We start from the raw sequence: 68,103 nt of genomic DNA, 5'->3' as shown, positions 1-68,103 counted from the left end.
GGCCGCCGCGGTGGCGACCGGCCGGGCGGAAGTGGCAGGCAGCAGCTAAGCCGAAGTCGACTTAGTTTCCCTCCTCCCTTCCTTTTCCCCCAAACTCGCGAATCTTGACCCTCAGCACCATCGCTGGTCGCCGGCTGCCTGCCGCGCAGGTCCGGATCCGGCTCCTCCCTTGCCGGTCGGGGCTTCCCTTGGCCGGATCTGGCCTCCCTCGGTGGTTTTGGCCAGGGCCGGCCCTTCTCTCGCTGGGGCTCCTCATCGGCCGGCGCTCTCTTGCCGAGGCCTGCCCCCCTGGTGGGGCGTGCGCGGCGATGGTGCGCGCGCCGACGGTGGTGGTGGCGGCTCGACTCATCGCGACTCCTGCTGGACCTGCGCTAGCGCCGCACGATGGCTGCTGCCACTGTGGCGGCGGCGGCGGCACGGGTCTCCGCCCCCCACCCCTAGCGGCGCTGGCGCATTGGCCCGCCCCAGGACAGGCAGCCGTATCGCTTGGGCCTTCCTGTCTGCTGCTCCTGGTGGCCACGAGTGGGCTCTCCTGTGTTGCGGTGGCATTGTTCAGCCCTCGGCTTTGGAGAGGAATTGAGGTGGAGGCGAAAGCCTTAGGTCTCCTCGCGGACCAGTGACGACGACGCCTGCGGGCGCCGTTCAGCTTCTTGAAGGCGTCATCCTTTCCACCTCTTCCCTCTCCTCCGTTGAGCTTTTCGGGCGAAAGTCTTGACCTTTTTGGTCGGATGACGACAACGTCTTTGGCGTCACTCCCTCCCTGGAGGCGTCGTTTTGGAAACTCGGCTTGCTGTGGTCGTCTGCTGGTGGTGGTCGCTGGCTCTCTCTAGAGAGTCTCTGCATGTGCGCCAATCTTTGCTTGCATCGTCAACATTGTCTAGGTTGCATTGGTCATTATCTGGCGGATGCTTTGCCGCCTTGTTCTGGTGGATGCTTGGCCACTACCGTCGTCTTGGTGATCGTTTCTGCCAGATGCTTTGCCTCTTTGGTGGGTCGGTGGATGCTTTGCCGCCCTTTGTCGTGTTGCTGATCCTTGCACCCTTGGTGTTGTAATATCATGTTGCAGGTTCCAATTGCAGTTGTGTCTAGGTTTGCGGGATTGACTATGTCTTCTCTGTTTTTTCTTGCTGTATTTGTTTTCGCTTTAATAGCCTCTGTCTATTAAAATTTGTACTAGTTATATTGTTTTACTTTTAATGAAATCACGTCGGCGAAAAAAAGGTGATGTCTAGCATCGCTCTCTGCGACTGCGAGACCCCGATGGCGAGGCCGAGAGGGATGTAGGTTGATGGAGATAGTGTGTGCTTGTTGAGACACGAGAAAACCGGTCGATTCAGAAATTACCGTGGAAGACCAAGACGCACCGAGGATCTGGAGACTCAGTCAGGGAGCCTCCTCTGAACGACGGATGGTCAGCGACTGCATCTTCAACATTCAGCTCTCAAATGACCCAGACACTCGTGTGCTTGCCAGCATGAAGGCTGAACCTTTCAGCACAGGCCGCGTTTGGTAAACTGTCCCATCAAATTTACACAAAAAGTCGAACGTCCGCATGGAGTACTAAATGAAGTTTATTTGCAAAACTTTTTCAGGGACGGATGTAATTTTTTGAGATGAATCTAATGACGGTAATTAATTGATGATTTGCTACAGTGATGCTACAGTAACCACCCTCTAATCACGCGGTCAAAGACCTCATTAGATTCGTCTCGCGATTTACACGAAGGGTTGTGGAGGTGGTTTTGTAATTAGATTTCATTTGATACTCTAAATTAGTGGTCTAAGGTGCTACAGTAATTTCATGGAATTTAACCAAACACGACCACAAGTGGAGCTTACCGGCCTGTCCAGCAGGACACCGAGCAGCAAACTGACATTATGCTCCTCTGGTCCACTCGTCTGCCAACTAAAGTCAAATTCTTTGCTTGGCTCCTCAGTCACGGTCTCACGGAAGGTTGAACACCAGGGAATACTTGTACCGCAGGTCAATTTGGAAATTGGAAGAAGCGTACTGCGAATGTTGCCCCACTGTCATGGAAACAGACGAGCATATCTTCATTTCTTGCCCTGTAGCTCGACAAGTTTGGCGTCGCCTGGGCCTCGACGCGGACACCCTTGACCTACGGCGCCCCTGGCAATTTCCTTTGAACTCCATGCTGCCAGACACGGTTTGCATTGATGTTGTCCCGCTACTTCTCTGGCATATGTGGGAAGCGCGCAACGCAAAAATCTTCGATCATGTGAACTCTTCTCCTCTTGACATCATCCGTCGCGTGCTGAAAGATATGGACTTGTGGAGCTGCAGGTTTCGGCGTCTTCACCAGGATCTTCAGTCCTGGCGCTCCTGGTTAGCGTCCGTTACCAACTAATTGTTCCATCTCACGTTAGTTTTTCCCTCTCACTCCTCCTGGAGTGACCCATGTAATCTCCCCTCGGTATGCCGAGACTGACCATGTACACTACGCTGTGTGTTCCGATCAATGAAAGTAGGTGGGGATCCCCCCAGAAGTTGTTCGAAAAAAAAATATCTATCTATCTATCCATATTGAGACTCCCTGCTTTATAGAGGAGGAAGGACGGACGGACGGCCCGCCCCGATCAAACTGTGCCGACGGCGGCGGACGGTGGACGCCGGCAGCCGAGCCCCTAGCCACACCGCGTCCCCGCACGCTCCAATATGGGCATGGGCTTCGCGCTTGCCGGGATTCCTGCGAGAGCGAGGGGAGGGAACACGACTCCACGAGGCTGGTTGGTAGTTGGTTGTACACACCAAGCTCGGTTGGCAGTTGTGACTCTCCACTGGCGCTTTCGCCGAGCCCGCCCCGCCCCGGCGCTGGCTCGGTCACGCGCGACGGCCGACATGGCCGCCGGGGCCCGGGGGTGGGTCGATCGGGTCGCGTTCCCTTATGATGATGACGAGGAAGTCCAAACCACATGCGACGTACGTATCTGGCCTAACCATCCTCATCAGCCAAAGCCCAGAGGACACCGACGAACGATCGGGTGCGCTGCTAGCGTCGACGGCGAGGGAGCTGCCACCGTAGACCGTACCCACCACCGGACGTCCGGACCCCACCCCGCCAGGTCGCAAAACTCGCAAGCAAACACTCCCTCCGGTCTCCGGAGGCGCTCGTAGTAGTCGATCGGTGTACTGTAGTAGAGAGTACTGGTGACCTTCTACCACTGGTGGACTCGGTCTCAGTCCGCGTGTGACCAGCAGGTCCAAGGGCACGTTCTACCATACGAAGAAGAGATGGGAGAAGACAAAGAAAATGAACAATCTCCAGTGATCCGACGGGACATGTGCATGAGCCGTGCAGTTTTGATTCAATGACCAGAATTTTTCACTTGACAAAACCCCGTCAGGCGTCCGTGCTGTAACATCTCTTTTCCCCCAGTTCTCCTGTCGGATAATCAGATATCCACGAGAAAATGCCTCGTCAGCTAACCAGATCTATTACGCACACTCACAGAGGTCCCCCGATCCCAGACACGGCAGGTCGGCAGCCACTTTTTATTCGACGCCGAAACAAAAAGATTCTTCGATGAAGCGCTACGTGCTGCACGGAAGCAAATCCTCTGCAGTACTGCAGAGGGACTCACCCTCACTGATGTGTGGGCCCCACATCACTCGAGCCCACATGTCAGGGGGTGAGTCCCTCTGCAGTACTGCAGAGGAGACTCATCCGTGCTGCACACCATCCCTTCCTTTTTCTGATGATCGTTCCATGAAAAAGGACCGATACTCCAATAGCTGCTGTCCGCATCTCGTTTGTGATGATGGGACAAAAGCCGTAAGAACGCCACCGAAAAGCATGGCGCCGCTACGGCGAAGCCACCAAATCACAATACCAACAGTGAAGTGATGGCACTCACGACAAGGCTTCGTTTTCACCGGTGCTTCTTTTTCTCCGACGGATCAACGTTTTCACCAGGATAAAATCTAGTAGAACCTTACCATTTTAATTACTTCATCAACTGCTCGCGTAATACTAGTAGTATTTCAAAGGCTACATCAAGTCATTGCCATTTTGAAAAATGTATCGTGGATTGGATTGCAGGAGAAAACTACTCCTGGTAGTATATACCACGCCAAAGAAAATTCAACGTAGACAAGTCGTAGACTGCCGATCTGATAGCCCATCCAGCCAGCGTTCCAGGTTGGCAGGTATATAAATAAATATAAATAAATAATAAACAAACAAAAACTACAGTGCTAACCGCGAAGCAAACAAAAGAGAAGAGAAAAGAAGTCGTCGGCAAGCGTCCTCACGAAGCGACAACACGAACACCGCCCAACCCCACCCTCCTCACTCACCCTCACTGACAACGTGCCCACTCCGGTCCCACTTTTCAGTGACAGCGGGTGTCGCAGCCTCCCAGCAGGTTACACGAGGCCGCGTTTTAAAATTCCTTCCCACCTCACCTCACCTCACCTCACCGCGCTTTTGCTCCGGCACGCGAGCGGTTACTCGCCACTCGCCCCTCGTCTTTATTCCCCACGCCGCGCCGCGCTGCTCGAAACAATTCCAAATCTCCATCCCATCCTGTTGCTCCTTGTGCTTGAGCTCAACTGCTACTACCAGTAGAAATAGAAGTATACGACCAGAACCCAGCGATCCACAAATAAATTTGTATTGCTGCCCTCGATCGAGTCGTCGGCCAATTGGTTATTGGTGGGGGCAGAGCATCGCCCACGCCCAATCATCCGCCCCCAATCCCCAAAAGCACCCACCCCTCTCGCGGACGCGCGAGATCCCACGCGCACCACCATCCCCCGGCGGATTCCCTCCTTCCGCGGTGGTGGTGGCCTCCGGTGGAGGCTGGCGCGGGCGAGCGAGCGAGCGATGGACGCGGCGGCGAAGAAGATGACGCGGGGCATCTCGCGGCAGCTCTCGTCGGGGGCGGCGCGGCTATGGCGCCAGCTGTCGCTGGACCAGCACACCCCGCGGCGCGGCGGGCCGGGCGCGGGGGCCGGGCCGACGCGGTTCGCGATCGCGAGGCAGTCGTCGCTCGACCCGACGCCGCGGGGCGGGCCGGACCGGTCGTCGGCGCACCAGCAGCTCGCGGTGCCGGAGAACCTGGACGCCACGATGCGCCTGCTCTTCGCGGCGTGCCAGGGGGACGCCGCCGGGGTGGAGGAGCTGCTCAGGGGCGGGGTGGACGTCGACAGCATCGACCTCGACGGCCGCACGGCGCTGCACATCGCCGCCTGCGAGGGCCAGGGGGAGGTCGTGCGGCTGTTGCTCGACTGGAAGGCCAACATCAACGCCCGCGACCGATGGGGAAGCACGGTGCGTCAACTGTACCGGCACGGCGGCACTTCATTAATGAACTGCTAGCTCTCTCTGCTCCTCTTACGCGAACGCGATCGTTCTAGTTGTGGTGTATTGTTCACTTCTCTGAACCGGAGCCTATGCATACATAGACCTTTCGCTGCACTACTTCAGTTCATACTGGAAGTACGGCTACAGAGCAATGCTAGATCAATGCAACGCGAACTGAACGAACTTTATGGTTTAACCTGTGGAGACGGGTATTGGCAGAGAATAGTCAACGAGTTTGATTGGACCTGCATGATAAGAGGAAGTACTTCTCTAACTGAACTTGATTAAACCTGACTGCATTTTTATGCACGTTTTTCAGCCAGCAGCAGATGCGAAACATTATGGCCACTTTGAAGTATATAACCTTCTGAGAGCAAGAGGAGCAAAAGTTCCGGTACTATATTTCAATTGCGCAAATGGAGGTTTGATTTCACATATACGTGTAAATTTAACATGTGCTTGTTTTTTACTCCCTACTAGAAAACCAAAAAGACTCCAATGGCCGTGTCAAATCCTAAAGAGGTTCCAGAGTATGAACTGAACCCACTTGAACTTGAGTTCCGAAGAGGGGAGGAGGTCACAAAGGCATGTGTTTTTATTAACTTTCTCCATTTAGTCTTCATTTTGCTCTATTCTTCATGTTCTCACGAACTTTGGGTTTTGATCATTCATTGAATTCTGATAGGTTTTACTTCCACATAGCTACTCAAGGGATAATTCCATAATTTCACATATATTCATTCTCAATATATGTGTTACATTTATTAAATTATAAATTATGGTTTATGCCTTCTCTATACATTCATGCAAATGCAAAATGCTTTGAATTAATCTTTGGAGAGAATGTTGATAGTGCTACTTGCCATACTATTTTTACAGGGTACCTATCTGGCGAAATGGTATGGCTCAAAAGTGTTTGTTAAGATACTTGACAAAGACAGCTTCTCGGATGCAGATAGCATGTAATAGATGCCTCCACGAACTCTTTAGTAACCTTCAATATTAATTACAGTGTTCATTCTTTCTTACATTGTTTTGTGTCAAATGGCGCTGAATAATCACTACCATCCTTTATTCTTTCTCGTTCACTCTGAATCTGTCTTTCATGTGCACCACAATTTCAGCAGATTTAAGTTTTTATTATGGAGGCATCTCCAAATTTGAGATTATAGGCTGTCATGGTCATGTAGAGAGCATAATGTGTATTCAGGCTTTTTATCCATTGTGTTTAATAAATGATACTACAAGGGAGTTTACCATATAATTAAACTGTAACTAATCTAAAATAAATCTGAAGTGTTGGTATTTTTATTCTTTTCCACAGTGATTAACCTATTAATTAACTTTTGAGCTTCCTGTTTCTTTTTCCATGCAATATTTCTAAGTTCTGTCATTATATCAATTCAGAAATGCATTCAAACACGAGCTTACCTTACTTGAAAAAGCACGACACCCAAATTTGGTCCAATTTGTGGGAGCTGTCACACAAAATGTACCAATGATGATTGTTTCCGAGTATCATCAAAAGGTAAGTAACTATGACTGATTTAACAAGACAAATGCATGCATTCAGTTTGATTATTTGTAAAGCCATTCTCTTTCAAGTAGCACTCTTTCCCACATAAAGCATATGACTCTTTTGTCATTGATGACTATATCTATTTTTCCTGATTAATGATTAGGGTGATTTAGCAAGTTATCTTGAGATCAAAGGTCGCCTGAAGTCTCACAAAGCTATAAGATTTGCTCTTGACATTGCGAGGTATGTGAGTATTCATGACATCTATCTTTTTCTGTATATATTTGTCCTTATATTGAAGTTCTATTTACCATGCAAACTGTTGATTGAAGCGTAGCAGATACTCATCATTCACCTAATAAGATACCCATTTCCAGCTTATTGATCAGAATGGCAGGATAGTTAGTATTTTTTGTTGTGGCAGCATAGATGGATGTTCTCAGATTTTAATTTCGTGTTGTTTCAGTTGAATACAGTTAAAATAGCACTAGAAAAAAAAATCTTCAAGATTTCTTTCTTCTTGTTCAGGGGACTGAATTATCTCCACGAGTGCAAACCTGAGCCAATCATTCATGGAAATTTGTCACCAAAGTAAGCTGATTAAGCATTATTTCATCATTGAATTTGTTCAAGACTTTAAATATATAAGTGGCTACATGTACACTGTACGCTATGATACTTTGGTAAGGTTGCAGAAACATTGTGCGGGACGATGAAGGACAACTTAAGGTGGCCGGTTATGGATCACTGAATTTGATTAAAGTCTCCGAAGATAAACTACAAATGGCTCAGCCAGTGACACAATTAGACAGTACGTTGCACTCATTCACAATGATACTTGCTTTTGCATTTTTTTTATGGATCTAGCTGTCACCATCTCGGAAAAATTAGTCCAATCAATATGATATGCTACTAATGTTAGTCCTTAATCAGTCCTCTTTATTTACTATGCCTTTGTTGTTGAAATGGAAGTCCATGAGTTTCGTTTTCATTAGTGCCTTCTTTTTGGATGCAGTATTAGTTTGTTCCTATAATCAATCTCATGCCAAATTTCTTTTATGCTTATGATTAGAGATACTTGATAGGTGTTTTGGACAATTGGCTGTGATCTACCATCTTGTGGTAGCTGAGGCTGGTTTCCCCTTGTCTAAAAAAAAGGTGTTTCGGGCAAGGTCTGAATGTCTGATCAAACTCTTGGAACTTTTTTCTCAATGTGCGTAGATATCTACACTGCTCCAGAGATCTACAGGCACGAACCATTTGACAGAAGTGTAGATGTATTTGCATTCGGTCTCATTCTTTATGAGGTACACAAATCTATCCAATCTACATGCAAGGAATCCAGGTTAATCATTTGTTGCATCTAGGGCAATACGTCATTCAGCTGAAATGATATTCTCCGTTGGCTTGGCAATATCCACGTTTACATTGCTTGCTCGTTTTATCGGTTGTTCAGATGATCGAAGGAAATCATGCTTTCCACCCGAAGTCACAAGAGGAAGCAGCTAAGATGATTTGTTTGGAGGGACTGAGACCACCATTCAAGAATAAACCCAAAAACTATCCCAGTGATGTGAAAGAGTAAGTCGATCACAGGCTCTAGCTTTGCTTTCACTTTGATCAAACAAGTTTTCCTGTCGCCAACTCAATCTCGGCCACACTAGCAGAATGAAACCACTAGGCTCAGGGTCACTCAGAGGATATTTGCATAGGTGAAAGGCTTTGTCTAGAGGCGTGCCATTTGGCTGCTCATGATGTTTCCTTGGCACTCTGCAGGCTGATTCAAGAATGCTGGGATCCGGTGCCTTCCGTGAGGCCAACCTTCGCGGAGATAATTGTGCGGCTGAATAAGATACACGCGAGCTGCGCTAAGCAGGCTCGTTGGAGAGACACCTTCAAACTTCCATGGTACGTCTCTGGCTGATACCAATTCATCTATCAACCCCAAACTCAATTCCCGTCTGAAGTAATGTTAGCCATTTCCTGCAAGCTGCAAGATTGATAGTTGTTAACTTATGACTGTCCATTCTGATGGCTAATTGATATGGCATCAGAATCTGTCTTGCCGTGGGTCTTATACTCTCACGTTTTACCTGACACAGGAAACATGCTGGAGATAGATAGCTGTAAAGACATAAAGTTCTGCGAGGCCGTCCGCCGTCGTCAAAGATTTCCTCCCTCCCGTTTAGCAAAAGCAAATGTGAGTAAACTCGAGTGAGAAATCGCACCGAGTTACGAAGTAGAAGTAGCTCCTTCTCAGGTTCTTTACGCTCCCAAAAGGAGAATACAGTTTGTGTAGCCTGTATGACTGTCTAGGCTTATGCCTCCGGCCCAATTTCTCTTGAGCTGTCTTCATCCAAACTGGAACACCCCGAAAAGTGTATTATTTTTCTGAACGTTCAATACGTATACCACTTTCTTTTATGAACTCCTATACGACATGTGACCGTCGAAAATTCTATACGGGTTCCTCCCCTTTATTTGGAGGACGGTTGGCATGTCCGAATTCGCGTCTTGATAAGGAAAAAAGCACACAGATGCGAGCAGACCAGCTGGTAATTTTCTTTCTTAAATAAGGGGCTGGACCGCTGGAGGATGAGCTGATAACTTATTGTTTAATGGTCTTATTTGGTTTTGCAACAAAACTAACGTCCAAGTTTCCCTAGAAGAAAATCTCGCATGCATGAATTACTAAATGAAGTTTATTTGCAAAATCTTTTTAGGGATGGGTGTAACTTTTCGCGACGAATCTAATGATGGTAATTAATTGATAATTAGCTACAGTGATGCTACAGTAATCATCCTCTAATCGCGCGGTCAAAGGTCTCATTAGATTCTTCAGGGTCACTAGCACGGGGGTTCTGAAGTTGGTTTTATAAATTGATTTTGTTTAACACCGTAATTAGTGGTCAAAGTTGTTACTATTCCTAGCGCGCTACAATATTGTAGCGCGAACCAAAACAATGCCAATACCACTTGATGAGTTGATAGCTTGATACGGAAAGGCAAGGCACGGGTGGCCGCATCGGCGGATCCAAAGGGGGGGCTGGGGGGCTCCAGCCCCCCTAAGAGCCTCTAATTACATGTAAATCACTATAGCAAAAGTTTCAAATTACCATTAAATCTTCACACAAATCAACATATCTATTGTTTCAGCCCCTTTCTCTCATCCTGCATCCGCCACCGGGTGTCCGGGTGGGGTGGAAGATGCTTGGACTGTGTGTGCGCTGAAAGAGGAGACGAAGCATATGCCTGAGAAATATGCTGCACATTCATCGAGCGAGCGGGGGAGCAAGTGAAGCGAAGAGACACGTTCGCAGCTGACAGTGCCATCTGGGCAGGGCACCCAATGGGAAGTCGGTATGCGCCGCCACGAATCACGACTGATAACAATTCCTGGGGATTTTTCAAAGTCAGTTCGCGTGCTTTTTTTAAACGGGCTGCCAAGAAGATTAGGACTGCTTACTCGACAAATAAGAGACGTCCAGTGGGAATCAGGAAACAACAGGCTAGTTGAGGTTGTTTAGCAGCTGGTGGTACTGGTTGATAACTTCCGGGTTGAAAACGGCAAAACGCAGCCACGGTCAGTTCGATCGCCCGGCCACCAGCAGCAGCAGCAGGAGCAGCAGCAGCAGAGGACTCCAGTGGCCCTGTTTAGATCACAACCTATAAACCTCGTAAATACAAAAAAAAACATCACATTGAATATTTGAACATATATATGGAATACTAAATAAAGTTTATTTACATAACTTTTTGCATGGATGTGCTATAAATCGCGAGACGAATCTAATGAACCTACTTAATCCATAATTTGTAACAGTAATGCTGCAGTAACCATCCGCTAATTATGAATTAATTATAAATTAATTAATATTATTAGATTCGTCTCGCGATTTACAACTTATTTGTGCAAAAAGTTTTAAATAGACTTTATTTAATACTTTAAATTAGTAAGATTCCATCGAATTTTTTTTTGCCTTTCATGTAAACACGCCCACAGTTTCGAGTCCTTGCTTTTCTTTCTTCCTCCGCTCGGCTGCTTCATCTGACTCTCCCTCCAAGGCTCCAACTGTCTTTCCCCTACGTTTCAAAAAAAAAAAAAACTGTCCTTCCCCTCCCTCCGCCTCTTCCCTTCCCCTCCTTCCCCTCTCTCTTCCCCACTCATCCAAAGCCCTAAACTCTACCCCGCGCCGCTGCCCGGCCCAGCCCATCCACCCGCCTCCGCTCGGCGCCGCGTCCCTCGCGCCCGGTGAGCGCCCCGTCGTCTCGCTCGAGGCGATCCTTTCCCTCCCTGATTACTTTTTGGTCGGCATTATGGTTCTGTTTGGTGCGAGTAGCGGAGTGGATTTGCTCTCCGATTCCTTCGGTGTTTGGTGATGACCCTGGGATGATTTGATCAGCGCGATCGCCAACTAGTGGCTCCGCGCGCGGCTCATTATATATATATTTTAAATTTTGCGATTTTTAGGGGGGCTTTTTTTCAGTGCTGGCGATCGGTGAGTTTTGGGCATTTCGGGGTCAGCGAAAGGGACCGAATTTCAACTGCGCTTAACTCGTTATTGAGCCCAATGAGTCGATTATTTACCCTTTTTTTTACAAAAATATAAAAATATAAAATGTTGCAGTGACGTACTAGTGATACGCGTCGTTTGGCTCCTTGTTGCCCATCTGTTGTCGTAATTATTGTTGTTTTGTGCCTCCATCCATCCATCCTTTCATCCACATGAACTTCAATTATGATGGATGATGGTCTATGATACGCGGATACTTCGCAAAACTCACGTACCGGTATCGGATACCGTATCGGATACCCGTACTCCACGGATACTCCCGGATACGTATCCCGTAAGTATCGGACTATTTAGGTATTTTCAAATAATAAAAATAAATCCGATACCTTCAAACCCTAACAACACCACTCAATCGCTTCGTATAAAGGTCCTCCGTTCCGCTGTGCCACCCTCTCATCCCCACTCGCGCAGCCGCAGGCCCGCAGCAGCCTCGCACGGCTCCCTTGCTGTCACCGCCGCTCGGCCACCCGCCCACGCCTCCTCCTGCTCCTTCCCCGCTGCTCATCGCTCCCTTGCCGTCACCGCCGCCCGGCCACCCGCCCGTGCCTCCTCCTGCTCCTTCCCCATCGCTCGTTGCTCCCTTGCCGTCACCTCCGCCCGCCCACCCGTCCGTGCCTCCTACTGCTCCAGCGGCTACGCGGCCTGTCCAGACAGAGGCCCGCACATCTGTTAAAGCACTATTTAGAGTGGTGCTGCGCTGCTGGAGCTCGCCGCTGGCGGGCCGCCACGGCCGCCGGAGCGCGCCTCTGGACGGCCCGCGCGGCCGCTAGAGAGGGAGATGATGAGTCGCGGCCTCCGAAGAGGGAGAGGAGGAGCCGCGGCCGCCGGAGTTGGCCGCTACACAGAGAAAGAGAGAGAGAGAGTGCCGGAGGTTGGGGAAGAAGATGACCCCATTCGTGGAACAGACGAACAGGTAAAATAAGGTTGGTTCTTTTTTCCTTTGCCCCTTCCCTTTTCTAATAATTATAGAACATATGAATATATGAGTTTATGACGCATTATAGTCCCTGAAACTTCTATTTTCTCACATTCTAGTTCCTGAAACTTTTATTTATTTTTATTTTTTATATATATATTGGCGTATCCCTGTATCCTTATTTTTGGAAAAATGGCGTATCGGAGTATCCCCGTATCGCGTACCGGTATCCGTATCCGCGTATCCGGGCAACATAGATGATGGTAAAGAGGGGGTATTGACATTCTACTTGACCATGCACTTCAATTAGGATGAATGGATTCCACAAACAAATTCTGTTAAGAAGGCCCACCCATCTGTTCATATGCTGTTGAGTCGCTTAGGATGGGTGCATTGATGTGGATTGCGATTGTAGCATGGAGCTTAGTAAACTCTAAACTGAAAGATCTGAATTGAACTGTTCCTGATTGTAGAAATGTGGGTATAGAATTATAGATTGATTACATCCTAACAGATATGTGTAGTTTTTCTGTTGATATGTGGATAATCTTCAGATCCCTGGTTGAAAACTTGAAATCATAAACACACATCAAACTTTGGTAAAAATATAAGGAATTTGTAAAAGGGTAGTAGGAATTGCTTGGAATGATTGTGTACTGATTGTAGTCCATCTGTTACTGATATTCCAAACTGTTGGAGGAGGTGCTTGGTGTCAAAATTGGTCTACTATTGACTTGTGATGATTCATTCAGAAACCTCTATCAAAGTTTCATCACCGTCTATGATACTCCCTCCGTTCCAAATTGTTGATCATTTTGGCTTTTCTAGATACATAACATTTGTTATGCATCTAGATATACGTAATATCTAGATACATAGGAAAAATGACCTACAATTTGAAACACAGGGGGTAGTTAGTAGTGATAAAACTGAACAATTAAGACATGGAATAAGTATGATTCTTATTTAACTTCTTACGAGCATCTGCCAGAAGACTCTAGATATTTGTCCAGCAGAGGTCACGCACTAAATGCTGAGGTCACATGCCCCCCAAAAGAAAACAACATTGTAAAGTTGCTTGTTGTAATGCCTATTCGATTGGACAGAATATGCAAGCTTGGTCTAATGACAATATATCAGAACTAAGACTCCGGGACTCGTGGTTCTTACGGCTTGAACAGTTGACCTTGTGTATAAAAATTAGTTGCTAGTTGCTTTATAGGTGGAAATCTGTGCAGTATTGTTTTGAATTTCTTTTAATGATTATGTTTTCAGAAAATTTAGGAGAGTTCTATTGGCACAACAATCCTAAGATTCCTTGAAAATAATTGACTTTCGCCTGTTTTGGAACTATCAAATTGTTTTTATGGTTGTTAAGTCTTATTTTCACTGTGCATCTTTGTTCTTTGCCACTATCTTCTTCCTTTTTGTCAATAGTCAAAGCTTACTTCTGTTTCAACAATGGGATTACTTCAGGATTATACCCTAAGGCATGAGCCTGGCCTTCCCACCTGGAAAGTGAGAAGATGGCTTCACGAGCAATAGCTAGGAGAAGGAAATATCTTTTGGAACATGTTAACACACCTATCCTCTCATCTTCCTCTACCTTCCAACATGGAAGAATTGGTTTGGAGGCTGAGCCAAGAACAGCACAGCGATTTCTGGAGCAAAGCTCTGGGGACTCAAAATCTGAGAAGGGGCAATATAGTGTGAATTTGACTAAGAGGAACTTGGCAGGTGTTGCTAATGGGTTTCTGCGGCGCCCAGCTCATGGGATATATCTTTCTTATTGTGGAATTGGAAAGAATGACTTCGGGTTGCCGTTGGGAGCTAGATCTATGCTGCAGTCATTCCACTCATCATCAACGGCAACTGCAGGGCAACCTAAGTTGGATATTGATGATGAACATAGTGGGGATCAAAAGCAAAATACAAAGAAAAAAGAGGCATCCCCAGAAGAATGTGATCAAGCTGTGGAAGGTCTTAGCACTGCAAAAGCTAAAGCCAAAGCTAAGCAGGCACCAGAATCTCTGAAGGCTAGCCAATCAGTCGTACAGAAATTCTGGGCAAGGCTTCTGGGTATTGGCCCTGCTCTGCGAGCTATTGCTTCCATGAGCAGGTCTCAGTTATTTTCATTAGTACCTAAATGCATAGATATAAGAAGAATGATTGGTATTTTTCTTTCTTAACTTATGAAACTTTACTTATTTGTTTGTCAATTGCTGATTGGGCTGCAAAGCTTAAGCATTGGAAGGATGAATTTGTTTCTACACTGCAGCATTATTGGTTAGGGACAAAACTACTCTGGGCAGATGTTAGGATCTCGTCAAGATTGCTGGTGAAACTTGCTGGTGGAAAAAGCCTTTCTAGAAGAGAGAGGCGGCAGCTGACACGCACAACAGCTGATATCTTCAGGCTGGTACCGTTTGGTGTGTTCATAATTGTTCCTTTCATGGAATTATTACTGCCAGTGTTCCTCAAGTTATTTCCAAACATGCTGCCATCAACTTTCCAGGACAAAATGAAAGAAGAGGTATGTTTTTGACTGGTTTTAACAACCTGAGATTATATTGGTTCGGTGTTATGTGAATGCTACCAACAATGAATGAAACTCACTGTCACACATGTGGTATCAGTACATTAGTTCCATGGAGCAGCATACCCTACTGTTGCTCTCGTTTTTGTAGATTAATCATTTTTTTTGCATCTCATGTTCGAATCACTCCTCTGCCATTTGTATCGTAATTATAGACAGTACCTAGTGTGAACTGATTACATCAAACCATGGTTCATTTTCCTGTGCAGGAAGCATTGAAAAGGAAACTAAAAGCAAGAATGGAATATGCAATTTTTTTGCAAGATACAGCAAAAGAAATGGCAAAGGAAGTTCAAACATCACGTAGTGGAGACATAAAACAGACAGCTGAAGATCTAGATGAGTTTTTGGACAAGGTATGGATTCTTTCTGTGATCCAATCATTACTCGTTATGCATTGTAAACTGCCTCTGCTATTTTCGATTGGATAATATAGTTAAATTGAATTAAGTTAGGAGAGGTGAACGTGTCTCGAATGATGAAATCTTGAGCTTCGCGAAGCTTTTCAATGATGAACTTACTTTGGATAATATGAGCAGGTTAGACATTCTTTATATCTGTGTAAATTGATCATCAAAAATACGTTAGGAATAAACAGTTGACTCATGTTTATTCTGCAGACCACGCCTGGTAAATATGTGCAAATATATGGGTATCCGACCTTTTGGTACAGACAACTACTTGAGGTTCATGCTTCGCAAAAAACTGCAAGAGTAAGTATTTAAATTGAAAATGTAACTTAATGCTGATTTAGTTTACATCTGGAGCATCTATATATTCTTATGGTCTTGTCTACCTAATGGCAATATAACAGATATGATCAATTTTGGAGATCAAATAGTGTCTATGGTCTGTTCAGAAAGCTTATTTGTCAATTATCAAGTTGAAATCTTATTTCGTTCACCAAGAGAATGTGCAGTACTTTTAATAGACGTGCAACCTTAGCAGGCTTTCTAAATCATGTTGACTCTTTGCTTTCTGGTGGATTAAAATTGTGTTTGGGTCGAATAATAGTCTAGGTTCAGCACTAGATTTGTGTGCAATATATATGAGACAGTGTCATCATTCCTTTTTCTTGTTTACACAATTTGCTAGTTCTTTATCCCTTTGTCCAGTTTCTGTTATAATACACTGCCGTTCCAACTGTCTTCTTAAAATGCTTTCTTTTGGTAATGTTACTCACGATTGCAGCATTAAGAATGACGATAAGATGATTCAAGCTGAGGGTGTTGAGTCTCTTTCTGAAGAGGAACTTCGTCAAGCCTGCCGGGAACGTGGTCTCCTAGGTTTGCTGTCAACCGAAGAGATGCGACAACAGGTTATCTCACTGATGCTGATGATATGCCCTTAATTTTGTACTGCATGGCCTCAAGTAATTCAATTATTTTCTTGTTTTTTGCTATTTATTATGCTGTCCATTCTTGTTTAACTCCACAACTCCTGTCTTTCGGAGACAGATTTGCAGAACTTTTTATTGAATGTTAGTTAACGATTCCAAATCTGCCAAGTGCCAAGACACCTTAAGCAAAGCTAACATTGCTCATTTTGAGACAGACATAACACTTGTGCCTATAATTGGAACTACTATGAAATGTAGTCATCCTGGATTCCAATAATAGACTTGGGCCATACTCCATCCATTTCCATGTAGGTCCTGATTTCTGTTCTTCCGAATAATGTGATGCCATGTTTACTTGTCCTAGTAGCTATTATATTTTTCTTTAGTCTTTGTTAGTTCACATTTTTTATGGCCTTATTGCATGCCTGTTCAAGTCTGTGTACTGTCAAAGGAATGTTACTACAGCACTTAGCTTGCACTTTGAATTAAACACAGCTGAAGTTGGGTTACAGGACCTTCTGGGTTTATCCACAAGTTCAAGACAGCTATTTAGGGAGGGAGGGACCATGTAAATGCATATAAAACTATGCTAGTAACATTTGTTGCATCTTTGTTTTGCCCAGCTCCGAGACTGGTTGGATCTCTCACTAAATCATTCTGTGCCATCTTCACTTCTCATACTTTCAAGGTAAGTTTAGTAGGCATTTTCCCAGTTCTCATGCTATTTCTGTTTGTGCTTGCATTCTTATGTTTGAAAATGCTGTCAGAGCTTTTACTGTAGCTGGTAAAGTGAAACCTGAGGAGGCTGTTGTAGCAACGCTATCTTCACTACCAGATGAAGTTGTGGATACAGTTGGGACAGTACTGCCATTTGAAGATTCTGTTTCAGAGAGGAGGAGAACGATAGTGTATATGGCCATGTCATCTGGTGCAAGTAGAATAAGCCTGAGTATAAATTATCTCAGCTGTGAATCATGTTCTTCAAAAGAATTGCTTCGGTCCATTTAGTAGAATAATCTATAGCTACTACCACGAAGCAATGTCTTTTTGAAGATAGAGGACTAATTTTAACAATAAAAGATATAATACTTGGGAATATAAAACCACCGCATTAATAAGTTGATAGAGAGCCTCCCTCCACTGAATTGGTGGGACTGGGCTTGTGTTGTCTCATAGTTTTATAACTTATGTTTTATTATTGGTCCAAAACACATTTTCTTAAAGACTGAAGCCACACATTTTAGTTTTATCTGACTGCCCAATGCACTGTCTCAGATTTTGAAATGACTACTTTTGTGCACCAATATTGCATACCCTGCTGCACCCTAGCTATTTCTCTTGCTTGAACCCCTAGTCAGATTTATGCTTAAACCTCATAGGAGTTAGGAGTTCATATCTTTCCATGCGATAGATGTTCAGATGAACACAATTTCTTAGCCTTTGTTTGGATTTCTTAGCCTTTGTTTGGATGATAGGGATTGAGAACAGTAGGGAAATCGAACCAGAACCCCTTACTATTTAAAGGGAATATGCAATTCCATGATAAGCCAGAAGATATTCAATTGAGAGAACCTTAATGGAAATGTTATTTTAAATGAAACTTAGCTCGTTTGCACGTTGTGTAAACGCTACACAGTGGCTTGCCGTGTCCATTTAATCATCTGTTTATCCCTTTTAATGACTGTTTAGCCTGTTTAAATGGCCGTTCAGCCAAAATAAACGCCTAAATCACATTTAGGCCAACCCTCCACCCCCCCTATCTGTATTTCTATCTGAGGCATGCTCCCAATTTGTGTAGTCTCTAATCCAAATGATGTTATCTTGTCTAACTTACTTCAAGATTCATACTGTAATTATTATCGATTATTTTCTCTTTCACAAATCTGATAACGCAGTTTACTTGATAATTATCCAATCTTCGCAGTATTATTTTATTTTTTAAACTCTTTTATTGATGCTTTTGAATCCCAAACATGTTCAGGAGGAAGAGAAAAAGAAGGAGAAAGAAGAAAAAGCAAAACAAGAGAAAGAAGAGAAGGCAAAGCTCAAAGAACCAGATGGTGCCTCTGAAGATTTAGCCTTGGAGGAAATGACTGAAGCTACTGCTAGGGAAGAAGAAGAACTGCAAAAGGCAAAACAGCATGACAAGGAAAAACTCTGTAATATTAGCCGAGCATTGGCGGTGCTCGCATCTGCATCTGTATGCTCCTAGTCGACCTTTAATTTTTTCTTTTAGTAACTATACACGCTGACAGTAATAGCAATGTAATTCTGTAATACTACTATCTCTCCCTTCCTCTCTATCTGACCTTTTTCTAACTTCTATTTCAGTCTGTAAGTAAGGAGCGCCAAGAGTTCCTGGGCCTTGTCAACAAGGAGGTATAATGTGAAGCGGATCTGACTAACAAATACTTATGCAGCCATCTTCCATTGTACTGCATGTATAAGATGTACCCTTGAGCTTTAGTAGGACTTTTGTGCTATTGCAGATAGAACTATATAACTCCATGCTCGAAAAGGAGGGCACAGAGGGTGAAGAAGAAGTTAAGAGAGCATACATAGCTGCCAGAGAGGAGTCAGACCACCAGGCTGAGGAGGCTGCTGAAGAAAAAGTCTCATCAGCACTGATTGAGAAGGTAAGAAATCCTTCCGTGCATTCTATAGCCATTGGTTGAGCGCTCTCTTGCTAAAATATGTTTATATTTCCCATATCTTTATGCTACTACTCTTGGAACTCTGCTGCCTAAATATCCTTGAATATTGACAGTGAAAACAATAACAAATATCTGAAAAGTTGATAAAGAGTGCAAACTGTTCTTTGCAGACTTGTCAACTAAATGACCTCTGAATTCTAAGTCTACCTGAATTAAACATTTTTTTTTGAAATTTTAAAAAGGCTGCGAAAAAAACAAACATCTGCTTGCATTTGTACCTTCAGTATTTGTTGGCATCTGCATGCTTTTATATTCTCTTTATTAATATATATTATATATTTATGATTTGAGGGGTTCCTTATTCACATGAATCACATATAGCTTTGGCCTTTGCTGCATTCAGGTTGATGCCATGCTTCAAGAATTAGAAAAGGAGATCGATGATGTGGACGCACAAATAGGAAACCGTTGGCAACTTCTTGATAGGTAAATTCACTTCTATGTATAGAGTTGTTTTATGTTGTATGCTTGTCAGCAGTGCATTTTTCTGTTGGTAAATTTGTACTCACAAGGAAACTTATTTTGTTTTAAGTTACGGTCAGTGGTAACTCGATTGCCTTGCACTGCACAGTTCTATACCATCTTTTCTGTGATTTACCTGACAATGATTCCGAAGATTGTTTGTTTCATGAAATACACTCCTGTGGTAACTCATAGCTTCCTTGCCGAAGTAACTGTAAAAACATGGTATTTCTGATCCCAGTAGCAAATATATGTGGCCATCTGGGATAGATTACTTTATCAAGTAAACTGCGTTATCAGATATGTTTCACTACGATTTGCAGGGACCATGATGGCAAGGTGACCCCTGAAGAGGTAGCAGCAGCGGCAGCTTATCTCAAGGACACAATAGGAAAGGAAGGAGTCCAAGAGCTCATCAGAAACCTTTCTAAAGACAAAGGTTCGTTCCCCCATGACAACTTGCAGCATCTGGTCAATTTTCTTATCTTTCTGACAATTTTCTTCGTGTACACCTACAGAAGGAAAGATCCTTGTCGAAGACATTGTGAAGCTAGCATCGCAAACAGAGAACAATGAAGAGGAAGAGGAAGCACGGCAGTAGCTGGTAGAGGCATCGAGCATTTGGAAACATCAATCTTATTTAGATAGGTGGCGCATATATACTATCTCATCAGGCAGAAAGTTCAAGAGCAGGGGCGGATCCAGCGTGGGGGCAAGGGGGGCTCAAGCCCCCCCTACCCCCATGAACTCCATGGAAATTAGAGGAGAGGAGGGAGAAGAAGAGGAAAGAAGGGAGAGAAGAAGAAGAAAGGGGGGGGGGGGGGGGGAGAAGAGGAGGAAGCAGCCCCCCTGCCGGTGATTCCAGCCTCCGCCACTGTTCAAGAGATCTCAGCTTCTAATTGCAGTGTGCCATGTGCGAATTGAAAAGCATTACATCCATTTTTTGCACGTCTGTGCTGACTTAGAGTAACTTCAATTAGTAAGATAGACTTGCTGTAAAGATGTTGACATGCGTATGTATGGTTGCAGTGCTGTGGTTCGGCAGGTAAATCACAAGCAAAATCTCAACTGGTTGCTATGGAAGTGGAAATACAGATCCGCTTATGGTATGATTCAGTATCGACATATTGGATCTACTTTAAATTCTTAAGTAACAGTTTGTGGATGTACGGGTAATGCATGATCCGTTTATGGACTATGGTTTTAGCTGCTTTATTGTGGCCGATTCTGACTCGCCTACAGGTGGACGTGGCCTGCGTTGTTCTACTTCAAATAATTTTGCACACGTTTAAATGTAAAACTGCAAATCTACACCTAAATGTTCCTAGTTCGGGCTTGTTTGGTTAATCCGCTCTTATAGAGGACTGGACGGGATTAAAAAGGATTTAAACTTGTTGGAAATTTAATCCCTCTCGATCCACTCCAATCCTCTCTGAACCGAACAAGACCTTCAGGTTTTATCTGGCGATGGGATCAGGAGCTGTTTTGGAAGTCTGCATGCGAATGCACTTGCAAAAAGGGGAGAGCGCTCACTACCAGGCTGGGCTTTTCCTAACGGCTAACCGTTAGGATTCACCCGAAAACCATCAGATGACACTCCCGTCGGCTTGCCGACAAGAATTTACAGACGGTGGTCACGAAAGGATCATCTTCCCTGTCGGCACAAACCCTGTCGGCTGTTCCTGAAAGTTCAAGGTTGGCCAGTCGATGACCCCTTTCCCGTCAGGATTCGAACCCGACAAGAATGGCTCCATTTTCCCTATGCAGACACACCGTTGACACCGACAGGGAATGATTTCACATTACAGGAGCTCACCATATACATTCCAGAATTACATTTGATACGACCCATACATTTGTTGCCAGCAAATTTAACCACAAAATATTTTAGACAGCATGGAGCCATCACAAATAATTCATCAAGCACAGATATTTCAGTAATTCAGCATTAACGCGCAGCTGATTGCAGCCTACCAGTACATATATATTGTTCGGAGGAACATATGCAAGGCATGCAGTCCAATATCAGCTCCTACTATAATTGTTCAGAGGTGCATATGCATGTGCACTTTACAAAAGGAGAGGCCTGTTCACTCTCAACATACATCATGCTAAATTACTAACACTAGGTGTCAAATGTACCACCAGCAGCAAGTCTAACTTCACCAAAGGAGAGGCTTGTTCACTCTCAACATCATGCTAAATTACTAACAGTAGGGGTTAAGTGGTTAACAGTACCACCACCACCAGTAGGAAGTCCAACTTGACAAAAGGAAAGCCTTCACAAAAGTTGGAGCACAACCAAAGAGCCTTCACAGCAAGTTCCTGTCCTTGCATACTCAACACAGAATCCAACTTCACAAAAGAAGATCCTTTACAAAAGGTGGTCATCACTGCTGTTGCCCGAAGCCACATTTTCAGCATGGGATGACTCGGTAACCTACAAGGAGATAGAACTCAAAAGAGTGAATGGTTAAAAGAATTGCAGTATACATTTGCCTGTCTATGAGAAAATCTGAACAGGTGTTGTGAAGAAATCACATGTGCTAAAATGATTACTAAGGAAATTCAGATCCACAAGACCAAAAAGCAACAAAACCTGATGTAGTTCTAGGATTCTGCATAACTGAAACATTATGTAGTATTGTTAATTTTAAATCTTCAAACTGTGTTGAGAAATTACATTTTCTTCTGTAACCCTTCTGTACAAAGGGCCAGCTATTTTCCTAAAAGGAAAAAAGACCAGAGCAACTAGACCAAAAAAACTAAGCAACTAGTGGCACTAGAGTGAGGAAGTGGGAGTGGAAAATCCTAGAGCCCCAGCAAAAGACCATTGCTGCAAGTCCTTTTTAATGGCAGCGATAGCACTAGGCAGATTAGGAAGGATACCATCAGAAACACAATGGTTGCGATGTTTCCAAATGGACCAGGTTCCTAGAATGATGATGGAATTTAACCCCTTTCGGATCTGTCCATCCACTCTCCCACTTGCTTTAGCCCACCATTCATCAAAGGACAGATCCTCCATTTGTGGAGTTAGAATCTGCAGGCCAACCTTCTGTAAAATGTTGAACCAGATCTGTCTTGAGAAGACATATGAAACCAGACCAAAAACTTAGGAGTCTGAATGTTCAAATGACTGGTGTTTTTCTAGGAACCGCCCATCAAAATTATTCTACTATCAAGCAACACGTTGAACCTTCATTATGCACCTTTTACTTCAAAAAACTGCATGCCACTGCTGATTGTTTCTTTTCAACTTCAGAACTCCTAAACCTAGGAACACATGTTGCAAGATCCTAGAAGAGTAAACTGCAAGTGAAATTCAGCATACAACCTAGTACATTGCAACATTGATGAGATAAACTGAGTGCCCCAAAATAAGTAGCTTACTTCTACATGAACAACTAGACAACAAAGTACTGCTAACGTATGCAAAAATAAATACTATAAAAGAACCACGCATTGATAAGCATTATGAACTCAAACTTACCACTTCAAACACATTTTTTTGCCGATGGTGGTGAAAAGCGGAAGTATGGGCAAACACTATAGTAACACTTGTCCATGTCCATCGCGCAGACCATCTCAAATTCAGCAGTCTTGACATTCAGCGAATAATAATCTACTTCTTCAAATTCCATGTAAAGATCCTGTGATAAAGAGTCTTCAAATTCCACATCTTCTGGAATGCCTCGAAGGAAAATAAATCCCTCAGCTGCACCTAAAGTGAAGTACTCATTATGGTAGCTGGGCAAACGTATAATACTCTCCGACAGGCGTTCATTGGGAGATTCATGTTCATGGCCACTTTGTTTCGCGATGCGAGAGAAGCGAAACTGCCGATTCCCCAAGTATTCACCAACAGTGAGCATCCCAGGGGTTCCTTCTCTATCAACTGCAATGCAAGCCCGAAAGCTGTCCTCCACACGATGAGCATAGTTGATAACAGATAACTCCATATTGAGGGCATGAAGCACGAGAATTTTGTCCGGCGAAGGCACTGTCCAGTAGAAGCAGCCATCAACATAGTCGAAGCAATCCAGGCCATAGCAGTTAGGAGGCTCTTCTGTGCCCAAAGAACTCCAGTCTGAAGATGTAGCGATTCCCCATTGCCTAGTCACAGAAGAGAAGACGAACATGACCAGCTTAGTTTTGTACCGCACCACGCATATCACCCTGAATGATGTATCCGCCTCATCCTCTTGGGAGGGAGCAAGGCAGAGCCCAAAATCAAGAAGGCTCCCCTCATTGACGGTTAGGTCGTCAGGTATTGGTGGGAGCAGCACGTATCGCTTGAACAGGGGATCGCACACGGCGTAGTTCATGAAGCGAGGGCGGGGGGAGTCGCCGCCGTCGAGGTCATCGGGGAAGTACTTGGATTGGATGAGGACACGGCCGTCGCGGGCGTCCAGGGGGAACCAGCCCCAGGCTTCCTCCTCCGGCACACACGGCACGAAAAAGTACTCGAAATCGGCCTTGCGAGCGAGGGCGAGGGCGCGCTTGGCGGATGGGTGGGGCTCCGTGGCGGGGTAGAAGCCGTCGTAGCAGGCCAACCCGAGGAAGGGAGGCGGACGCAAGGACCGGCGCCTTTTTCGAGGTGGGAATGCAGGCGAGGATCCCACCGAGGAGGCCGTCGGTGAGGGCGGTCGGGATCCGCGCCGACGGCTGGCGCTCGACGGCGCTGGCGCCGGCGCCGGCGAGGCCATGGCAGGCAAGCCGACCGCCGGAGCTCGGTGATGGGGCAGGACGAAAGGGGATCGATGGGTTTTGGGGCTTTTGGGTTTTGGGCGGTGTGGTGTGGTGTGGAAGAGAAGGAACCGAGCCGGTGGGCGGCGGGAATGGTAGGGTTTAGGCCCGTTTCCAAAATTTTTTGCTGCACTAACTTCAAACATTTGATCACTAATTAAGAGTACTAGAAAAAAAGTACGTGCCACACAGGCACGTATTAATTAAACAATAATATTATTTATTTTTTTCAAAAAATAATACACATCTTTTTTTCTTTTTATAAAATAATGATGTCAATTAATATCCTTCCAAACCATCAAGCAATGATATCATTTATTTTTCTTCTAAAAATAATACACATATTTTTTTCTTCCATAAATAATGAGTCAATTATTATCCTTCCAAAAGAAAAAATGATGTGACTTATGGATTGACGTATATGCAAAGAAAAGTATGTATATACTAAAAAAAGTAATATGTTAATACACGTTTTTTTTCCTTCCATAAACAATGTGTCAATTATTATCCTTTCAAAAGAAAAAATGACGCGAATTATGGGTAAATATATCTGCAAAGGAAAGTATAAACAATGATTTCAATTATTATCCTTATAAAAGAAAAAATGATGTGAATTATGGGTCAATGTATGTGCAAAGAAAAGTATTTGTATGCTAAAGGAAAGTAATATGTGGATACAAGAGGTGGGTATAGGAAATTGATGGTGTAAAAAGTAATAGGATTTTGGTGGAAAACATAGACGAAACCAATCTCCCCTGTTGGGGACGCCACCTTCGCTGCACAGCGAAGGCCATCGGCGAAGGCGTTCGGCGGCGAGCGAGGGGGACAAATTGCGAAGTAAGCCAAGCGAAGGCCGGAGTTGCTCGAAGCCGCCCGAAGAGAAGCGAAGAGGCAGCAAGCGAGGCGAAGGGACGGCGCACGGGCCGAAGAGACAAACGGCGAGGCGATTCCGACGGCTCCTTCGCCGGAGCAACGAAGACCCTCGGTTGCGAAGAGGCACGAAGCAAGGCGGCCCCACTGTCGGAACTCTGTACGGAGTATACAGCTGTAATTCCACTAAGTTGTGTCGAGTATTGTATTATTACGTTTATGCTCAGGGAATATTCCGAGATGCTGGCGGTTGGGAGGCAGAAACATAATTTTGTCCAGGGAGTAGTTGAGTTTCTAGGCTATAATTACCCCCTGTAACTGTAGAATGGATTATGAAACAGAGAGCAAATGCTGTCGCTTTGATTTTCGTGCTCCTATTACGACCTTTGCTATTTCTTTGAGGACTTCACCTTCCGTCACCCGAGCTGTTGTGACCTCTTCGCCCCGAAGAGTGTCATACACTAACAGTTTTGGCGCCCACCCGCGGTTCGTCCTCGACACGACCACATGACAGCAAAGAAGAAACCAAACCCCAGCGCTTCGGAGGCCAACGCTTCGACCGAAGCCCAGCCTTCGAACAACATCATCGTCCCAATCAACGCCGACAACAACCGCGACCACAGCGAAGACCTCGAGGTCGAAGTCCTCGTTGACGGAGGCCTTGAGGTCGACCTCCATGACCTCGGCATCTCCGTCGAAGACATCCAAGCCATGAAGAGAATCGACCTCGATGTTGAAGTCCTCGCTGACGGAGGCCTTGAGGTCGACCTCCATGACCTCGGCATGAAGAGAATCCGAAGAGAGCTCACCGCTGCCTTCAGAGCGCCGAAGCCTGAAGAAGTCAATTCCTGTGCCTTCCACAACCTAAAGCAAGGAGGCTCTTCGCTACAAGAATATCTACACAATCTCGTCATGCTTCGCGCAAGAGCTCCAAATGTAGACGAGAAGACCATCATCGATGCCGCAATCGCCGGCTTGAGTCTCGGCCCATGCGGAGAGTACCTCGAACGCCGTAGGCCGAAGACCTTGAACAAGCTCTTTGAGATTATGCAAGAGTACTGTGTATCTGACAAAGGAAAGCGTCGAAGAATCGAAGAAATGAATGCGAACAGGGGACGTAATCGCGACCGTCCGAACCAACATCAGACCGAGCAAGCGAAAACACCGAAGGCCGTGAACACGGTCTCCGGTGACGAAGCCCGCGACTCCCGGCCTCAGAACAACAGAGGAGGGAGGAGCGACCGAAGCAACTCCAATAGGGGTTGGAGGGAAAACTCTGACCGAAAACAAAAAGTACCCTACTGCTGCATTCATGGCATAGACAAAGGTCATTGAACCAATGAATGCCCCCTCATCAAGGACAAAAAAGAAGAGTTGGAGCGAGCCACAAACACCGAGCAGCCGCCGAAGCCCGTCAACTGCACCCACACAAACCAGTCACAAGGCCCGCCATCGCAAATTCAGTGGCAACCTTCGCATCAACCACATTGGACTTCGGCATATCCCACCCTTTCGTCATCCTTTCCAACCTTCCACTACAACCCCACATACACCCCTCCAGCCCTACCAGCGCCTTCGGCTCTACCAGCGCCTTCGGCCCTCCAATTCCCGCAAATCCAAAACCCTTCGGCTCCACATCAAGGGTGGCGCCCACAACACCAGCCACAAACTTCCAGTTACCTCATTCCACCGCCGAAGCTAGAACCCGGCACAATCCCAGAGAGAGCCAACAATCCTGTCGGAGGCACGGTGAATGTCATCAACGCCATCTCTGGCGGATCAAACGAGCCAGTGCATGAGACGAAGCATCAGAGGAAAGAATACCTCCGCACCGTCTCGCACGTCTGCGAAGGCAAACACTTCCGCACCCCCTGGTCCCACATCCCAGTTACCTTCTCCGAAGCCGACCTCAGGCTCCAGCATTACCCACACAATGATCCCCTCATCATTCGAGCAAACATTGGGAAAAATTTTGTACACTTCGCGGGAAATGATGTTGGTTGGATCCTCGTCGACAATGGCAGCTCCGCGGATGTCTTGACCTGGCAATGCTTCGTGAAGATGGGCTTCACAGAAAAAAAAACTTCTACAAATCTCAGTACCCACTTATCGGCTTCGGAGGCAAAAAAAATCGAAGCCCTCGGCAAAATAGAGTTGAATGTGACCTTCGGTGAAGGCAACACACAGAGAACAGAAATAATAACCTTCGATGTGGTAGATATCGTCTACCCATACAATGCCATCTTCGGCTGCAACAGCATCATCAAGTTTGCGGCAGTTATCAATCAAGCCTTCCTGTGCATGAAAATCCCAACAACCGGAGGAGTCATCACGATCCTCGGCAACCAAGAAGAAGCAAGGAAGTGTGAGGACAATGCACCGTGTGCAAAGAAAAATGTGCACGCAATCGAAGCCGACAACAATGACGGCGAAGATGAGGAAGCGAAGCCACTCAGTCCCGGGCAACACAACAAAGACGGAGTCATGCCGGCGGAGCACACCAAAAAAGTTCTGCTCAGCGAAGATGTCCCAGATCGAACAGTAACAGTAGGCAGAGGCCTAGAGGAAGCCGAAGAGTCCAGATTGATACAGTTCTTGAGAAACAACCAAGATGTCTTCGCATGGTCATCTTCGGACCTACGTGGTGTCAGTCGGGAAGTCATGGAACACGAGCTGAGAGTCGATCCGAAGGTCAAGCCGCGCAAACAGCGTCTTCGCACAATGTCCGAAGACCGAAAGAAAGCTGCACAAAGCGGGGTTCAAAAATTACTTGATGCAGGAGTAATCCGCGAAGTGCAGTACCCAGAGTGGCTGACAAACGTAGTCATGGTACCCAAAAAGAATGGAAATTGGAGAATGTGCATTGATTTCACTACTCTCAACAAGTTTTGCCCAAAGGATGAGTTTCCGTTGCCTCGCATCGATACATTGGTAGATGCGGCGGCAGGATCGGAGATGCTAAGCATGTTAGATTGTTTCTCCGGTTATCACCAAATTTTCATGAAGAAGTTAGACGAGGAGAAGACCAGTTTCACCACTCCCTTCGGCACATACTGCTATGTAAGAATGCCTGAGGGGCTTCGCAACATAGGGTGCACGTTCAACAGAACTGTCGCAGCTGTACTTGATACACAGCTGGATAGGAATATCTCCGCGCACGTCGACCATCGTCGTGCGAAGCAAAAAACACGAGGAACATATCGCGGACCTTCGAGAAACTTTCGCCAACCTTCGCAAGCATGGGCTCAAGCTGAATCCAGAAAAGTGTGTCTTCGGGGCCAGAAGGGGAAAGCTTCTGGGATGCATGATCACCGAGAGGGGCATAGAGGCAAATACGGTAAAGATCGAAGCCATAAGAAGAATGCGACCACCTTCGACCAAGAAGGACGTGCAGAAGTTGACAGGCCGCCTAGCTTCGCTCAACAGATTCATTTCGCGGTCTGCGGAGAAATCTCTTCCTTTCTTCAAGGTGTTGAAGGGCACGAAAATTTTTCACTGGGGTCCTGAGCAGGACAAAGCCTTCGAAGATTTGAAAAAGTACCTAGAAAACTTGGCGGTAATGACAAGCCCAACGCTCGGAGCAGAGCTCTTGTTATACATCGCAACTTCAAGCTTCGCGGTGAGCGCGACATTAGTCGAAGAGAGAACAATCGAAGGCACCCTGAAGCAGTTACCAATATACTTCATATCCGAAGCTCTAAACGGATCGAAGCTCCTTTACTCTGAAATGGAGAAGATGGCCTATGCAGTGGTAATGGCAGCTAGGAAGCTTCGCCATTATTTTCAGAGTTTCAAGATCAAAGTCCCAACATCTTTTCCTCTTTGCGACATGTCTGAAAATAGAGAGGCCTTGGACAAAATTGGAAAATGGGCAACATTGTTGGCTTCGCACACCATTGATTTTATCCCGCGAAGCGCAATCAAGTCTCAAGTCTTGGCAGATTTTGTTGCCGATTGGACACCATCAACACCTTCGCAAAACCCTCCGATCATCGAAGCCATTTGGCAGTTGGAATGTGATGGAGCCTATTGCAAAAATGGCTCAGGCGCTTCGGCAATCCTCACAGCGCTTTTGGGAATTCAACTCAAGTACGCAGCTAGGTTGGATTTCCCAGGATGTACAAATAATGTCGCAGAATATGAAGGTTTGCTCCTAGGCCTTCGCAAGGCAAGGGCACTTGGTGCGAGGAGACTGTCGATCAAGTCTGACTCCGAACTAATCACAAACCACATCGGCAAAACATACAGAGCACTCAAATCATAATTAGTGAAGTACCTGGCAGCTGTCCGCAGCATGGAAAAATATTTGTTGGGTTTTAGCGTGCGAAGCTTCCCCAGAACACAGAACAAGCAGGCAGACATCCTGGCGAAGGCAACAACAGAGAATGACCCGTTGCCTACGGATGTATTCTTCGAAACAATCAAAAGCGGTTCGGTAAATTGTGCTGAAGAGCCAGCAAAATTTGTCAATGCTATATCAAGCGAAGACTGGAGAACTAAGATTATGGCTTACCTTCGGGGCCATTTTGTTCCAGAAGATGAAAAAGAGGAGAAACAACTTGCCCTTCGGGCGCGAAGCTACTCAATAATCAATGACGCATTGTATCGTGGGGGTGTTTGTGCTCCGTTGTTGAAATGCATCTCACAACCCGAAGGCAGACAACTATTGCAAGAAATACACACTGGAATGTGCTCTTCGCACATCGGAACAAGAGCCCTGGTGGGAAAAGCTTTCCGCGAAAGTTTTTATTGGCCTTCGGCCGTGGCTGACGCCCATGAAATCGTGCGCACCTGCCCAAACAGCCAGAAGCACGCACACTACAGCAAATTTCCACCCGAAGAAGTCCACCTCATACCCCCAGTCTGGCCCCTCGGGCGATGGGGCATCGACATTGTAGGACCCTTGCCAACAGCTCCAGGCAACTTCAAGTATGCAGCAGTCGCCGTGGAGTACTTTTCGAAGTGGATCGAAGCCAAAGCTCTTCGCGACATCACGGCCACCACTTTGCAAAAATTCTTCTGGCAGAACATTGTATGCCATTTCGGCGTACCCAAAGAAGTCACTGTAGACAATGGCAAACAATTTGACTACACAACATTTAGAGAGTTCTGTCAGCATTTGGGCACCAAGCTGTGCTTCGCCTCAGTATACCACCCGCAGTCGAACGGGGCAATCGAAAGAGCGAACGGGATCATCTTCACAGGGATAAAAAATAACATCACAGAGCAGCCGAAGGGCAAGTGGGTAGATGAGCCGCCGAAAGTAATCTGGTCTCACAACACAACGGAGTCAAGGGCCACAAAGTTCACACCCTTCAAGCTCCTCTATGGCGAAGAGGCCATGACTCCAGAAGAACTTCGCCACGGGTCTTATAGGACAGAAGCACCTGACGAAGACATCAAGCCAACAATTGACACAATCGAAGCTATCAAAACCCAAGCGGCAATTAACCTCGGCAAATACCAGGAGGAAACCCGAAGGTGGCGCAACAAAAAAGTGAGACCTCGAGAAATCAAGGAGGGCGATCTCGTCCTTCGACGCATCCCGAAGAGCAAGCAACAAGGGAAAATGCATAGCAAATGGGAAGGACCATTCTTGGTCGCTTCGATAGCGAGACCAGAAGCCAGCAGGCTTCGCACACTCGAAGGAGTCGAAGAGCCATACTCCTGAAACAAGGATATGCTCCAGCGCTACTTTGTCTAGTTCCACGATGTCTTCTTTTTTATAATAATTTGTAATACTATTTCAGTTTATTTGAACAATGTATTCAAGGGCCCGTACTCTTTTCCTCACAGGGGAAGCCTTCGCGCAATCGCTTTGGTTGCCGAAGGTGTGTTGTTTTTAATGAGGTGGCAACCCAATGTAACCCCTTGCGAAATATAAACAAGTTTCCCATAAAAATCTAGCCTATGAAAAGGCACTGAAGCATCTTTCCCCCTCCGTCGCAACGAAGGGGTGAGTCATCGGTGCGGTGTGCGTGGTTAACACTTCTAGAAATGAGCCCAGGGCTCGCGGAGCTGAGCGGCCCGCAGCACCCTTGAGCCTCAGTTCTTATTTTTTCTCAATTGAAAAAGACCTTCCGCGCAGAAGCGCCAAAGGCATCGGAAAGTCCCTCCGCGCCGAAGAGCCGAGGGCATGGAAAAGACCTTCCGCGCAGAAGCGCCGAAGGCATCGGAAAGTCCCTCCGCGCCGAAGAGCCGAGGGCATGGAAAGTCCTATCGCGCAGAAGCCAAAGGCTAGGGCCACCTAATCGAGCAAAAGTGCTGAAGGTTCCACTAAGAAAGCCCTTCGGAACATAGTTCAAAAGGCACCCACAAGTATAACGTGCCCCACTCCCCCAAGAACGCAAAAATGGGGGTGGCGCTTCGCAAGAAAACATGTTGCGATCTTGTAGTCGTGTGTCACCCCAAGAAACAAAAAGATCGGGGTGGCGCTTCAAAAATAAAATACGTCCTCGAAGGGACAACAGCCATGATAGTTTTCACATTACGAAACAAACAATTAGGTCTTCGCATATACGAAGACTTTTACACAAATCGAAATGTGTCACCCTCCAAGAACAACAAAGGAGGGTGGCGCTTCGCTTACAAAGTAAAAATTGTCCTTGAAGGGATCCACCTTTCAATCAAACAACGAGTATATTTACAAAAAGGCCTAAGCCCATAAATTCAATTACATTGTGACACTCGATGTTTCCTCTTCGAAAACAGCACGGTCCACATCTTCGATGACAATGTGGACCGCACGATCAATTATTTCTTCGGCAGTCTTTCGCAAGTATGCTTCGAAGTCCAAGCCTGAAAATGAGCGAAGCCCGCCATGAGTCTCATTCGGACATAATGTCCCCTTGCAGACGATATGTGAAGCATCCAACATCAGAGGCTTCGTCGACGGGTTCGGGTTTAGGCTCAAGCAGGCCCCTCGCGGGCATATAAGGACGTTCCGTGTCTAAAATACGCCTCGTCTCGCGATGAAGCGACCTATCAGCAAGAATCTTCGCTTGTGTCTCCGGATCACGCGAAAACTCAGCCCAAAATAGTTTGGCCTTCGCATTATCCCTATCATATTTTTGCTCCAAGCGCTCCAACCACTCCGCAAATGAACCCCACGAATGTTCAAAATGATATTTAGCCCAGGCCTGACCAGCAACATGAAAAGAACCAAAACGCATCCACAAAGGCAAAGTACCTTCGGTGACCCACGCAGGTTCCAACGCAGGGTCCTGCGCAATCACCGAAGGCATTAGTTTCTTACAAAAACTCCAAAATAGTTACATCCACAAATCATTTGTCCGCATCATTTACTTTGTTGGTAGGGTGAGCGCCATGTCCACCTTCGCCCCCGGCAGCCGCTGCAGCACCGCTTGCCGTAGCACCGCGAAGGTTCCCGGCGTCGGCAGGTCCAAGGAAGGTACGTGTGGAGGCTTCTGCGTTGTCTTGAAGCTGAGGGAGAATACAAACTCAGAAACAAACCAAAATAACACGACACTTCACGAAAAGGCTGCAAACAAACTTGCTGCCGAAGTCGTTCTGCTTCGCCCCGGACAAGATCCCTCCCATGCGTCTTGAAAAAGCTCAAAGTAAAGTTCTTTGCAATATTTTTGGGACGGGTGTGCAGAGCTTCGGGTCGAACCTCGTCTGGCGAAGGCCACACAAAGGTTGGATTGCGCATCGCACGCAGTTGGGCCTTCGTCAGAGAAGACTTGGCGCCACCACCTTCAGGGAGCATTTTGCAGACGGCAGCGCTGAGGGACCGCACAGCCACTGTGGTGCTCAAGTCACCCATCGCACGATTGCCGCAGGTAGCCATGGACACACAGGCGCGAAGCCACCGGAACAGCTCAGAAATTGAGATAGAATTGGCCGTCGGAGAAAGATCGGGAGGTGAAAGGCTCAACGTCTCAAGGTAGGCGGCAATATCGCACTGCAGGGGCTCGGCACCAGCACAAACAGCTTTGCGGTATGCACTAACCGCCTGCTTCGTAGCTAGCTCACTACACTCCGCATCCTTCAGCTCCTTCATTTTCGTTTCCAGCGACCGCCGAAGCTCAGCCGCCTCAGCTTTGGCCTTTTCCGCTTCAAGGCGAGCGGCCTGCAGCTCCGTTTCAGCACTGGCGCGAGCAGCAGTTAGCTCAGCTTCCAGCGAAGCCTTCTCCTCTTCTAGGCCGCGAGCTTTTTGCTCCAGACTGGCGATGCGGAGGGGCTGATCACGCTCCGCATCCAGCACACGGCTAGCGCACCTTGCCGCAACAAATGACTTTAGAGCCAGGTCCTCGGCACACTGCAGAGCATTCCTTGCACCGGTAAGCATAAGCCTTCGCTCCATGAGAGGGAAGCAAAATGAGCCACCAGCTTCGGCAAGATAATCCCGCTCGTGTCGGCCACTCTCGAAGCGGATTTTCCCGACCACTTGGCCACCAATCAGCTTCGCATGACTCATCCCAAGGCCTCCGCAATCTCAGAAGGCACAGACTGGCTGATCAAGTCCGCACTACTGTCCAAAGAGTCCGAGTCATCCGTGTTACCCTCGGCCGCAACTTGCTTCCCTTTCGCAGGCACATCAGAATCCACAACATTGACATTAACGTCATCCTCCTCCTCTCCGCCCGAAGAAGACGAAGCCGTCTTCTTGGCATGTTTCTCAGTCTCCGTGGCCGAACCAGCGGCAGCATGGGTCTTCGGGATGGTTTCATCATCGCTTTCTATTTCCGGTTCGCTGAATTGCACTGAAAAGGCGGGCATCACACGCTCCAAAACAGCTTTGGCCGGGGCAGCGGGGCTTCGCGCCGCCGCAGCGCTGTCACCACTCGACTCCACCTTGTCCTCGGAGTCCCCCTTACTCTGAAGAGGTGACGGCGCAGGCGCAAGAACAACATCAATAAGACGGGAACGTTTCTTAGCAAGCACCCCCGCACCTCCAGTCTTGTGTTTTTTTCCTCTCCAGGGCACCGGTGCTGCCGATGCCCTTGGACGTCGTCTTGCGCTTGCCTCCGGCAGCACCCGAAGGCTCCACCTTCGCCTTTTTCTTCTCCTCAGCTTCAGCGAGCCAAGCGTCGGCCGCGCGCCGGGGGGCCTCGGTCTCAAAGAAAGCAAAAACCCGGTTGTTTCGGGTGCCTCCCAACCGAGACTGAAGAAGAGTCCGCTCCTTCGCGGCCTCCGCCCCAATGGCTTCGTCAGCAAGCATCTCTATGGCCACGGGATCAACACCTGCGCACAAAATGCGAAGTACGTTAAAAAAAAGAGAGATGGCCAGGGGCTAACCTTCCTTCGTGATCCCGAAAGACGTAGAGAAGTTGGGCATCGGAAGGCCACCCAAATGCTTCTCCCTTCCCGCCCACGAGGTTATAGACCAACCTTCGCGAACGGGAAAACATTTGCAAGCGACATATTCCTCAACAATATCTCGTGTCAAAAACAACTTTGACACCTCACGTAGCATCGCGATGTGAGCCTTCGCCTCCTCCGTCCCTTCGTCAACCTCCACGGACGGAGGCTGCTCCGGAAGAAAACCAATCTCCTTCACCACCAAAGGATGAGTCCCGGACGGTCCTTCGAGGGGAACCTTGTGGTAGAACCACATCGTCTGCCACGCGCCCCACCTGTTGCGGTAAGCGATGACCGGGCTTGGCAGTTGGGTGTGGAAAGCGAATGTGTAAACGCCAAATTGAGGATCCGCCTCCGTAGCTTTAGCATCCTCGTTGGGCTTCACGAACACTGTCTTCGGCTGATAGTGGCACCTGAAGAGGCGGGCGAAGCCTGTGGCGGAAGGCTTCTGTTTGTAGGTCTTCGATAGCCACATGTACAGGTTCAGCCGAACGAAGCTTGTCGGCATCATCTGGTGGGTGTACACGTCGAAGAGCTTGAATATCTCCACCACCACCGGGTCCAGCGGGAAACGAAGACCAGCAATGAAGAAGTCGCGAAAGACAACGACCTCGTCATGGTTAGGCTTCGCTTCAATATCACCTTCTGGAGGAGGCCGCGCCATTCCAACTCCAAGAACACCTCGCCTCTCCAGGTCTTCGATCATGCCCCGGGTCATGTAGCTCTTGCCAATAACCTTCGTCGGAGGAAAACGAGTTCTGTCGCGGGACGCCATTTCATCGGAAGAATCCGACGTGCTCGAGGAATGTGAACGAAGAAAAACAGCCAGCCTGAGCCTTGCGAAGGCCCAGTAGAGCAAGAGCAGAGAAATGACAATGGGTTGGGGGGCTGACTGGCGGGGGAGCGGGGGAGGTGAGCTCTCGCCCCCCTAGGGGTCGGCTTATATAGTGTCAGGCCCCCGGTTGTGGTGCATGGGAGAGCGCGCCGCGAGCAGGAAATGTCAAAATTGCCCACGCGCAAAACAGGCAGAATCCGAAGAGCCGCGGGACAACAGCGTCTTTTCCACGAAAACTTATCCATACCTTTTGTCCAACGAAAATAATCTGATAAAAAACTAAAAAAATACATAACCGACACCTAACTTCGACGACAAGTTTTCTTTTTGTCCTCCCTTTTGACTCCGCAGATACAGGACGTCCTCGCACGCTTGCACGCCCGAAGGGTGGCACTTGAGGCCACGTTCCAAGCGACGGATGATCGTGCCTTTGATAGCCCCAAGGGGCGACCGAAGCCTCGAGGGGCTACTGTTGGGGACGCCACCTTCGCAGCACAGCGAAGGCCATCGGCGAAGGCGTTCGGCGGCGAGCGAGGGGGACAAATTGCGAAGTAAGCCGAGCGAAGGCCGGAGTTGCTCGAAGCCGCCCGAAGAGAAGCGAAGAGGCAGGAAGCGAGGCGAAGGGACGGCGCACGGGCCGAAGAGACAAACGGCGAGGCGATTCCGACGGCTCCTTCGCCGGAGCAACGAAGACCCTCGGTTGCGAAGAGGCACGAAGCAAGGCGGCCCCACTGTCAGAACTCTGTACGGAGTATACAGCTGTAATTCCACTAAGTTGTGTCGAGTATTGTATTATTACATTTATGCCTAGGGAATATTCCGAGATGCTGGCGATTGGGGGCAGAAACGGAATTTTGTCCTGGGAGTAGTTGAGTTTCAGGGCTATAAATACCCCCTGTAACTATAGAATGGATTATGAAACAGAGAGCAAATGCTGCCGCTTTGATTTTCGTGCTCCTATTACGACCTTTGCTATTTCTTTGAGGACTTCACCTTCCGTTACCCGAGCTGTTGTGTTCGCCCCGAAGAGTGTCATACACCAACATCCCCCTCTCTTTCGTCAAACTTTTTGGCCTGACAAGTGGGACCTTTGTGAGGGGTACAGTGGGCATAATCTTGGTGAGAAAGAGTTTCAATTGTTTCAACTTTATAGTATAGATTAAATATAGATAATTGATATATCTCATTCCATATCTTCAGGTAAAATCATGAGACGAATATAACAAATCTAATTATGCAATCATTAGATAATATTGTGATATAGTAAACAACTTCTAATGACGAATTAATTAGACTCAATAGGTTTGCCTCGCAATTTTTCATAATTAGTTTTATAATTAGTCTATATTTAATACTCGTAATTAGTGTTGAATAGGGTGCAAAAAAAATTCATAAAATTTTGGTAACTAAACACCCCCTTAGTAATTTCACAAACGGGTTTTGGATTTCTGGGTTAAAATTTAAATATATGTTACTAGCACATACATCTCTCATAATAAGTTTATTTTGGCTACTTTCATTTGTCTCAAAATAAGTATACTTTTAGGAGTTTGTTGATGCTAAAGTTTTGCGAGTATGACTCTGGCCGTGTTTGGATCCAAGGGCTAGAACTATTTGGGCTAGAGCTAATTAGCTCAAGCAAATAGCCCTCCAATAAAATAGCTCTTGACATGTTTGTATTCAAGAGCTATTTAGTCTTTAAAGCACCTTTTCCCAATCATTGAAGACTTATTACATCTCTTGCTATGGTGGGCTCCACTTGAAATAGCTCAAATAATCATTCTTTGGGTGAGATAGTTTTTTGAGGTAGGCTATTTGCAAATAGCCAAGAACTAGCTCTCATATTTGGGGATTTTGGGCTATTTTAGGCTAAAAATAGCTCTAACCCTTGGATCCAAACACGCCCTTTGACAAGAAGATTGACCCGATTGGAATTTTTGGACTATGATTCGGACGATAAGAGGATGATGTCATCAAAGAATCTAGGAGTCCGATGATCTTGGAAGATCTTTGTAAATATGGTAGTTTTTTTATTTCTTTTCGGTCAAATCTGCTAAGTCATGTTAAGTTTGGAGTTTTAGTTCAGGTTATAAATAGCGGATCTTAGAGTTTGTAAAGAACATGCTCTGTTTAGTTCCCAAAAAATTTTCTACAGTACCAATCACATTAAATCTTCGAACATATGCATGGAGCATTAAATGCAGTTGAAAAAAATAACTAATTATACATTTCAATTGTAAATGACGAGACGAATCTTTTAAGCCCAATTAATTCATGATTGGATATTAATTATCACATAACAAAGAAAGTGCTACAATAGCCAATTCCAAAAAATTTCATGAACTAAACAGGCCCTAACACATCAATACAACTTCTTTTTCAGCTTCACGCCAAAACCGGAGTTGTATTCGGGTGAGGAGAAAGGGATTGTAGCAGGTGCCCAATTGATCAGATCAAAGTCGGTAAGGGTATCAGTCAATGCCTTCAGGCGTCTGTATTCAAGGGGCACCTCCACAATTGCTCTGTTCGCTTGGCTGTAGCTGATGGCTGGTGCTGATTTGTTATGAGAGAACAGTACTGCTAACTGGCTGGTGGCTGGTGCTGATTTAGTATGAGAGAATAGTACTGTTGGCTGAGAAACCAAGCGAACACAGCGAATGTCTCTAGCTCGGATCTTGTCTGCGAAGAAGAGGTGGATTGGGAGTTTACCCAGGCCAAATTGACGGGCTACCGTCGGGTATGGTAGAACTCGTAGGAGTACAGACGACCTGATGAGAAGTTGGTTGGTAGGAGGCATGGAGTGAAGACTGCTTGAAAGGTCTTCTTGCTGGGGTCCTTTGGGTCGCATACTTTGTCAAATTTGAAAAAATATGGCCTCTTAAATTGTTCTGCCTCTTCCCAGCGTAAGCAAACCAGATTGTGGCATTATCTATAAAGCCGTTGTAGAAGGGTCTGAAGAAATCGGCTACTTTGCTTGCTGCTAATCTTTCGATGGGCATTGATGATGCTGCCTCACCAAAGTTGGTACACCTCCGACGGATGGCGGCCGATTCTTCTGAGTAATGGGCTGGAAAAAGTCGCAGTCAGTGATGCTTTTGCCGATGGCTTTGCGGATAGACATTCAACCACAGCTGTATGAACCACCAAAGGCCTCCAAGGTTGCTCAGAGTTTGATTGGTGGCTAGTCTGGCTGACTAACAAAAAATAATTTACGTACGGGAAAAGACACAGGGACTCGTACATTACACTGGTGCCGTGGCTGAGGAAATTAGATGCGGCCAATTTTCGCTGGAATCAGCAAAAAGAAAGAATGAAAAAAGAACAGTTAAACCAAGTTCTACACTCAGAACTCCAGGAAGATCAAAATGAAGACCAGTGCTTTTCCCCCAGCTTCATTTTCATTGCTGGTGCAGATACTCAGGTCACACAAAGAAGTAATTGTTAGTGCCGGCATCCCTATGTAAAATTTGTCACTGCAGCAAGTCCTTGTATGTACAGAAAACCTGGGAGCAATGATATGGCTGTTGTTACACGGGGCAAATATAGTTTAGCAAAAGCACACCCAAGTATGAGGAGTAAATCAGGAGAACCTGCCTTAAGTATCAGAAGTCACCCCTAGCCAGATGAAGGACCTGGGGTACCATTTGACTGTTGAGATGTTTCTGTCAGCTTCTGGCCACGAGGCCGCTTCTTTTTTCCATTTGCTGATGTATCTTGCACAGTTCCATTCAGTTTCTGTGGTACCTAGACATACCACCGTGCAATTGCATGCCATCAATTCATGTGAAAACTGTCCTTGCAAGATGCAAGCAAGAACTCACAAACAAACATAAACTCAAACCTGGAACATCTGCTGGTACATCACTGGCATCAACACACCATTTCCAAAAGCATGCGGGTCAACACCACTCTGAAATTTTCAATCAGTAACAGTCAGCAGTTATTAAATGGAATTTGCCTCAAAGTAAACTGAGGAAGGAAAAAAAATTCAAATTCAAGAACTCCTACTGACTAATAAGTAGTATGATTTATTTTTGTTAGAAAAATCAAATATTTTTTTACTAACTATAAATAAAAGAAAAAAGTATAAATTACTCCCCTCAACTATAGCCAAAGTTCGGATAACCCCCTAAACTATCGTTTGGTTCATTTTACCCCCCAAACTATGGGCTTTCGTTCAAATTGCCCCCTAATACAATTTGTGTTTTTCATTTCTCCATGCATAGGTGGAGTTTTAAGTTGAAATTTTACAAGATGGTAGTACACATCATAACACATGTTAGAAAAAATGCATAATAATTTTTTATCATTATTTTGATAGGTTAGGATATTTAATAAGAAATTAATCATTGGAGTTCAAATTTATATGAAAAATAACGATGAAAAAATTATAATTTTTTTCAATATGCATTGTGATGTCTACTACTACCTGCACAGTTTAAAATTAAAATTCTACTTGTGTATGGAGAACAAAAAAGACAAATTGTATTATGTGGTAAAATGAACTAAGTGGTATAGTTTAGGGGGTAAATTGAACTAAGTTATAGTTTAGAGGGTTATTCAAACTTTGGCAGTTTGGCTACATTTGAAGGGAGTAAATTGAACTTTTTCCTAAATAAAAACAAACAACCACTGCTTGTTGCAAATTATTCCTGATACTGATGAGAGCAGATTTAAAAATATGAAGCCACAGATGCTTATGCAAGAGAAGTCTCCAAATATACTAGAAATATGGTTTCTAGTGCCTCTAGGATTTCATCAAAGATACGAGTCAGAAGATATAGCCATCAATTCTTTGACATACCGGTACCATATACACAATGCTTGGCCGAATTGCTGCTTGATTGGCTACAAATTGCTGGACATTAGCCGGCACTCCAATGTAGCCAGCAGGAAGTATTCCTCTTTCCGCTCCTCCCTGGGGTGAAAATAGCAATCAATCAATATGTGCTATATGTGTCAACTAAGGATACAATATTAATTAATGCTTAGTGCAATCTACCTTTTGGATTTGTGATGCTTGCATGACTGCAGGAGCCTGCATGTTGCAAAAAAGATTCATTACATAGTACCCATTTAAGCAAATCATATCCACTGTTGATACTAATTTCAATAAAGCTTACAAACAAACATGTGTATTACCTTTGGAGCTTTGGAGCCAACATGTCCATTGTCAGTAGCTGCATCCACCACATTTTGACCAGTCGCTGTATTTGGCTTATTTACTTTAGGAACACGAGACTTGATCCTTGGTTGCGTATCATCATGTGTATTGCTATTTAGCAGAAATTTCTCCATCTCCCTTACCAACCTCAAAGCAAGGCAATATTTATCTGATAGGACTGCAGAGTCAACAAGTTGCAGGCATCTCATTGACAAATAGTCATATCGATCCACACGGTTGCTGGGGACAAGGTCACTTGGAGGGCGTCCCATCACGTGCAACTGCCTAAAATCCTTTTTCCACCTATCAAGAATATACTGTGGTGGAATTTCACGAACCAGTTGAAACTTGAGCATTGAGAGACTATGCCGGCACAGGATCCCACTGAATTGGAAACCTCCACAGATACATGTTATATCCTTTTCGTCCGCATTGTATGTCACTGCAAAAATTTTACTCATAGTCCTTCTACCATCTTCAAGGAAAATACACTCCTTGACATTGAATGTGGAGACAGGACCATCAACAGCAATTAAAGATACATGGCAGTACATTATGGCTTCAACCTCATCCTGGAACTTCTTGAACATATTATGGGTGTATACCTTTGAGAGCTGCTCTTCCATATAGAATTTTGATACTGGTGGACGTTGCTTATGAAATGTCTCAAAATCTGCTTGGGCCTCCTTCTCATATTTACTCTGCAAAGCCATCTCATACTTGCCAAGAAATTGCTTCAAGGTGGTTTTTAAATCCACATATCCATCAAAAAAAGGAGTGATAGTTTCATTTCTTTGTGTGACAGACATTCCTGCCCAGAATGTATCTTTAATGAAGACAGGAACCCAAGAAGCTCGACATTCATAAAGTGATCTTAACCAGTCATTGCCCTGAATTCCATTAAATGAAATTAAAGTATTCCATTCTCCTTCAAACTCATCTATGGTTAAAGAATCATAGACAGCCTTATGCATTGCCTTGTTAATAGCTCTGTACTCTGACAGCCCACTAAACCGCTCTGCAGCCTTCCTCATTATCTGAAACAAGCACATTCGATGACGGACTCCAGGAATAACCTCAGCTACAGCACTTTGGATGCCCCTACAATAGTCAGTGACAATGGCCTTCGGAAGATTGCCAGACATGCAGGCTATCCAAGCCTTAAGTAGCCATGAATAGGTTTCTGCTGTTTCATCAGAAAGCAGGGCACACCCAATCAAGACAGATTGGCCATGATGATTCACCCCGATGAATGTTGCAAGAGGCATATCATGTTTACTAACCACATAGGAAGTATCAAGTGTGATAACATCACTATAGTACTCATACATGGATCTTGACCGTGCATCTGCCCAGAAAACATTCCTGATACAGCCTTCATCATCCAAGTCAGTGACATTGAAAAAATTAGCATTTTTGGCCTGCATCCGGGTGAAGAAAAGTCGAAGGGCCTCCGAATCTCCAGGTTGGAGCTTCAAACGGCCCCTCTCTACAAAACTGTGGTGCTTGCTCTCACCAAACAAAAGCTCCTCAAGTTCCCCCAACTTATCCATGGGCATCTTACTTGGCTCTTCAACAGGCATAGCCCCAGGGCCACCCATACGCAACCGCCTCTTTGCAGGGCCAGAGAGCTGCTTATAAGAGTTCAAGAATCTTGCCATTGCTGGGCTCACTGGATGATTGTGATCAAGGATTGCCAACTCTACATGCAACAATTTGTCTCCCCACAACTTCACTCGGATCTTGGCTGGGCAGTTAGTGGTCGATGAGGCCCGTTTCCGGAACTTCGGCTCATAACGTGGCCGCCCTCCTTTGCAGCACATAAGCTCAAGATATAAGCAGGTTCCTTCTTGTGAAAACGAGGACCTCCTTACTGAGACACCAAAGCCAACACGACGGGCATACTTGCGGTAGAATCGGTTGACTTCTGTGTGATTATTGAACACCATACCAACTTCTGGAACACCAATATCCTCCCCATCAGACTCCTCCATGCTGGGATCCTGAAACAAAACCTTCATCATGACACCACTCATATTGCAACCTACTGGAACTTGATGGTTTCTTCCAGCTGATAAAAATCGAAGTCAACTTGAGAGCAACTTTTCGAAATCATAGAAATGGTATAAGAGACTTTGAGCATATACACATCCTGAATATAGGTATTTCAGGACGGCATAACACTAACTTTTTGCCTTGAACTACTGGCAAATTCTCCAATAACTATCCAACTAAGGTGTGCCAAATATCAGTGCATCTGAAGCAAAGGGTGCAACTTAATGTGGACAGAAATGGTTCACAAATTAGAACCTAACAAGCTCACAGGGATGAACAGAAATACAGAATCACTAGACATTTGACAGCTTCCCACGAAACCAAATGCTAATCCAGTTCAACAAAAAGTGTTTAAAGACTAAACAACCACCAATTGAACTATTCAAATCCTAATCCTAAATGACAACCAGCTTCTGTTTAAACCACCGCCCACCCGCCCTCATGTTCAAAATGAAAACTGAAGCTTCCCTCCGCAGTACCCGCACCTCGAATTCAAGGAAATCCATGTAAAATACACCCCCCCCCCCCAACACACACACACTGCGCACCCATCGAGCGCTCAGGATCACAAGGCCGCCAAAAGGGATTGGGAACCAACAGAAGGAAAGAGGGGACGGAGCGAGCCGGACCAGCGCGTTGAGGTCCCGGCGCCGGGCCCGGCGGGGATTCTTAGTCTGCGGGAACGGCTCCTCCACCTCCATCGCCGGAGGGCCCGCCGCCGGCGAGGTGGGCTAGGGTTTCGGACGGGTACGGAGGGAGGCGGGTGCAAAGTTTGGTGACAAATGAATTAGGGGGAGGCTGCACGGGGGCCCGAGAGAGGTGGGGCCCGTAGGTAAGCCATTCGGAGGCCTCGCCGCCTCGGGGTCGGGCCGGCGGGGCCGCTGAGCTTTTCTGGACCGTCCGATCTGCACGCCGATGCGATCCAGCCGTCCGCGATTCAGCGGCAGCGCGGGTGCCTTCGCGCGCGCTCGAGGTGGTGATTTTCCAGCGAAGCGAAACCAAGGAATTTTTTTAGCATTGAAACCAAGGATTGAGCAGTTAAAAAGTACTTCCTCCGTTCTGTATTGTAGGTCGTTTTTATAAATAGAAGAAAATGACAAGAAAGAGAAGAAAGTAATGAAATAAAATCAACAACTTCAGTGACTGAATTTTGAGGTTTGATGCGAGCGGTAGGTGAGGTGAGCAGAACGGATGGCGGCGGGTTGCCGCCGACTACATGCAGTGGTCGAGGCCGGCGGGGTTAGGGATATTGGGTTTATGGGTTCCAGGTGGGGGTTCCATGGCTGACGGGTATAAAGGGATGGCCGGAGATGCTGCGTAGCTCGGCGGTGTTGGTGGGTTGTGGGTGGCGAGGCTGGCGGCAATGGCAACGCTGAGCGGGTAGTGGAGGAGGCTGGTTGGGTGGTACCGGCGGTGAGGGCATATATGGAGGACGGGGTAGGGAAAGGGAGACAAAGGGAAAGGGGGAGGGGTGGAAAGGGTGGTCCTCATTGGCGTGGTGTTCGAGGCGACGCGCGGCAAGGTGGGCGGTGGGGGCAAGGGTTGCAGTGGAAGAGACCTTGGGGGCAGCACGAGCTAGTGGTTGGGGTTGGAAGTGGCGGCTCCACCACCGGAGCCGGTCAGACGATGACGACCGGGGTATACATCCAAATTTGCTAAAACGATTTATAAATTGGAACAGAGGGAATAGAGAAGGCATGGCATCCAAATCGGGCAAAAAAGCCTATCTAAAATGGAAAAGCCTGGCCTAACGGTCCACGAACTTGTTGTCAAAATCCGAAGTATGCTTACTCCTGGGAATGGATTGGACTAAATCCAAATTCAATTGGATTTTGGCACTTGGATTCTATTGGACTTGGATCTAGTTGGATATGGACATCCAGTTGGTTTAGATCTAATAGGATTGGATTTTGTTGGATAAAAAATAAAGGATAATCCAAATCTTATTGGACTGCAGACCATGAAACGCTAGGCTGTGGAAGCTTCACTCGGGCCGCTGGCCGTCGGCCGCCGAGCCCCGAGCTGCTCATCAGGCATCGGCAACCTCCTCCACATGTGTATTGCTGGCGCCTGACCGCCCGTCGTCCCCAACTCCACATGCGTATTGCTGGCGCCTCACTACCAGGAGGTGGACTACAGCTCGGAGGAGGTGAGGTCGGTGGCCAGCCCGGCCGGCTTCGGCCGCCACGGCGGCATCCAGCAGCACGTCGTCAAGGAGAAGTTCGAGGAGGTCGATAGGGTGTCACGCACCGGCAGCCACGGCCGCCACCACCACCACCACGGCCACTGCGGCTTCGGCCACTTCGTGGTGCGCGAGACTCACCCTGCTAACAGTTTGGGCTAATATGGGTTTATTGGATTGGTTTTCGAAATGAGCTGCATTGGTTTGGTTAGTGATGGGCTGAACTACTTGATAGATTGGTTTGGATTGGGTTGTTGGTTAAAATGGAACGGTTTGGATGGGAGTCCGTTACCATTTTTTGGTTCCAATCCATTGGCCGAAACCATGGACTCACCCGAGAGGTCCAAGCTTCGCCTTAGTCCCTCTGCAGACTGCAGCTCCTCGCCTCCGTTCTGGTCGCCGCCGCTGCCGACCCCGTCGGCCGTCGCCTCCGCCGCGCTCGCCGACCCGTCGGTCGCCGCCGCCGCCGACCCCGTCGGCCGTCGCCGCCGCCGACCCCGCTGACCGTCGCCGCCGCCGCGCTCGCCGACCCTGTCGCCTACGCCGGTGCCCGCCAGGCCACCAAGCCACCGTCGCCTCCGCCACACTCGTCTACGCACTCTCCCTGTCCGACGCCGCTGCACAGGGCCATCCACCAGCCTCTTCCACCACAGGGCCGCCCGCCGCGTCGCCTACGAGTCCTTCGATCGCAGCCACGCAGCGCCACCTGACCCCACCGTGCCGGCCGCTCCCACCGTCCCAGCCGGGATAGCACTGGCATCAATCGGTGCATCAGCAGCCACGGGCGCCACGGCCAGTGCGGCAGCTGGAGCGCCAGCGGCGGCGGCACCGGCAGCAGCACCAATGTCGTCGTCGTTGTCATCGGAGGTCAGCTAGCTTGTCCCGATTTGCCATTATTTAATTAAACGCTGCGCGCGCGTCGGCGGTCGGCCTCACCGCGACGGCGCCGGACGCGATGAGGAGAGTACAAGGAGGGAAGAGAGGGTGACGGACGATGGCTGGCTTCTTGAACGCCATCAAAACTGTCTCTCTCTCTCTCTCCGCGGTGCCTGCACTGATGGTGCTGTCACTAGCTACTCTCCCTGCTCATTTGTAAATTTTGATGGCTTGATCGTTGAGTGGTTGGTGGCGGCCTGGCGGGGCCTCGTGGAATCGCTCACTTGCTCACTAGGATGGTTTAATGGGCTGAATCCATGGATTGTGATTTGGTTTGGCTTGAAATTATACAATGGTTTGGTGTAGTTTGGATTTTCAACATGGAGGGTTGGATAGGATTGGGTGGATTTGATTTGTATTGTGGAAGTGATTGGTGGGGGTTTAGGTTGGATCCTGGCCCATTAGCAGGGCGACGCGAGACCAAGGTCAAGGAGGACATCAACACCTGCACCGGCGAGTTCCACGAGCGCAAGGAGACCTTCATCATTAGCTCCGACTGATCAGCTGCTTCACGCGGGCTCCATCGATGACGACGCACGTATCTGGATTGGACCGGAGGCACGCCGGGTCTGCAGACGCTTGTGGAGGAGCTTACATGTACAGCGTCCATCGCCAGGTCCAAGTATCTGACCAGCAAGGATGGTGTTGTGATGACTAATCACCTGGGTAATATTTTCTGGGACGGTATCATCAAGTGTGCCGGCTGGTCGAGGCCTTCTCCTCCTCCTCATGCATGAATTGGATGGAATGGATGGATAATTATGTATGTGTGGTTGGATTGGATGGTGAGGACTATCTATTAGGATTGGATTGGATGTTAACGTGATTTCAATTGGATGTTAATTGGATATCATTAGTTGGATTTTGGATGATGATCCATTCCCAGGAGTAAGTATGCTCGTGAGATACTTCGATGAATTACGAAACTGTATCCTATATGCTAAACGAAAAAATTGCCTACACTATCACACAAACATGTAATATCAAAGCTAAACGGACGCAGCTATATATTTAGCTAATTATAGCGTATATATGTCAAGCCTGAAACAAACCAATAAATACCCAACTAACAATATGTCCACTGCCACATTATCAAAACTGGCGCGCATTAGGCAATCATAAAAGAGAGTCCGTAGCATATCTGTCCAGACACACCCTGTGCCGTGACAAGCTGACAAGCTTCAAAAACTGACAATTTTGCGACAGGAAGCTGCTAGCCTGCCAGAGAGCAATGCAAAATCCTAGTTTCCCTAATTGCATGTTGCAGTGACGTATCCAGAAACATTCTGACCACTAAACTTTGCAGGGCACGTAAAATCCTCTAATAACCTACTCTATGGCGCTGGATGATTTACACATGGGGCTAATAGTTATGTACAGCTTGAAAATTCCAACCTGACCACATCAGCTAACAGTGCCAGAGAACAAAAATGTTAGTATCCATTGGACCCTATGCCAAGTTCTCGCCGTCAAGAGTGCCACAGCCTCCGTATCCTCAGGTTAGTTCAGGACTTCAGGCAGTCGCTACAGGAGCCAGAAAAGTCATTGTACCTGAAATTTACAGAGAATCCTATTATGACAAATGGATTGCTGAGCCCAGGATATTGGTAGTGATGCTAACCGAGGTTATAAAAGTCACACTCGTGGCCATAAAAGCAATCTGTTTCTGACTTCCTGGCAAGTTCAGAAATTAGCTATAGGTATAGGGCAACTATAGCTATGTAGAACCTTGATGCTAACGCATAGCCACAATGACAAGAATCCTCCTTTGTGACATATTGACATGATACGCTTTCCATAATTGTAAATTGTAAATGACTAACAAAGTAGACAATTATGTTTCCACTTGGAATCAGTTTAAAGTAGGAATTGGCTATGGAAAAATCTGATACATATTTGGGAATACAGGCAATCTTACTAAGCCAAATCAGCCATCAGCACAAGCTATATTATTCGAAATAAGGTATCCCATGCAGATCGCTAGGTGCATAAATGTAAAACAAAAAAGGTACAACATGGTACTAACAGCAATCAGGCTCAAATACATGCTGTGGGTGACTGAATCTGGACAGTCATAACTACATGTGACGCTGAAAAATTGCTGCTCATCTCAGTTCTACAGAAATTATCATGGTGAGAACTTACATCTGAACATGCATGACCAGCAAAATGTAGTATGACAATTGACAGCAGTAAACAGCGTATAGTAATGCAAAACATTAAAGTAGTAATGTGAGAAGCCATAGCAATCAGTTTCAACACAAGCTTTATGCCTGAAAAAAAAAGCAGAATCTACAAGGATCTGTTCTTCTCGTCACATGAGCCATGAACAGCGAACTCGACATCACAATCATTCACCCTCCTTACACATGAGTACTTTGAACACAACAATGCAAAATAAACATGAATTGACTTTTTTTCCCAAAAAGAAGAAGACAAAGTTCATGCCCTAGAAAGGGTAAACATAATAGTGATAAGGTATATAAGATAAAGAGTAGATATACTTAGACTCAATAGTATTGGACAAATGCTATAGAATCTTGCCAAAAGATGTGATTTTTATTATTTATTCACATGATGACCATTGATCAGAAAACAACATAGATTGAACCAATGATGTTATGTCAATACTAAGTAAGCAAACTTTGGACCATATCGACAGTTTGACACACTTGCACAAGCATACAATAACAGGTATGTATATCTAAGTAAATAAGCAATAGCATGTAACACAGAATATATGCATGGGTGGCACGATTTAAAAATAGAAAGAATACTGAAATAGAAAAATTAAAACTCTTGGATGTTGGCAGATGAAGGAAAAATGATGAGGTCAAATATCTACACACAAAAAAGAAAAAAAAAATCTGGGCCCTTACCTAAAATTCTACTGAAATATTAAAGCAAACAACACGCACTACCCTGTTCTTCTCGTAGGAGTTCTTAGCACTGGATTGTCCTGCAACATGGTCATATGAGTCATTTTCAATAAAATTCAAAGTCAAGAATCCAATATTGACTCGAAATACCTGCATCATTGGGTGGTAAACCCACTGATTAGCGAACTCATGGGGTTCTGCCTGCACCTGAAATGTTTAAAATAAGGTGTCAACAATTTTACATGGCAAAGATGCACAGGGAGCCCATTATTGAGAGAAAACATAGGAACTAAATAGTTGCGAACAAAGAACATTATATGACGTTATAAACATGTGACCAATTGAATGACATAAACCTGCATGAAATTGCTCTGCTGCATCCTTTGGTGGCTGGGTACTTGATGTTGGTGATTGATATCCATTCCAAAATGATTACTAAATGAGAGATTTGGTATTCCTTCCTGTGCAAGTTTGCAGCAAGAGTTTTCACATAGGAAAAAGTTCAATTTACTCCCTTCAAGTATAGCCAAAGTCTGAATAACCCCCTAAACTATAACTTGGGTTCAATTTATCCCCTAAACTATGCCATTTAGTTCATTTTACCCCATAATACAATTTGTCTTTTTTGTTTCTCCATACACAATTTAAACTTTAATTCAAATTTTGCAGGGTAGTAGTTGACATCACAATGCATATTTAAAAAGAATTTATAATTTTTTATTTTTCATAAAATTTTGAACTCCAATAATTAATGTATTATTAAATATCCTAACCTATCAAAATAATGATAAAAAACATGATATTTTTTTCTAACATGTGTTATGATGTGTGCTATCATCTTGTAAAATTTCAACTTAAAAATCCACCTATGCATGAAGAAATGAAAAGGACAAATAGTATTAGGGGGTAATTTGAACCAAAGAGCATAGTTTGGATGGTAAAATGAACCAAACAATAGTTTAGGGGGTTATCCGGACTTTCACATATATGTAAGTATTAATAGCAGAGGCAGATAAAAAATAATGTGTACCATTAAATCAATTCCTCCTTGCGTTGCCATGTGAGGACCTTCAAGATGCGAGGCTGAGGGACCTTGGATCATATTCGTATCATCTGTGACAAATGACGACCGCAGAAAATCCTGCTTAACAAGAATAACCACAAAAAGATATTGTTAAAACTGGTGTGAGGTCTGGCCATCTGGGACTCATGAATCATGCCTTAAGTAAAAAAAAGGTAACTAAGACTAACCTGTTCTTTATTTGGTTGTGTTACAGTTTCAGCATTAGATTCTGTCACTTTCTTCGGGGGCCGACCACGACGTTTTGCATGAGCTGATTGAGAATGCTTTACGCTCTCTGAAAACTGGGGATTGAAAAGGCCTTGACCATTTTCTGGTGCATCAGCCTCAAATGAAAGAAATGTTGACTGCCTGTCTCTGGCAGCTAGTCCATCATCCAGGAGAGATCTTTCCGCTTCTCTCAGTAACTTCAGAGTAACAAGGTATCTACTCTCAGATACAAACCCTAGATTGAGCAACTGACTGCATTGACTGAACAAATAATCAGAGCGCTCAACATTGCCACTTAGGGGCATTTCATTGGGTTTGTTTGCTTTAGAATACAATTTCTTATAGTCCCTTCTCCAGCGATCCACAACATAATCTGATGGGATTTCAAATATCTCCTGCAACTTCAACACAGATAATGCATGCCTACATAGGATGCCGGTGAACTGAACAAAACCACATTCACACTCAATTTCAACCTTCTCTTCTTTACAAAAGTACACTTCATAGGTCCTGCTCTCTGTGTCCTTTCCATCTTCCATGTACGAGCATTCTTTTACTTCGAAAGTGACAAGTCGACCATCAACTTTAATTGGCATACCATCGCAATACATTGTTGCTTTCAACTCATCCTGAAATTTTCTGAACATGTTTATTGTGTAGGCTTTGGCCAGCTGCTCTTCCATGTAGAACTTTGTTACTGTTAATGGAGTCCTATGGGAGGATTCTTCATCTGCTTGCCACTCCTTCTTGTATTTGTTCTCTAATATCATCTCATATTTACTGAAAAATTGCTTCAAAGAAGTTTTTGGGTACACAAAACCATCATAGTACGAGGAAATAGACTCCCCACACTGTGAAATAGACATCCCTGCCCAGAATTTGTCTCTGAGATATGCAGGTGCCCAGAGTTGGCGGTGCTCATACAAGGAACTAAGGCACTCATTTTCTCCAAGTCCATGCTCCTCGATAATCTTCTTCCAGTCCGCTTCAAACTCTGGGATCTTCAAAGATCCATATGTTACTTTCTTCAGAGCATTCTTGATTGTTTTAAACTCTGCATGTTCTTTCAAATTGTCTGATACATCTTTCATAATACGATACAGGCAAAGGCGATGTCTAACTTCAGGGAGAACTTCTCGAACAGCATCTAGAATAGCATTGTAATGCTCAGTGATGATTGCCTTCGGGCAGCGACCCTTCATGCATGCTAAAAATGCCCTAAATAACCAAGCATAGCTGTCAGCACTTAGATCTGAAAGTAAACCAGTACCAAACAGAACAGGCTGCCCATGATTATTCATCCCAGTGAAGAAAACAAGTGGCAAATCATATTTTTCTGTTAAGTATGAGGTGTCAAAGTAAACAACATCATGACCAAAGTAATCATTTGCTGCCCTTGACCTAGCATCACTCCAGAACAAGTTCCTCAAACGCCCTAGATTATCCAAATCTACTAAGTAGAAGAAGTAAGGATTCTTGTTCTGCATGTTCCCAAAAAACTTCTGGATATACTCATCATCTCCTTCCCCGAATTTAAGTCTTCCTATCTCAGTAAAGTTCCCTTGCTCTTTTTCAGATGGAACATTCCTGCGACTCTTCAACCGTGAAGCAGGTTCCCCATTCTTGGCATCTGTTAGCTTTCTGTAACAATTAGTGAGTGACGCGGAGGACTGGTTAAGTGGATGATTGTGCTCTAGCCTAGCATCATCAATATGAAGCCACCTATCTTGCCTTAACTTTAACGAGATCCTTGCTGGGCAATTGATCTTGGTTGACTCTCTAGACAGATAGCACGCATTTGCTCTCCCTCTCCCAGCTCGACTACATCCAAGCACCAACCTCCGGCACACCCCAGACTTTAGATAGGATGACTTCAGAATGATCGCCGCAAACCCAGAATCCTCAGCATATTGTTTATAGTACTTGAGCGCATCATCATAAGTTTTGAATCTCAGCCCGAAATGTGGCGTGTTCTCATCCACCTTAGCCTTCCCACCATCTTCCTGCCCACTATCATTATCATCCACAAGTATCACCTCCTTGCCCTCGTGCAGCGGCACCTCCTTGGCCGAAATCCCCCCCAAATCCTAGCAAACAAAACGACACATTACAAGTTTCCATAGCAGTCAGCGCCAAATTAAACATTGAAAATAAGCTCGACATTTCCAACCTGGGGAACATCAACACTTTTCAGCACTTCGCCATTGCCATGTAGCTCTGTGTCATTCCCATCCACGAGAACCGCCACATCATCAATTGTCGCCTCCCTCGCCAACTCCTCTAACATGGACGTGGACTCAACGTGGGACATGGGGGTTCAGTTGGACTGAACCCCCAACAAATTTGGAAACTAAGCTGCAACCGCCGCCAGTGGCAGAACCAGCATTCAAATCTGGGGTAGTCCTGACCAAATTTTTCAACATGCAATTCAGTATAATCCAATACATTATACGCTATGCAAGTACAAAATATGCATACAAACATAAATTAACTAAAACCAAAGTACACATAGCACAAATAATTTTAGAAACTTGCATACATTACAATAAATAGTTCTAAGATAAGGTCTTACCGTTCTTCATGCTCTCTCAAGTCCCAACACCAGCAGTAGCAGATAACATCCAATTTACATATCAGGCAACAATGCAAAAATTGAAAAGAGAGGTGAAATTAGAGCTCACCACTGAATGAGATGAGAGAGACGAAGACGGCGAACCGACCGGCGCCCTGGCCGCAGCGATTTTCGGCCGAAACCCTAGCTCCGGCCGTCCGGCGGCTGTCTGGCACTCCGAGGCCAGGCTGCGAGGGAGAGCAGGGAGCAGGGCAGCAGCGACCGGCGCGGGCGGAGGAGGTGCAGCAGGATAGCAGGAAGGGGCCGCGGAGGTGCGGAGGCCGGAGGGCGGGCGCGGGGCGGCGGCGCCTCAGCTCCTGGGAAGAGGCGGCGCGGTGGGCAGGTCGCGAGCTCCAACAGTGTAATCCTATCGCGATGCGCCTCTTGGTCAGGTCAAGGGGAGCAGATGTATTTTGGGCCACTGGATCCGCCACTGGCAACCGCACCCGCACCCTGGCTGGATGGACTGGCCTCTCGCGCTGGAGGAGAAGAGCAACAGACTAGGAACTAAATTGGATTCTATAAGCAGGAAAACCACGCAGCAATCAAATTCGCAATCAAAAGGTACCCAAGAAAAAAACCAGCTCCTAGAGAAACCCCTCGAACCAAGCTAGGGTTTGCTCACCAACGGAAGCGGAAATCGATGCAGGTCCGGATCCGGATGGTCCTCCACCCCACGCCAGTCTAGTCCAGTGGTGGTAGAAGGATGGGAAGAGGAGGAGACTGAGGAGTCTTCTCGACGAGAGACAGCTTCCCTGTAGGAGGCCTCCCCCGGCCGGCGTGGTGAGGTCGCCGACGATGAGCCGCAACAAATTGCGGCGGCAGTAGGACCGGGGAGAGGGACGGAGAGAAAGAGCCGTGGAAAAGTCGCTGTTTTTTTTTTCCGGGCTCCGGAATCGGTGGGCCTGTGTGCTGTCGGCCTGTCGCAGGTGTCTGGACGTGAGCGGTAGAACTGAAAGGGTGTGTTTAGATCCCACAAAATTTCCAAACTTTTCAAACTTTTCATCACATCATCTATCACATGGAAACATTAAATATAGCAAATGACTCATGTATGGAGTACTAAATGTATTTAAATAAAAAACTAATTGCATAGTTTTGATGTACGTTGCGAGACGAATCTTTTGAGCCTAGTTAGGTCATGGTAGGACAATATTTACCACAAACAAACGAAAAGTGCTACAGTGTGCTACAGTGACCGATGTGATTTTTTCTCCCACCTTTTCCCCCATCTAAACACAACATAAATATTTATCCACACGCACGACCGCTCCGCTCGCGTCGCCCCCCGCGCGGGCGACCGAGCGGCCCCAAACCCTAGCCGCCGCCGCCCCCGTTGACGTCTCCTCCTGCCTCGCTGCCGCTCTAGCGGGCCGCCGGTGGCTCGCGTGGCTCGCGGTGAAGGTGGCAGCGGGGCTCTTCCCCTTCTCCTTCGGCGGTTCGGGGCGGGCGCGGCCGTTCTGCCCCGCCAGAGCTCCCTCGTCGTCGGCCACCTTCTCGTGGCGGCGGGGGCTGGGGCCACCGGATCCGGCGTCGCCCCGGCCGGATCCGTTGGTGGCACGACTGGGGCGCGCGGGCGTGTGGGGGGGGGTGGCGGGCGGCGCTGAGATTTGGCGGCGGCGGCGGCGGGCTCGGACGGCTCCGGCGGCTCGGTGGCGGCCGGTGTTGGCGCATGGGGTGGTTGTGGCCGTCGCGGTGGCGGCGGCTGCGGCTGGGTGCTGCCTGCTCCGCTTGCTCTGGGCCATATGGCCTGGAGAGGGTGGGGCCGGGGTGTATCTGCGCTCAGGTGATGGAGGTTGTAGGGTGGTGGCTGGTGCTCTCCTTCTCCATGACGGCGATGCTGGTCCGGCGCCACTTTGGTGGTGTGGCTGGGGGTTGGTTGGTGCTTGCTGGTGGCGCCGTGGTGGTGCTGCGGGCTGTGCCGGGCTTCTTCCAGTGGAGGCGTTGCGGAGGCGAGTTGGAGCGGGCTACGGGCTTGGCCAAGATCGTGTGGCAGGCAGAGTGCTGAGTCGGGCGAAAGCCTTCATTGACATTTTTGTCGGTGGCGATGGAGGCGGCACCCTTGTGGCGCCGTTCTCCCTGCTGGGGGCACCATTGGGAGGCACTGTGTTCCTACTGTACGTTGCTCTTTAGGGTGAAAACTCTGTCCATATATGGACGTGCGACGGTGGTGCCATTGGCATCGTGTCCTCGTTGGAGGCGTCGCATCTGGAGTCCCGTCTTGGCTAGACTGTGGTGGTGATTGGTTGGTGGTGTTGCCCGCGCGAAGCTGCAGAAGAGGTGTGCATGGTCCGTGCTGCTAGGGAGGTGCAGATGACCCATGGGTGCTGGAGGTCTTGAGCTGACGCACATGATGCAGTAGTGATTCCGGTGACGGTTGGGCAGAGGTTGTTGCTTTCAGAGCGGTTTCAGATATCTGAGTCCTTGGCAGAGGAGTGTGAGGCGGTGGGTGAGGCGAGGCCCCCACGCAGAGTGGCCAGGATCAGTGTTTTCCATCGGCGCTGCGACGGGAGTGTTCTGCTGAAGCATCACTGGAGCAGGGGGGTCGACGGTCGTGTGTGCGCGGCTTGGGGGCAATAGTCCCATGGTGGAGGAGTTCGAGTTGCCGCTCAGGCCTGCAGCGGGCCGCGGCAGTTGGCATGGCACAGCGTTGGCGACGACGGCGTAGTTCGCGGGTGGTTTCTTTTGGCTCCTCTCCCAAGTTGTGGCGGTGTAGTGTTTGGTTGTGTACGTTGTTTGCGTGTGTTGTGGTGGTGTTCGCTTCGGCGCGTTATATACGAATGCTTCTTATTATATGATGTGGCAGTGCTCCTGTCTTTTATTTTTTTAAAAAAAAAAACTGAATGGGCTTAGCTGCCCGAGCTTCCCCCGAGCTCTTTTTTTTTTTGAGTGTGAGGTGAGGTTTTTGTTTCCTCTTGCCCAGGATTCTGCTGGCCTCAGCTTCAAAAAAAAAATTACAGGCACCATTTCCAAAAGGAATTATTTTGCAGGCCTCAGTTTCCAAAAAAATTAGCAAACCAATGGTGCATGATCAGTGCACGTGCACTAAGGAATGGGCTTGTAGCATGTGCAGTAATTTTGGGTTTAGAGGAAAAGCGTGTTACAAGCCACCGGGTTGCCCTTTCCCCACGGCAAGCTTTTGGCTTGCGTGCCCTGGAAATAGAGAAACGCTAGCTGCGCTTCTACACGATTTTGTAAAGACAAGAATTAGCGACTACGACGTACGGCGAGCCGGCGACGACTCGTTCCGCTGCACCGCGCCAAGCCCCGCATGTCTTTGTTCGCCGACACCGTACCTGGAGTCCGGGACCAGCACGCATTCGTTGATGTCGCATGGATTCTATTTGTTTCAACTTATAGCCGATTTTGAAGATTCGATTTCAATAATTTCCTAAAGTCAGAGGACCCCTAGAATTAAAATCTTCAAAATCATCCAGAAGCTAAAACAAACGGCGCCACGAGCTTTTTATAGCTGAGGGGTGATTGCGCAGGACGTTAAGTTTTAGGGGCCCAATTTTTTTAGCAGGTAAGCTGAATTACTAGTTACTATGGAGCTAGTTCTAGGTTACTAAGAAATGTGATTAGAGGTTATGAAAGCTAGAGGGTAGATCAGCCTTCTACCACCCCGAGGAACATGGAGAGAGGACCAGGATTTGAACCCTGGTCGGTCCACCTCTGCACTCTGCCAGGTGCGATCAACTGGACTACTTCCCAATTATCAAATGTGATTAGAGGTCGACCACTCTCTCTCTCTCTCCCTGAATGCCTGCTTGTCGGTCACTATATTTGTGGGTGGGGTATAAAAGAAACGATATTACATTTCTAATCACAGGCTCTGTTTGATACTCTAACCAAGTTAGAAGTCAGAGTTAGCATAAGCTAACTCTAACCAAAGAGATGTTTAGATGGAAGGATTAGATGGACAATAAAAACACTTTTCCAATCATTTGGAAGGGGAGAGATAGAGGGAGGGAAGGTGGGCACATCCCAATCTAACCCGAATAAGCACCCCTTGGAGGAGATAATTTTTTGGTGGTTTAGATGCACCTAATCTAACCCTCATGTTTGAATACTTTAGGGTTAGATGAGTCCTAAAAGGTCAAATCTAACTCTAACCCTGGTATCCAAACAGGGCCACGGTCGTGTTGTCATTTGGTGTGATATCCTTTAATTTCGTCTTTCTGTTTTCTTTCACTGTAAGGCCGACAGAAATGAAACTCCTGATCGATCTGTGATGACCAAAACTTTGCTTCACTAAACTTCTAAAAAATTTGAGTCTCCATCTATTGCAATTGTTGGTGTGTGCCGTAGCAGCGGGTGAGCCTTACGTTCGTGTAATCATATAGCTACATTATCCATGGCTGTAGTAGCTTCGTTTAAAAAGTAGTTGTTTTGGTTAGATTGACTTGAGCATATCAAATCACTATCATCACGAGCTGGTGGGACACGGGATACGTTTGGTGAACTGTCGCCAATATTATAGATACATATTTATTTATTTGATTTCAGCTTCAAAATAAATGTAGAGTAGAGATATGACCTCTCTCAAAACACAAAGCGCACTGTTGCACCCACGTATAACTGTACACGCACTACATTTACTCTGTTACTACAAAGCAATGGCCTTGTTTGGTTTTCTGGAATTTCAGGAATAGTAACACTTTGACCGCTAATTACGGTGTCAATCAAAGTCAGTTTACAAAACCAACTCCAGAACTAGGTTACTGTAGCATGAGACGAATCTAATGAGACATCTGACCGCGTGATTAAAGGATGGCACTACAAAAAAAATAGTCATTCATCCCTCAGCCTTTGTACCGGTCATATTTAGGACCGGGGCCATTTAATACCGGTTCTAAATTTTAACACTTTTTGAAATCATTTAGTACCGGGTCATACCTCCGTCCGGTACTAAATGTCACCTTTTAGTACCAGTCGGTGTCATTGGCCGATACTAAATGGCCATGCCATTTTAGTACCGGACCAAAACACCAACCGGTACTAAAAGGTGACATTTAGTACCAGTCGGTGTCTTGGTTCGGTACTAAATGGTACTTTACGGGTTATTCAAAAGGAAAGCATCCCTCACACACCCACATGTGAAGCCTAGTTGGGATGGTAGAGAAACTAGGTGCAAGACTGGAGGTTGTGGTTTGAATCCTTGTGAGCACGTATTTATCAGGGGTTTCATTTTTCTGGATGGTGTATTTAGTACCGGTCACTACGGCCGGTACTAAATGGTGGACCACTTAGTACCGGCTGCGGCACCCGGTACTAACCGCGTCTGGCAGTGGTACTAGTGGCTGTTTTTTCTGGCAGTGTGGTTAGGTGTATTTAGTACCGGTCACTACGGCCGGTACTAAATGGTGGACCACTTAGTACTGGCTAGCCGGTACCGGCTGCGGCAGCCGGTACTAACCGCGCCTGGCAGTCGGTAGTAGTGGTTGTGTTTTTTGGCAGTGTGGTTACTGTAGTATCACTGTAGCCAATTATCGATTAATTACCATCATTAGATTCGTCGCGAAAAATTAAATCCATTCCTGAAAAGGTTTTGCAAATATACTTCATTTAGACCTTCATGCAAAGTGTAGAAGACGCGTTCTAGATTCTTTTGTAGAAAACCAAACACGGCCATGCACAATCGTTTTACTCCCTAGTGGCGCACATCGCCGCAGAAAGCAAGCACACGCTGGAGCCGACGTCATCGATCAAGCTCACGCTGCCCCTGCAGGTTGCTTGCCGCCGTAGCCACCGTACGGAGGGTAAGCCACGGGAGCCGGGTGTGGTGGCTGCGAGGACCACTGCGGCTGCCCCAGCGCGACGCCCAGCGTGGCCATCTGGTCCCTCTGCCGGAGGGCGTCGACGTAGGCCGCGATCGCGCAGGCGATGCCGGCGGCGGCCGCGAGCGACGCCGATACGAAGACTCCGTCCCTGAGCTCGGTGCAGACGAAGTCGAAGTCGCGGCCGTCGCTGCTGCGCCCGGGCCGCCGCCGGACCGCGGTGAAGCCTCCCGTCCCTCCCGCGTTTCGCGATGCGCCGTACGTGAACATCGCCGCCGCCGCCGCCGCCAGCAACCTGCGGCTCGGCCGCAGCGGTTAGCGCGAATCAAAACTAAATCAGCAGCGCGCGCGGCGTGCGTGGGCGTATGTAAGGAGGAGAACATACCACGCGAGCGCCGCGCACACCTTCCTGACGGTGCCACGAGCGGGCGCGGGCGCGACGGCGGCTCCGAAGCGGCCGAAGCAGCCGCTGGCCGCGGTGACGAGCGCCACCCCGGCCAGCGAAAGCAGCGCGGCGGCGATGCCGCAGCCGAACGCCGGCGTGCGCCGGTACTCGCAGCGGAACGCGTCGGAGCCCACGAAAGCCTGCAAGGTCACGATCCGATAAGGGTACGGAGGACACAGGCAACAGTGAACCTGATGAGGAGGAGAGAGCTAGCGGCAGGGATGGTAGGCACGCGCGGGCGTCTAGATTGCCTTGCCTTGTGCTTGAAATACTCCGCGGCGAACCCCAGGACGGCCGCGGCGAGGCCGAGCACGGCGGCCGCCGCGCTCACCACCACCGCGCGTTTCTGCATCGCGTATCGACTGGCTTTCCTCCGGTCGCTCTGTCTGAGTCTGAAGCTCGGGAGGCTCACTGAGAGATGCACGAAAGAGGAAATATCTAGCTGCAGGCTGCAGCAGAGGACGTGCTCCGATCCACGCGTTTCCCGGATTTGGTCGACCGGCATGCGACTTCGCAGTACGACCTGATCTCCTGCAACGAAACATTCACATCGTAACCATCACGTGAGCACGAACGGTCAAACGGATGATTTCATCGACAAGATAAGGCCGCGTTCGGTTTCGCGATTTTGAGATGAAAATTTACTGTACCACAATTCATTGTTATTTAATAAATAATATCCAATCATGAACTAATTAGGTTTAAAAAATTTATCTTGTATTAATCAGTTAGACTGTGTAATTTGCTCCATGCATGCAGTGGCGAAGCCAAGATAAATTTGATCCTGGTGCACTCTCCATTGCAATCAAGAAAGCTAGTATAATTTATATGGTAAAATAAAGTTAACTACTAGGAAAAATATTTTTTACCATAGTGCACGTGCACTAGGGAAGCTCCATGTAGCTTCGCCCTTGCATGCATGTGTCCGAAAATTCGATGTAATGATTACTGCAGCAAATTTTCTAAGAAGTGAACGGGGCCTAAAAAGAAAAATGTGCAGCTGCGACCGGAGGAGGATCAGCTGCTCGTGGAAGTGGTTTGTGCGTTTCTCTGCAACTGGGATTACACCTTGCAGTAGTCTGCCGACCTGGCTTTATCTGTCCCTGCGCACACCTGTCATATCCTCTCGCTCGTCCCACCAAAGCTAGTGTACTCTATAAGCTTTATCCGCTACTGTAATTGACGGCTTGTTGTGCTTATACATATGAGTATGTGTCTGACGGCTTGTTGTTGGTATCAATGGATGCTACACTTTTATTGATAATGCATTTGTAGAAGAATCAAGATTATTAGATTCCTTGAAAATTTACATTTTCAAAGACTGATTTGTTGTAGAGTTTATGTTACTATATAAATTTCTTGTATACATTTTGCTGGATCAAACTTACGTTTTTTTTGGCAAAATAGTCATTTTGGTCCCTCAACTTTGATCTAAGGGTCAAGTTCTATCACTCAACTTTCAAAAAGACCAATATAGTTCCTCAACTTTTATTTTTAGGTCAAATTTATCCTTGTGCTATATATACTGCATAATAACATGACATTTATGCAAAAAGTCCTCTTTACCCTTGTATCCTTCCCCTTCTAAATTTCTCAACAGTTTATTATTACTGAAAAACATGGACGCATTGCAGGACTTACTTCCGATGCTGAAGAACAAGAGCAAGATCTCTTCCGCCGTGGGATGGAGCGTTGACTGAGGGCTACGTTTAGAACCAGTCGTATAGGTTGTGCGGATGTGAGTAGTTCATGTTGGAGTTTATTTTTCAGGTTGTATTCAGCTGGCTCACCGGCTTGTGTCCATCTAGAGTCTGTTCCATTTGGGTTGTAACCGAACACTGTACCAATTTCTTCTTCGTCTTAATACAATGATACGTTGCGCGCGTATTCTAGAAAAAAATTACTAAAAAAACATTTGGCAAATGCAAGCAAATCAGTCTAGTGGCATGAGCATCACTGTGTTTAGGAGCTAACATCACAAGTGTTAAATTTGGAACATAGAGTTTTATTTATCCATGTATCACATTGTATTGCGGGTGAGTGGAAATTAAGGAGGGGATGTAGAAAGTATGGGTGAAAAGGACTTTTTGCATCTAGTTTATGTTATTATGAAGTATAATATCAGTATAAGGACAGATTGAGAGAGGAATTTGACTCTTATAATAAAGTTCAGGCAACAAAAAAGTTATTTTGCTTTTTTTCTTATAACAACTTGAAAACACAGTGTGAATCCCACTTACAAATTGGCAAATACCACAACAATACACAACCGTGAAGTAGTGGTGGCACTGCGACGCAGAAAAACAAACACACGTTGGAGCCGACGTCATCGATTAAAGCTCAAGAAGATGTCCCTGCAGGTTGCTTGGCGCCGTAGACACCGTACGGCGGCGGTTGAGCCGGGTAAGCCACGGGAGCCGGCGGGCTTGGTTGCCCCATCGCGACGCCACCCAGCGTGACCGTCTGGTCGTTCCTCTTCTGGAGGGTGTCAACGTAGGCCGTGACCGCGCAGGCGACGGCGACGACGGCCGCGATGGACGCCAACACGAAGTCTCCCCTGAGCTCGTCGCAGACGAAGTCGAAAGGGCGGTCGCCGTCGCCGTCGCTGTTGCGCCCGGGCCGCCGCCTGATCGCGGTGAAGCCCCCCGTCCCTCCCGCGTTCCGTGACGCGCCGTACAGGAACATCGCCACCGCCGCCGCCGCCGCCAGCCTGCGTGCGCTCGGCAGCAAGCAAGAATCAAAAACCGATAACCCGCGGCGCGGCATGTCATCGGAGGAGCAAAGCGGTATAGCAGGCCGTAGCCGGCATCCCGTGCAGGATGAGGAGAACGTACCACGCGACTGCCGCGCACGCCGTCCTGGCGCAGCCGCCGCGCCGTCTCCCGGCCGCGGGCGCGGCGGCGGTGCCGAAGCGGCCGAAGCAGCCGCTGGCCGCGGTGACGAGCGCCACCGCGGCCAGCGAGAGCAGCGCGGCGAGGATGCCCCAGGCCAGCGCCGGCGTGCGCCGGTACTCGCAGCGGAACGCGTCGGACCTCACGAAAGCCTGCACGGCGCGGCCGGGCGACAACCATGACCGTCGGATCAGGTGAGGAGGAGTAGGAACGTGCGAACTTTGAGTAGGAGCAATCGGTACACGCCGCTAGCTAGCTAGCTTGCCTTTTGGTTGACATACTCCGCGGCGAGCCCCAGGACGCCGGCGGCGAGGCCGAGCACGACGGCCGCCGCGCTCACTGCCACCGCGCGCTTCTGCATCGCGTGTCGACTGGCTGCTCCCCTACCTCCGGTCGCGCGCTCTGTCCGAGTCTGGAGCTCGGGTGCTCTCAGCGCTCGGTGAGGGATGCACGGAAGAGAAATATCTAGCTGCGGCAGAGGACGAGCAGCTGGCTTGGGCCTTGGGGGCAGATAACTCCAGCGTTGTCTACGTCTACCTTCAATCCGTGGAGCCGCCACCGGAGGAGGATAAGCCTGCTTGTGCAAGTGGTGTGTGCCTTTGCACCTCGCGGTCTGCCCACCTGGCTTCCTTCGATGCCTCGACGGCGCCGCGACGTTCGTGGCGAGGAGCTAGCGTGGGGCTCGCTGGCGCCACTGGAGACGCCTCTGTGGTTGGCCGTTCGCATGGTCTCAATACAGGTATCCTTAACATCAATACAGGTATGGTTTGAACTTTGATCAAAAAAGAAAGGGAAAGAAAGAGGATTATGAACCTGAGAGAGATCGCAGACAATGGTTAGGCGCGCTAGGATTCTAGCGCGCCTATTCTAGTCTCTGCATGAAAGATCAAATGAAGTCTATTTGCAAAACCTTTTCAGGGATGAGTGTAATTTTTCGTGACGAATCTAACGACGGTAATTAATCGATGATTTACTACAGTGATGCTACAGTAACCATTCTCTAATCGCGTGGTCAAAGGCCTCATTAGATTCTTCAGGGTCACTAGCGCGGAGGTTCTGAAGTTGGTTTTATAAACTAGTTTTGTTTGACACCGTAATTAGCGGTCAAACTATCATTATTCATTAGCACACTGCAAACCAAACGGGACCAATGGCCTGGCCTGCCCACCTTGCTGCACTCTGCACGTAGTCGGCGTGGTCAGCCAGGATTGCAACTTCCAAGAGCTCGATCAGGTCCAAGGCCTCACGCTACAGACTGCTAGCGACTGTTTTAGCGACCGTGCCTGAGCACGTTTTTCATTAAAAGGAGAAGAAGGAGTTTGTTACAAGAAGTGACCTTGTAAAGGCCACGGGCAGAAATAATCTAAGAAAGATTACATAGGATTCAATGCGCGCCCCGTGTCGTTTAAACCTCTAGTTGAAATGTTCTCCTGACTTGAATTGGGGTAGAGGATGAGAAAGTCCGCTATCCCAGCATGCCCCCAAACGCTCATCTCGTCGCTAATCAAGTTGATCAGGTCAGTTATCGGGAGTGCGACCTTTTGGAAGATACGTTGATTGCGCTCCTTCCAGAGTATCCAAGTCACCAGAATAACCAGAGAGTCGAAAGGCTTCCTCATCTGTTTTCGTAGTTGCTTGCGCGATTGTAGCCACCAATGAACGAAATCTGAAGCAGACGGAGATGGCGTGAGCCTTTGCAGGTTTCCTTTCCTAAGCACCATGTACCAAACTTCCCTTGCGAAGACGCATCCAACCAGCAGGTGGTTAATTGACTCGGATTACTGGTCGCAGAATGTGCAACTGTCACCATCCTGCAAGTTATGCCTCTTCCTCCTTTCATTGGTCCAGCAACGATTGTGAATTGCAAGCCACAGAAAGAATTTGCAGCGACCTGGAGCCCGAGATTTCGTTAGTTGCCTGGCTCCTGGGATTGCATAGTGGCCAATAAAGAATGCTCTGTATGCCGAAGCAGTAGTGAACTGACCATCGGCGGTCCATTTCCAACTGAAAGTGTCAGGTGTATTTGAGGTGCGTTGCTGCTGCCAGAGCCGGATGGTGTCCCAAAGTAGTAGATAATCAAGGATCACCTGAACTGTTAGTCACCCTTGATGTCTTTAGCCCAGGAGTTGTTGTGGAGACCATCCACAACTTTTCTCATCTTACGCGTGCGAGGGCGAACGGCGTTCAGTAAGGCAGGAGCTAAGTCACTGACCGAACGCCCCTGAATCCACTTATCAGTCCAGAAGAAAGAATTGAGGCCATCACCCACAACGACTGATAAGGAAGCATTGAACCTTGCATCCACAACAGTTTGAGTTCTCCGGCAAACGGGACCAAGGCCGGTTTGGGTCAGTACGCTTTAGCCAAAGCCATCTCATCCGAAGTGCGCAACCCTGGATAGTTAGATCAGGCAGACCAAGGCCACCTAAATCAGCCGGTGTCGGTGTTTACCGCCAAGCCTGCTCAGGGATACCCTTAGCAGTAAAGTTTGTAGGTAGAGATCGATTACTCTAGAACTCGATGGTGCAAGGAACACAAAGATTTAGACAGGTTCGGCCCGCGAGTTGCGTAAAACCCTACGTCCTGTGTGGTTGTTTCTATTGCCTTAGGTGTTGATCATCGTTTGGAGAGGGTCCCTGCCCGCCCTTATATATTCGAGGGGGGGACAGAGTTACAGCGAAAGTCCTAGCCGAGTACAGTTGGAATCCTACTACAACACAATCGGGTAATTTTCTTTGTACTGCAGCCAGTTCTACGCCTATTCGGGTAGTTACAAAAGAGGTAAGGTACATCTATGAGCTATCCATTACTCTAGAACATTCTATGCCTATAAGCAGTCCCGCTGCCCCGGGTCTGACAAGCCTCCGAGTTCTTCGTAGCTGAGTCCTGCAGGCATCTAGTACTTGGTGGGCGTCTTCGAGTACTTCAAGTAGTCAGTACGTCCTTCTAGTTACTTCTGGGCCTTCCGTCGAGTAGTCCTTCAAGTACCTCCGATTGCTTCGAGGCTGTGAGGTGCTCAAACCCCGAAATCTTGATCATATATGATGCGCAAAGTACTCGCGCTCCATATGGAGTAGCCCCCGAGCCTTACGTTGAATTGCAGAATTAGGCTGAGGGTCACTTCAGTATTTTTCCTTCATTATTTTCCAAAAAATTTAAAAAATAAATCTCTGATGCACATATCTCGCAGCCCGCCGAGACTTAAATCAAAATCTCTTATACTGCGGGTAGCCCCCGAGTAATAATTTGGAATTAAGGATCTAAGACGTGGCGTCAAATTTTATTCTTCAGAATATTTGCAGGATTTATCAGATCCGGTATCCGAAAAAACCTCTTTTTCGGGTAAAAAATCCCAGAAAAATGATGCTAATGGATATGCCACACTGATTGCACCCGAAATAACTTCAGAAATAAAACCCGAGATGTACGGCTCTTTACTGTGTGCTCACATGGGACGTTACTGTATGGAGAATCTGCATTATTGCATCCTTGAATGCGTCCGTGAATGCTGCAACTGTAGCGTCACGGGTTGTTCTCCAGTAGTATCCCTTGTGGCTATAAAAGGCGGGAGAGAGGCCCTTGCCAGAAGCACCAACGTATAGCAGCCATGGCTTATCCTTGGTGTTCTTGCTCTCGCCCTCCTGAAGTTTGTGTAGTCCTTTCCAGCAAAAGATGCTAGAAGAGAACTTGCGAGTGACAAGAAAAGTCCCTGCTACCTCATCCTGCCATTCCCATGCTCTCATTGGATCCATTCTGGACATCATGTCCTTGCATCTTCCAATGAGGCAGGTTCTCTGTGGACTGGCTGAGTCTTGTTGTGTCACATCCTTGGGGTTGCTTTTTTCTGGGTGCCCAAGAACTGACATCTCTGGTAAGGAGACTTAATCTTGTCACAACGTATTCAGGGAGAAGGAGAACTTTCTCCTCAAGATGCTACAAGAGGACTTGCGAGGCAATTACTGTAATATGTCTCCATACTCTTGAAACTTTTCTCCCAGAATACGAGTATCATTATTCCCTTAATGGGAATAACAAATTTTTACTTTGTCATGGCCTTGGGCCGATCTAGCTGCAGCAGGCTTCTCAGGAAGCCAAGAAGTGTGCCTGAAGACTCGAGTCGTTGTAAAGTTAGTTAGAAAAAAAGTACTCGAGTTGTAATATCGAGTAGTTGTACTATGTCGAGTAATTTTCCTTGTTCTGGAATGTAATCTCAATCAAGGAAAGAAGAGACGAGTAGTTGACTAGAGATGTGAGTGTTTTCTTTTTCCAGAATGTAATCTTAGAAAAAAGAATGTCTCAGAAAATCCTGCTTTTTCTGCGATTTGCAACGAACTGTTGGCTTGTTGGGTGTTTTTACTGTGCTGGCACCGCTATTATAAAATGAAACGGTAACTAGGTTTTACCCCACCTGCCGCTATTCACTTTCGCTGCCTTTAGATCTGTTCTTGCCTTCCAGCCCCCAGATCTACACCTCTTGCTCCCAATCCACTCCTTTAGGGTTTAGCCAGTGTATGCGTGTGAAGCGCTCTATATATTTCCGGATGGCTCCCATGAAATCAAGCAAGGGGGAAGGGTGCATCCGCAGAACCAACCCAGGAAGAAGGCTGGAACACGAGTAAGTGCTCCGAATCTGACCTAGAAATATTAGTTTCGGCTGGTCTTTTGGTTCCCAGATCCGTTATCCAATGGCGTCCTACCTTGGGTAAGGATCATCCGTATGAAAATAAGAGGGAAATTATTGCTTTCACATCTTATGTGGAGTGGGGATTGGGGTTTTCTTGTTCGTCTTTCTTCTCTGGGCTCCTGCGATACTACAGGATCCAGGTTCATCATCTGACCCCAAATTCCTTTGTTCAGATTTCCATCTTCGTGCATTTGTGCGAAGCTTTTCTGGGCATCGAGCCCTATTTTGAACTCTTCCGATTCCTTTTCCACTTGAAATCGCAGCCAGACTCCTTCGTTTTAGATGTAGTAGGAGGTGCGGGTCTCCAACTTAAGCAGAGGAAGGATAGAATGTATATTCTGTATAGTCTTAGCCGTAAAGTAATCGAATGGAACCCCAAGTGGTTCTATGTCCAAAACCAGTGGGACAGCTTCCCAACGATTACTTCAGGCCCTCCTATCCAATGGCCTGAGTGGAATAAGAAACCAATCGACGAGAGTCAGATTCCTGAGCTGCTCGAGCGAATTGCCATTCTAAGGCAAAATAATTTGACTGGAGAGGCAGTCGTATTCGTCTGGATGAAGAGAAGAATCCCGCCGTTACAGGCTCAGGAAACACTTGGTTTCCAGTATCAAGGAACAGCTGACTTATCAAGGTACTCGGAGGAAGAGATCTCGGATGAAGAAGCTTTCAGTCGAGTACAACGACTACTAAGGGATGTAAAGAAAATCACAGTTGTTCCTGATACATTTTCTGCTGCGAATCCTCCGAAGCAGGTACTTGATAAGAGTAGTCGATACGTAATGATCGAGTACTTTACCTTAGTGTGAATCTGATAGGATTTGCTTTCTGTAGGAGGACGTGGAGCGCTTTAAAAGTAGTCCTCCTTCGCCAGGCATTTATTCGCCCTTTTATTCTTCCATACTTTTCGATCTATTAACCAAGTTTTAGTATGCTCATATGAGATTTCATATAAGCAGTACTGATGTCTAGCCTTGGTTGTTCAGATGAGGCAGCGGCTAGGGAGAGGAGTGACAGGGAGCTCAGTCCTACTCCGAGTACTGATACCCAAACTGGGCATCCCAGGGGTACTCGGTCGGTCGCAAGGAAGCGTCGCAGCTCCTCCCAAACTGCTAGCGACAGGTAAGTAGTTAGATTGTTTTGCAATCGAGTATTTCTTGTATTTGATCTGATGATTTTGATGAGTTTTTCTTTTTAAGTTTGTCGACTAAAGTGCCACGGACTTCAGCATCTGGGGATGATGCTGTGGTGGGACAAACCGTCCCTTCCACCACAGTGGACTCATCAAAAGGGACTGGGACTACTCTTCCGGTGAGTAGTTCCAATGTAGATAAAGCCATTGACGCGGGTAAACAGTCCCTAATTGTGAAGCCTGCCTGCAAATTTGGCATCATGGGGCTTGCTCTGAAAAGATCTCCTACGTAAGTTCCTCGAAACTTGTAGTTGTAGGATTTACCTTTATATCAAGTAGTTTATAACTACTTTGCTTTTTCAGCGACACGGTCTTGGGGAAAGATGCTAAGAACGATTCAGCCCCCAAATCGGCGATGGAGAAGCCTCCGAGTACTCCTGATATGAGTGCTCGTGAGACTGAAGACATGGTGAATTCCATGCTTCGGGATTATCCGTTGCCTGACACTGAGAGGAGCGATGAAAAACTCCCAGAGGTTGGTGGAAGCGACAAGCTTCCAGAGGAGGAGGATGGCGAGAAGCTTCCTGAGGGAGGCAACGATAAGCTACCTGAGGAGACCCCTACAGGTAAATTTGTGCCACCCTATATTAAAAAAGTATCTTTTCTTTGCTCATAATTTGATTAAGTAGCATATTGTTCCTCTAGATTCTCCAAATACAGGGAATACTGTAAGGAAGATTGAAGACGTGCCCAAGAGGGCTGTGTCTGAAGTGCGGGCGAGTACTTCCCAGGTCTCATCGGGAAGTGTCTTGCCGCGAGAGAAGGTGG

The 68,103-nt window shown here is 47.0% G+C and overlaps 7 protein-coding genes across 13 annotated transcripts; 2 read left to right on the top strand and 5 right to left on the bottom strand.

The window, feature by feature from the left end:
* Positions 1-4,458: 4,458 nt before the first annotated feature.
* Positions 4,459-9,280, top strand: LOC120656388 (integrin-linked protein kinase 1-like). Of its 2 annotated transcripts, XM_039934461.1 has the most exons (12): positions 4,466-5,294; positions 5,647-5,721; positions 5,808-5,912; positions 6,207-6,289; positions 6,735-6,855; positions 7,010-7,089; positions 7,375-7,437; positions 7,542-7,657; positions 8,068-8,153; positions 8,303-8,427; positions 8,623-8,754; positions 8,949-9,280. In XM_039934461.1, the coding sequence occupies exons 1-12, from the start codon at positions 4,848-4,850 to the stop codon at positions 8,968-8,970; spliced, it is 1,455 nt and encodes a 484-aa protein (XP_039790395.1). In that variant the 5' UTR covers positions 4,466-4,847; the 3' UTR covers positions 8,971-9,280. The 2 variants fall into 2 exon arrangements, with proteins under 2 accessions (XP_039790396.1, XP_039790395.1); XM_039934462.1 differs by lacking the exons at positions 8,623-8,754; positions 8,949-9,280 and having other exon boundaries at positions 4,459-5,294; positions 8,068-8,191.
* A 1,657-nt stretch (positions 9,281-10,937) lies between these two features.
* LOC120656387 (mitochondrial proton/calcium exchanger protein-like) lies at positions 10,938-20,572 on the top strand. Its single transcript, XM_039934460.1, has 16 exons — positions 10,938-11,098; positions 13,813-14,456; positions 14,558-14,869; positions 15,142-15,288; positions 15,383-15,471; positions 15,553-15,645; positions 16,124-16,250; positions 16,895-16,959; positions 17,039-17,199; positions 18,242-18,471; positions 18,603-18,650; positions 18,761-18,907; positions 19,329-19,411; positions 19,771-19,886; positions 19,966-20,128; positions 20,324-20,572. Exons 2-15 carry the CDS (start codon positions 13,863-13,865, stop codon positions 20,046-20,048), a joined length of 2,295 nt encoding a protein of 764 aa, XP_039790394.1. The 5' UTR covers positions 10,938-11,098; positions 13,813-13,862; the 3' UTR covers positions 20,049-20,128; positions 20,324-20,572.
* An 807-nt stretch (positions 20,573-21,379) lies between these two features.
* Positions 21,380-24,232, bottom strand: LOC120656386. The gene is made up of 2 exons (XM_039934459.1): positions 22,941-24,232; positions 21,380-21,887 (listed from the first exon to the last, which is right to left on the bottom strand). Exon 1 carries the CDS (start codon positions 24,154-24,156, stop codon positions 22,945-22,947), a length of 1,212 nt encoding a protein of 403 aa, XP_039790393.1. The 5' UTR covers positions 24,157-24,232; the 3' UTR covers positions 21,380-21,887; positions 22,941-22,944.
* Positions 24,233-38,361: 14,129 nt separating this feature from the next.
* LOC120656385 (protein FAR1-RELATED SEQUENCE 6-like) lies at positions 38,362-43,831 on the bottom strand. Its single transcript, XM_039934458.1, has 7 exons — positions 43,074-43,831; positions 40,368-42,392; positions 40,228-40,263; positions 40,030-40,143; positions 39,067-39,135; positions 38,820-38,969; positions 38,362-38,728 (listed from the first exon to the last, which is right to left on the bottom strand). The coding sequence occupies exons 1-6, from the start codon at positions 43,143-43,145 to the stop codon at positions 38,841-38,843; spliced, it is 2,445 nt and encodes an 814-aa protein (XP_039790392.1). The 5' UTR covers positions 43,146-43,831; the 3' UTR covers positions 38,362-38,728; positions 38,820-38,840.
* Positions 43,832-46,639: 2,808 nt separating this feature from the next.
* Positions 46,640-53,234, bottom strand: LOC120656383 (protein FAR1-RELATED SEQUENCE 6-like). 6 transcript variants are annotated; one of them, XM_039934455.1, is made up of 9 exons: positions 52,969-53,234; positions 52,305-52,862; positions 51,903-52,135; positions 49,693-51,819; positions 49,472-49,582; positions 48,798-48,902; positions 48,592-48,648; positions 48,442-48,521; positions 46,640-47,113 (listed from the first exon to the last, which is right to left on the bottom strand). In XM_039934455.1, the coding sequence occupies exons 3-8, from the start codon at positions 52,041-52,043 to the stop codon at positions 48,480-48,482; spliced, it is 2,583 nt and encodes an 860-aa protein (XP_039790389.1). In that variant the 5' UTR covers positions 52,044-52,135; positions 52,305-52,862; positions 52,969-53,234; the 3' UTR covers positions 46,640-47,113; positions 48,442-48,479. The 6 variants fall into 6 exon arrangements, with proteins under 6 accessions (XP_039790389.1, XP_039790385.1, XP_039790388.1 ...); XM_039934451.1 differs by having other exon boundaries at positions 52,414-52,862; XM_039934454.1 differs by having other exon boundaries at positions 52,414-52,843.
* Positions 53,235-57,857: 4,623 nt separating this feature from the next.
* On the bottom strand, positions 57,858-59,059 carry LOC120656382. The gene is made up of 3 exons (XM_039934450.1): positions 58,825-59,059; positions 58,509-58,708; positions 57,858-58,418 (listed from the first exon to the last, which is right to left on the bottom strand). Exons 1-3 carry the CDS (start codon positions 58,918-58,920, stop codon positions 58,058-58,060), a joined length of 657 nt encoding a protein of 218 aa, XP_039790384.1. The 5' UTR covers positions 58,921-59,059; the 3' UTR covers positions 57,858-58,057.
* Positions 59,060-60,705: 1,646 nt separating this feature from the next.
* On the bottom strand, positions 60,706-62,040 carry LOC120656381. The gene is made up of 3 exons (XM_039934449.1): positions 61,725-62,040; positions 61,403-61,611; positions 60,706-61,278 (listed from the first exon to the last, which is right to left on the bottom strand). Exons 1-3 carry the CDS (start codon positions 61,818-61,820, stop codon positions 60,909-60,911), a joined length of 675 nt encoding a protein of 224 aa, XP_039790383.1. The 5' UTR covers positions 61,821-62,040; the 3' UTR covers positions 60,706-60,908.
* Positions 62,041-68,103: the final 6,063 nt, after the last annotated feature.

This window comes from Panicum virgatum, chromosome 1N, assembly GCF_016808335.1.
Source record: "Panicum virgatum strain AP13 chromosome 1N, P.virgatum_v5, whole genome shotgun sequence".
Taxonomy (NCBI): domain Eukaryota; kingdom Viridiplantae; phylum Streptophyta; class Magnoliopsida; order Poales; family Poaceae; genus Panicum; species Panicum virgatum.
This window is presented reverse-complemented; position numbering and strand designations above follow the sequence as displayed.

Coding starts and splice junctions, on each gene's coding strand:
- LOC120656386 (XM_039934459.1), bottom strand. CDS start 24,156: ATGGCCTCGCCGGCGCCGGCGCCAGCGCCGTCGAGCGCCAGCCGTCGG.
- LOC120656385 (XM_039934458.1), bottom strand. CDS start 43,145: ATGGAGGTGGAGGAGCCGTTCCCGCAGACTAAGAATCCCCGCCGGGCC. Junction 40,144..40,227: donor AAGCATCACAAATCCAAAAG/GTAGATTGCACT, acceptor TTTTCACCCCAG/GGAGGAGCGGAAAGAGGAAT. Junction 38,970..39,066: donor TGTACCAGCAGATGTTCCAG/GTTTGAGTTTAT, acceptor TGGTATGTCTAG/GTACCACAGAAACTGAATGG.
- LOC120656382 (XM_039934450.1), bottom strand. CDS start 58,920: ATGCAGAAACGCGCGGTGGTGGTGAGCGCGGCGGCCGCCGTGCTCGGC. Junction 58,709..58,824: donor CGGAGTATTTCAAGCACAAG/GCAAGGCAATCT, acceptor GTGACCTTGCAG/GCTTTCGTGGGCTCCGACGC. Junction 58,419..58,508: donor GTGTGCGCGGCGCTCGCGTG/GTATGTTCTCCT, acceptor GCCGAGCCGCAG/GTTGCTGGCGGCGGCGGCGG.
- LOC120656388 (XM_039934461.1), top strand. CDS start 4,848: ATGGACGCGGCGGCGAAGAAGATGACGCGGGGCATCTCGCGGCAGCTC. Junction 5,913..6,206: donor GAGGGGAGGAGGTCACAAAG/GCATGTGTTTTT, acceptor CTATTTTTACAG/GGTACCTATCTGGCGAAATG. Junction 6,290..6,734: donor TTCTCGGATGCAGATAGCAT/GTAATAGATGCC, acceptor ATATCAATTCAG/AAATGCATTCAAACACGAGC.
- LOC120656383 (XM_039934455.1), bottom strand. CDS start 52,043: ATGTCCCACGTTGAGTCCACGTCCATGTTAGAGGAGTTGGCGAGGGAG. Junction 51,820..51,902: donor AAAGTGTTGATGTTCCCCAG/GTTGGAAATGTC, acceptor TTTGTTTGCTAG/GATTTGGGGGGGATTTCGGC. Junction 48,522..48,591: donor TTTACCACCCAATGATGCAG/GTATTTCGAGTC, acceptor ACCATGTTGCAG/GACAATCCAGTGCTAAGAAC.
- LOC120656381 (XM_039934449.1), bottom strand. CDS start 61,820: ATGCAGAAGCGCGCGGTGGCAGTGAGCGCGGCGGCCGTCGTGCTCGGC. Junction 61,612..61,724: donor CGGAGTATGTCAACCAAAAG/GCAAGCTAGCTA, acceptor CGCGCCGTGCAG/GCTTTCGTGAGGTCCGACGC. Junction 61,279..61,402: donor GCGTGCGCGGCAGTCGCGTG/GTACGTTCTCCT, acceptor GAGCGCACGCAG/GCTGGCGGCGGCGGCGGCGG.
- LOC120656387 (XM_039934460.1), top strand. CDS start 13,863: ATGGCTTCACGAGCAATAGCTAGGAGAAGGAAATATCTTTTGGAACAT. Junction 15,289..15,382: donor TAGATGAGTTTTTGGACAAG/GTATGGATTCTT, acceptor AAATTGAATTAA/GTTAGGAGAGGTGAACGTGT. Junction 16,960..17,038: donor TCACTTCTCATACTTTCAAG/GTAAGTTTAGTA, acceptor AAATGCTGTCAG/AGCTTTTACTGTAGCTGGTA.